Source organism: Prunus avium, chromosome 7 (assembly GCF_965620075.1).
Source record: "Prunus avium chromosome 7, drPruAviu1.hap1.1, whole genome shotgun sequence".
NCBI classification, from domain to species: domain Eukaryota; kingdom Viridiplantae; phylum Streptophyta; class Magnoliopsida; order Rosales; family Rosaceae; genus Prunus; species Prunus avium.
In genome coordinates this window covers 692,124-764,212 of record NC_142290.1, presented here as the reverse complement: position 1 = coordinate 764,212, position 72,089 = coordinate 692,124, and the positions used below count along the sequence as shown (strand labels likewise).

General features: G+C 37.3%; 4 protein-coding genes and 1 pseudogene across 4 annotated transcripts in view; 2 read left to right on the top strand and 3 right to left on the bottom strand.

Annotated features, from left to right (window-relative positions):
- Positions 1-1,407, bottom strand: part of LOC110773406 (transcriptional activator DEMETER) — a 12,971-nt gene extending 11,564 nt beyond the window's left edge. Inside the window, exons 1-2 of the mRNA XM_021977923.2 lie at positions 1,077-1,407; positions 1-428 (exon numbers count right to left, since the gene is read on the bottom strand). The exon at positions 1-428 is cut by the window's left edge and continues 522 nt beyond it. Of these exons, the coding sequence (XP_021833615.2) occupies positions 1-214 (214 nt within the window). The 5' untranslated portion in view covers positions 215-428; positions 1,077-1,407. The remainder of the gene's footprint in view (positions 429-1,076) is intronic.
- Positions 1,408-22,995: 21,588 nt separating this feature from the next.
- Positions 22,996-24,385, bottom strand: LOC110773408 (ethylene-responsive transcription factor ERN1-like). The gene has a single exon (XM_021977925.2). The coding sequence runs from the start codon at positions 24,190-24,192 to the stop codon at positions 23,251-23,253; it is 942 nt and encodes a 313-aa protein (XP_021833617.2). The 5' UTR covers positions 24,193-24,385; the 3' UTR covers positions 22,996-23,250.
- A 2,625-nt stretch (positions 24,386-27,010) lies between these two features.
- Positions 27,011-38,519, bottom strand: LOC110773389 (uncharacterized). The gene is made up of 20 exons (XM_021977902.2): positions 37,131-38,519; positions 36,638-36,841; positions 35,327-35,431; positions 34,551-34,616; positions 34,293-34,457; positions 34,070-34,144; positions 33,814-33,965; positions 33,465-33,600; positions 33,307-33,376; positions 33,079-33,206; positions 32,898-32,954; positions 31,802-31,987; positions 31,607-31,699; positions 30,003-30,088; positions 29,754-29,820; positions 29,607-29,673; positions 29,371-29,507; positions 28,005-28,096; positions 27,790-27,856; positions 27,011-27,658 (listed from the first exon to the last, which is right to left on the bottom strand). Exons 1-20 carry the CDS (start codon positions 38,358-38,360, stop codon positions 27,494-27,496), a joined length of 3,348 nt encoding a protein of 1,115 aa, XP_021833594.1. The 5' UTR covers positions 38,361-38,519; the 3' UTR covers positions 27,011-27,493.
- A 3,022-nt stretch (positions 38,520-41,541) lies between these two features.
- On the top strand, positions 41,542-42,323 carry LOC148292750 (receptor-like protein EIX1; annotated as a pseudogene).
- Positions 42,324-67,960: 25,637 nt separating this feature from the next.
- On the top strand, positions 67,961-70,820 carry LOC110773399 (uncharacterized). The gene is made up of 3 exons (XM_021977916.1): positions 67,961-69,011; positions 69,135-70,277; positions 70,714-70,820. The coding sequence occupies exons 1-3, from the start codon at positions 67,961-67,963 to the stop codon at positions 70,818-70,820; spliced, it is 2,301 nt and encodes a 766-aa protein (XP_021833608.1).
- The last annotated feature ends 1,269 nt before the right edge of the window (positions 70,821-72,089 follow it).

Genomic DNA, 72,089 nt, shown 5'->3' with positions numbered 1-72,089 from the left:
GGTCATTGTAGCTAGCCCCCATTTGTACATGCTCCCTTGAAAATCCAGTTTGTTGCCAATTTGCTCCTTGCAGGTGGTTCCCAAGGGGGTTGACTGGGATCGGAATCGGATGACGCTTCAACGGAATTGGCTTCTCCGGAGTCGCCGGTACCCAAGAATCCATGAAGCGTAAATCCTCATCCTGGGGAAGCAAAAATCCCCCTCCAAACTTCATCCTTGAGCCCTTACAATTTAGAAACTATCTAAGTCTCTTTTTCACTTCTCTGTTTCATTAATCTTTATTGCTGACTGTAACACTCTGGTCTCCCTGTAGCAGATTTGTTTTGCGGAAAAACCGGAATCAGAAAACCCCTCTGTTGCTTATCCCCATTGCAAGAACTCACCGTGCCCAAACGCATGAATACTTTCCTCACAATGACAACTCCGACCTAACATGTAATGCATAAATTAACGTACATTGAAGAAAAAATATTTCCTTTCAGATAGAAAAAATCAGAACAACATCTCTGTAATTAATGCTCAAAATCATCTACAGCAGATATTTCTCAACAACTAAAGGCCAGCCATATTTTGTGCTCTGGAAAACATGGAAAACATGAATGACAATAGAAGCGAAATTAAAGCAGGAATATCCAAAGTAACTACTGAGCAATAAAAACATCTTCTGAATCTGTGTAAATTGACTTATTTAACTTTTGGGTTTAATGGCAAAGATTATGGGAGAGCAAATAAAAATATCTTGAGAGAATCTTCTTCTGATATGAATGAAATGCAACAACTAATAACAGGGTTTGGTCAATATGCATGAGTTAAGTGAAAGGCCAACAGAAATGGTAAAATGCATTCAACCGCAGGCAGCTCAGCTCGCCGATCCGGCTGTGACCAGAAATTGACATGAAAAAAAAAGAAGAAGAAGAAACCCTCATAAATCCTAATTAAATTGTTACCCAAAACCAAGCCCTGATTGCAATTAGCTAGAGAATTGAGCTCAACTGATGATAAGGAAGGAACCTAAAACAATCAGTGAGCAGAGAGAGAGAGAGAAACAAAAATACTCTGAGTCACCCCCTACCTACCTCCATTTCAGACCCTTATCAGTGCATTTGCAGACCAGTGAGCCATTGGTGAAAGCATTCAATTCCTCCATCATTTGGTAGGCGACCATTCAGAGCCCCAACCCCACCAGAGGCCTTCCACAGAAAGACCCACAAGAGAATTTGCAGAGCAAACAATTTCTTCTCACCATCATCAACTTGTCTTCTCCACAAGTTGAGAGCTTAAGATTGAGATTGAGATTGGTGGAGAATCTGTTAGACTCTCTCTCTCTCTCTCTCTCAATCACTCTCTCTCTCTCTCTCTCTCTCTAGAGAGCTAGCTCTGCTTTGGTCGACCCCGTCCTCCCTCTCTCTCTTTGGCTCTATTTATTTGGACAAAACTACCCTCAAACGAAAAATGAAGCAAGGCACAGAGGAAGACTTGACAAGGGTTAGTATTGTCAAAACAGTAAAAGAAAGAAAGAATAAGCTCCAGCTAACCCACCCCACGCGTTCTGAAGAAGTCTTGGTCTTCGTCTACGTCTACGTCTTCGTCGTCGTCTTCTTCTCCACTCTCATTCATTCATCTCGCATTTTGCGAAAGTCACTGTGTGTTTCAGTTTCAGGCTTACATTACAACCGGCCATTGGCATTGGCAATGAATATACGAAAATTTATTTTAATTCTTTAATTTTCATTGGTTTCTCAACCCGATTTAATTCTGGAATATATATTTAATTATTTCATCAACAATATTTGTGAAATTATAATTTAGGAATTCTGAAATTTTAATGTTAAGGTTGGTTTTGTGGGGAAGATTTGACTGTTTCCAGATTTTAATTCTATTTACTCTTAACTTCAGTTTTGAAATTCATCAATTGCTCTACTTCAACTTTAATAAAGTGGTAAGCCCCCCATCCCCTACTTCCGGAGGTAGCTAGCTTTTGAGATCTAACGGTTTCTGATTCTTATCTTCAGAAAAATTTCTAACAGAATTTAAAACTCGAGTTCGGGTTAAATTTGATTCGGGTACAGCAGCCGAAAAAATAAATAAGAGTTAGTTTGGGCACCTCTTGTATTATAGAAAGTGGGCACACTCCCTATGGTTAATGAATTTACAAAGCGTTTGGTAGTTTGTTTCTTCAACTTAGTACATTGCCTTGAATGAAAAAGTGGGGCTAAAGTGGTGGTTGGCTGTAATGTAACCATAAGTCATTATTTTAGCTTTTTGCATCATCAAGAGTACTAGAGGACCTTTTGGAAAGAAAAATAATAATACTAGATTATCCAAAATATTTACCAAACTTTAGTCATACTGATCAATGTTGATAACAAAAATTAAATTAAATTAAATTTATCTATATATATAAAGCAAAAGGCAGAGAATTGTGAAACATTCAAAATACCAGAAAATGCCCTTGGTTAATGCAAACATTAAGAATTGAATTTATTAATTTAATGAGGATAATATGGTAAATTCATATTTTTTTATATTAAAAAAATTTAAAAAAAAACAAAATCAGATAATAGGTCCTACTTTTATGGAACATAACTACCCATATTATCTTTTCTTAATTCTAAAAATAAAATATAAAATATAAAATAAAACCAATTGGCATCAAACTAACCAATTGGCATCTTACTTTTATGGAACATAACTACCCATAACTACAATTGTTACAACAAATAAAACATTGTTACATTAAACTAACATCGAAGAATGATGACTTATGTTGTTAGTGGTAGTATTGTTTTTGTATATGCTTAATTTATTACAGTTATATCTTGTTCGACAATTTTTTTTTTTTGGGGTCTCACATGATTTGGTGGTATGAAGTTCATTTTATATATAGAAATAGTTTTCTAAAAATACATATCTTATATGTCTTGTCAGATAATAGGAATTGATAATCTTAGAATGTATACCGTTTTGTATCCTACACAAAAAGTAAATTACCATGTATAACGTGTTTTTTTTTTTTTTTGGGTCTCACATGATTTGGTGGTATAAAATTCATTTTATACATAGAAATAGTTTTCAAAACACAATTAATTATTGCATTTTTAAAATACTTATCTTATATGTCTTGCCTGATAATAGGAATTGTTAATCTTAGAATGTATATTGTTTTGTATCTTACACAAAAAGAAAATTACCATTTATAATTCGTGCTATGCAGATATAAAAAAAAAATTAGTATGATGTTCATATCTACTATTGTATTAAAGACTTGATAACAATAGTATTGTCTAGAAAGTAATTTGTGTACGGACATGAAAATATTTGTTGGTTTAATATTTATTACAAAATGTGTTATTTCACATTATAAATGTTAATGCTTTATATTTAAGTTGTTTAGAAAATAAGTATAGCAAGGTTTACATCACTAGCTAAAATACCAAAAATCCACTCAGGCCACACTTGGTCCCAAACGTGGTTACCACCTACTTTAGGTACAATAGTTTAGGATTGTTGTTTATGATTTGAGAAAAGGGTGCTCGAATCCTAATTAAAATGGAGCGCTTGAATAACTTGGCACAATAAATTTGGTATGCCGATCAAGTAACATCATTTTCCTTGTGTCCCAACTTATTAAGAAGTGAGTTTTGAGAAACAAATCTTCTTAAATAACCATATAACATCTTATTAAGAAGTGTTTGAGAAACAATCTTTCTAAATAAGTGAAGTAAATGTGAGGTTATTATTGTGAGAATTAAAACACACAAGTAAAATATATATTTTCCTTTATACTTATTTATTTCAGCATTAATTAGACAAGAATAAACTTAAACGATCATTGTTATCTCCGTTGCTACCTTTTTCTTTTTTTTTCTTTTTTTTTATAGGAAACGATAGGTTTCAATTCCATTCAATTGAAAAGAGTGTGTACAAAAAGGCATGGAAAAAGTGGCCTCGTTAAAACCTTCCATTCAATCTCCGTTGCTACCTTTTAATGAATGAAATGGATTCTGTGACAGGACCCGACCGAAATTCCACTTTGCAATCCGAGCCGAACCTTGTGCGTGTCCGACACCTGACGGGTGCCAAGCACAAATGACCAAATTGCCCTTCTAGTGAAAACTAAGTTACTTTAGGGTTTGACTTTTGCCCAAAATTCAGCAGAGTCTCCCTTGTAAATACTCGTTTCCGAAATTTTTACTTGCAAGTAGAACAGTTTATAATCCCAACCGTCAGCATGCATCAATTTACATCCAGACTATCCTACTACAACCAAATGGCATTAGGCCTTACAGAAATCCTAGGGCAATTCTGTAGAGCAATACTAATCAGAAATTTACAATGAAACCATTCGATTACAAAAGAAATTCTACATAAGGAAAGGATGGAGCATAATGTGGTGTCTGCCATGTGGTGGCGCTCTGGTACACGACTACTACATGGGGCATAAAACATTGAAAAGTGTGAGTGGACCAAAATAAAGTTTTAGAAAATAGATTACCAACATATTAACCCCCACTGTTAAAGCGTTTAGAAAATTAGATTATCTTAGTTTTCTATATTCATACCAAATTCAATCAAGCATGTTTAATTATATATATATATATATATATATATATATATATATATAAATGCATTTAAACAAATCATCAAAATCATTCGAACAGTGTAAAACATTAAATCCTTTCCACCTAGGTGTACCCATACAATATCCGTCAATTCATGATTTTCCGTTTAATTCCCACATTATCAGTCAATTCCTCGTGTCACTATTTGTGACACATCCTCGTAGGTCTCGGTAACACAAGTCGACTTGAGCCGCAATCCTCACAGGACTCAAGAGACATTTGGTCATCCTGATCCACATTCCTTGCTTCCTACCACAGCTATTTCTCGAGGTGGGGATCATTTTATTCAACTACGGGGAGGTTCAATTTGGACGGCAACCGGCCAGAATTTCGTTTTGAAATCTGGCCAAAACCTAGATTTTGAAATTGGGTTCCTAAACACAAGTATTGTTCAATTCCTACCCAACAAGCAGCTAGGGATTGGAAAAAGAGGGAGAAACCTCACCTGATTCGCCGAAAATGGGCGGCCATCGAAGCAGTGCGACCACGAGAAGAAGCCAGTTCAAACCAGTCGTTACCGCCGGCAAATTTTGAGTTTTCCGGTCGGGAAAACTGGTGGTTCGTGATTGTGGCGTCGAGCCAAATCGATTGGGACCAGTGTCGACCCTTGCCGTGGCCAGAGCTGAAAGAATCGAAGAGAGAGAGAGAGAGAGAGAGAGAGAGAGAGAGAGAGAACTGTGCGCATGAGAGGAGAGAGATGGTTTCGGGTTTCTAAAAAAAATATCCAACCTCGAAATATTTACAAGTTTGCTAATGGACTATTTTTGATCGTATCTTTTTTGTTATAACTCTGATTCAAGTCTATTACGTGTCTACAGACGTGTCTCGATGTGCTCTACGCAATGGTCCAATTAAAATTTCGAAATTCTTTCCCGATCAAAAAGTCAATGGAGTTTAATTGAATTTAATTGATGGCGGTGATGGTGATGATGCTAGCGGTGGTGACGGTAGGGCTGATAGTAGTAGTGGTAGTGGTGGTGGCGGTGGAGGTGGGTGGTGGATGCAGAGGCAGTGGCGGTGGTGGATGCAGTTGCAGTGGCGATGTTGATAGCCATAATAAGATGGTGGTAGTAGAAGTGGTGAAATCATATCTTGAGAATAAAAATAATATATCTATCAAAATCTCTAGGGAGAAGCAAAGATTTGTCATGGCCTAAAATTAGTCTATAATCAAACGAAATCCACCACTTTTTGTATTTCCTTTAAAATCAATGAGTTTTTTTAATACACCCAAACTTTTATGAAGTCTTTTAAAGTCGTGATTGAATACATCCATATTTGAATGGAGTTTAATAAGTCTGAATTGAATACATCCAAAATTGTATAAACTTCTATAAAATCATAATTGAATGCACCTAAACTTTTAAACTTCTTTAAAATCTTTTAAAATCTCAATTAAATACACCCCTTTAGAAAAATTCTAATAAAGGTGAAACTTGTAAGTTTTTCTTTCTTTTCTAGTAAATAATAAAGATCACGGAGGCTTTTTATTTTAGGCTTAATTGCTACAGTGCACCCTGAAACATTGGTCAAATCCCACTTTACCCCCTCAAAGTTAAAATGACCCACTTTGCCCCCTTGATCAGGGTTTCATGTGTCACTTAACCACTTTCCGTCAACTCCATCCCAAGCTCCGTTAAAATGATGACATGATAGGAGTATATTGTTCAATTCCTCTGAGCTGGCATATTTCTCACCAATTTGAGTTGGTGACGTGGATTTGTGGAACATACCTTGAACAAAAGTCATTTTGACTGCTAATGTTGCAGCCATTGGCATTGGCAATGAATTTATTTTAATTCTTTTTTTTTTCTTTAATTTTCATTGGTTTCTCAACCTGATTTAATTCTAGAATATATATATATATATATATATATATATATATATATATATATATATATATACATACACGCAAATGAAATGAATACAATTGGCAGCAATTAATTATTTAATTATTTTCATCAACAATATATGTGAAATTATAATTTAGGAATTCTGAAATTTTAATGTTAATTTTTTTGCATAATTGTTGGGGAACAGGTTGGAAATTAATGCTGTGTTTTGGGTCTTGTGGGGAAGATTTGACTATTTCCAGATTTTAATTCTATTTACTCTTAACTTCAGTTTTGAAATTCATCAATTGTTCTACTTCAACTTTAATAAAGTGGTAGCCTCCTATCCCCTACTTCCCGAGGTAGCTAGCTTTTGAGATCTAACGGTTTCTGATTCTTATCTTTAGAAAAATTTCTAACAGAATTTAAAACTCGAGTTCGGGTTAAATTTGATTAGGGTCATAGTTCGGGTACAACAGCCGAAAAAATAAATAAGAGTTAGTTTGGGCACCTCTTGTATTATAGAAAGTGGGCACACCCCCTATGGTTAATGAATTTACAAAGCTTTGGTAGTTTGTTTCTTCAACTTAGTACATTGCCTTGAATGAAAAAGTGGGGCTAAAGTGGTGGTTGGCTGTAATGTAACCATATATAAGTCATTATTTTAGCTTTTTGCATCATCAAGAGTACTAGAGGACCTTTTGGAAAGAAACAAAATAATACTGGATTATCCAAAAAATTTACCAAACTTTAGTCATACTGATCAATGTTGATAAGAAAAATTAAATTAAATTAATATTTACAAGTGTTACAAACAAATAAAACATTGTTACATCAAACTAACATCAAGGAATGATGACTTATGTTATTAGTGGTAGTATTGTTTTTGTATATGCTTAGTTTATTACAGTTATATTTTGTTTGACAATTTTTTTTTTTTTTGGTCTCACATGATTTGGTGGTATGAAGTTCATTTTATATATAGAAATAGTTTTCTAAAAATACTTAATGATTGCATTTTAAAAATTCTTATCTTCTATGTCTTGCCAGATAATAGGAATTGATAATCTTAGAATGTATATCGTTTTGTATATAGAAAAAGCAAATTACCATTTAGAACATGTTTTTTTGGTTGGGTCTCACATGATTTGGCGGTATAAAATTCATTTTATACATAGAAATAGTTTTCAAAACACAATTAATTATTGCATTTTTAAAATATTTATCTTATAAGATAATAGGAATTGATAATCTTAGAATGTATATCGTTTTGTTTCCTACACAAAAAGCAAACTACCATTTATAACGTGTTTTTTTTTTTGTCTCACTTGATTTGGTGGTATAAAATTCATTTTATACATAGAAATAATTTTCAACACACAATTAATTGTTGCATTTTTAAAATACTTATCTTATATGTCTTGCTAGATAATAGAAATTGATAATCTTGGAATGTATATCATTTTGTATCCTACACAAAAAGCAAATTACCATTTATAATGTGTGCTATGATATTATCTATTAGAATAATGCTACTCTCACCATATTTGTATATCACATTCCCATACTATCTTATGCGGCAGATGAGGTGGACAACCACGTCAATTAAAATTAAATTAACATTTTCTTTTCTTTTATGATTTATTGATATTTTTTAATTGACGTGGTTGTCTATCTCATCTGCCATGTAAGGTGGTATGGGATTGTGGTATGCAAATGTGGTAAGAGTAGCATTACTTGAAGATTAAAAAAAAAAAAAATTAGTATGATGTTCATATCTACTATTGTATTAAAGACTTGATAACAATAGTATTGTCTAGAAAGTAAGTTGTGTACGGACATGAAAGTATTTGTTGGTTTAATATTTATTACAAAATGTGTTATTTCACATTATAAATGTTAATGCATTATGCTCAAGTTGTCTAGAAAATAAATACAATAGTTTAGGATTGTTGTTTATGATTTGAGAAAAGGGTGCTCGAATCCTAATTAAAATGGAGCGCTTGAATAACTTGGCACAATAAATTTGGTATGCTGATCAAGTAACATCCTTTTCCTTGTCCCCCAACTTATTAAGAAGTGAGTTTTGAGAAACAAATCTTCTTAAATAACCATATAACATCTTATTAAGAAGTGTTCGAGAAAAAATCTTTCTAAATAAGTGAAGTAAATGTGTTATTATTGTGAGAATTAAAACACAGAAGTAAAATATATATTTTCCTTTATACTTATTTATTTCAGCGTTAATTAGACGGGGATAAACTTAAATGAGCATTGTTATCTCCGTTGCTACCTTCTTCTTCTTCTTCTTTTTATAGGAAGCGATAGGTTTCAATTCCATTCAACTGAAAAGAGTACGTACAAAAAGGCATGGAAAAAGTGGCTTCGTTAAAACCTTCCATTCAATCTCCGTTGCTACCTTTTGATGAATGAAATGGATTCTACTTCTTATTTTAAGGGTGTATTCAATTTAGATTTTAAATGATTTTAAAAGAGTTATAAAGTTGATGGAGTTTAATTGAATTTAATTTATGGCAATGATGGTGATGATGCTAGTGGTGGGTGACAGTAGGGCTGATAGTGGTGGTGGTAGTGGTGGTGGCGGTGGAGGTGAGTGGTGGTGGTGGTGGTAGCAGTGTTGATAGCCATGATAAGATGGTGGTAGTAGAAGTGATGAAATCATATCTTGAGAATAAAAATAATATATCTATCAAAACCTCTAGGAGGAAGCAAAGATTTGTCTTGGCCTAAAATTAGTCTACAATCAAACAAAATCCACCACTTTTTGTATTTCCTTTAAAATCAATGAGTTTTTTAATACACCCAAACTTTTATGAAGTCTTTTAAAGTTGTGATTGAATACAACCAAATTTGAATGGAGTTTAAAAAGTCCGAATTGAATACACCCAGAATTGTATAGTCTTCTATAAAATCGTGATTCGCACCTAAACTTTTAAACTTCTTTAAAATCTTTTAAAATCTCAATTGAATACACCCCCTTAGAAAAATTCTAACAAAGGTGAAACTTGTAAGTTTTTCTTTCTTTTTCTAGTAAATAATAAAGATCATGGAGGCTTTTTCTTTTATGCTTAATTGCTATAGTGCATCCTGAAATATTGGTCAAATCCCACTTTACCCCCTCAAAATTAAAGTGACCCATTTTGCCCCCTTGACTGGGGTTTCATGTGTCACTTAACCACTTTCCGTCAACTCCATCCCAAGCTTTGTTAAAATGATGACATGGCAAAGGTATATTGTTCAATTCATTTGAGCTAGCATATTTCTAACCAATTTGAGTTGGGGATGTGGATTTATGGACCATACCTCAAACAAAAGTCATTTTGACTGCTGATGTTGTGGTGCAGACCCCACCAAAAATAAAAGAGCCCACATTATTAAACCCCAATTGAGCTTGCTGGTTTGGGAAAAAAAAAATCCCTATTTCTCTTCCTCCCCTATAGAAGACGAACCCTAGAAATCAAAGGTTGGGTTTCCATGAAAATTGAAGATGAAACCTGAAATAATTGAAGGACGGGAAGCGCTGAATGTGGTGGCACCGCGTTGCTTTTGTGGGACGATAGCTTGCTCACAAATTTTGTGGACTGAGGCCAACCCACTTTGAAGATTCCATGTTTGTCCAAAATCTTCAAGGGTAAGTTTTGTTGTTTAAAGTCTCTGAATTTTGTTCTAATTTTGTTCTTAATTGTTATTAATGGTTGATGCAGAGGAGGAAAAAAGGATGTGGTTTTTTTGTTTGGGTGGATGTTGAATTTCCACCTAGAGAGAAGGCTATGGTGGCTTGGCTACTTTAAAGATTGAAGGAATTGGAAAAGGATGTTGGGCGTCGTCAATCAAGAGAAAGAAATTTAATGGGTTGCCTTCTTCTTTTGTTCGAGGTGGGGTCCACACCACCACATCAACAGTCAAAACGACTTTTGTTCAAGGTGGGGTTCACAAATCCATGTCACCAACTCAGATTGGTGAGAAATATGCCAGCTTAGATGAATTGACCAATATACCCATGCCACGTCATTACTTTTGTTGGCGCTAAAACTAAACATATAGAAATATATGCAACTTACAAATGATGTGGACGATCTAGGGATCGATTGAGTGTCTGATGCAGATTCCTTTCTTCCTGGGATGCCGATCCTGAATCAAGGAGAGTCGCGGCTCGTGAGGTCTATAGCACCAATGTGGTACCAGCCAAGGACCCTCCGATGCCGAAGTCAGTTTCTCTTAATAGCTTTTCTACTGACAATGTATTTATCATAAAAGTCAAGTTAAAAGTCTTACCCCTTGTCTGTAGTGAAGGGGCTTATTTATAGAGGGCATTTGGCATACTCTTAGTACTTAGTTTCGATGTGGGACTCGTGGGAGGGTCTTTTGAGGTCGACACGAGTCTGTGGATATCTAGGCGGGGCCTTCGAGGTTTGTTCCGCAGAATCGTCAACGCATGCCAATTGTAGGCTTTGCATGTTGATCGGTAGCTGATGCCGATTGTTTGCTCATCGAGGCGATTGAGAGAGCTTACCATTCCATGTGTCACAGTATGAGTGGAGGGTCAGATATGGTACAAACAACTTTAATTACGCTTGAGATGGAGCTGACGGAAAGTGGTTAAGTGACACAAGAAACCTTGGTCAAGGAGGCAAAGTGGGTCACTTTAACTTTAAGGGGGTAAAGTGGAATTTGACCAATGTTTCAGGGTGCACTGTAGCAATTAAGCTTTTCTTTTATGCTAAAGAAAAGTTTCCAACTAAAAATATGAGTGTCTAGAAACTCCACCACCTATGAAATCTATCTGGATTACTGACATAGCATGCAAAGGAATACAATACAATGCACTCAAAATGTTGTTGCTCAAGATGATGATTCATATTCGCAAGAGTCTGAGCTATGAAGTTAGCCTCTCATGGAATGTGTTGAAATATGATATCCTCCAAATTGCTGCTTCAAATGACTAATGTGAGACAAATATTTCTTGATCGTTTGAAAAGACTGCTATGCCTTGAAACTAAGAGGAGAACGACAAGTTCAATTCTTCATACACATTGGTGTGGTGTGATCCAAAGAGTCTGCGAAGCATAAGTTAGACTTAGAGAAGAGATTCAATATGAATATAGTTCTTAATTAGTTCTGGGGTCTATGTGGCTGGGATTATCCTTCTCCAGTAAAATCCATATGTCAAAATATCAATATTACTTAATCTAACTCAGATCCAACCTGAAACTCATCACACAATCTATCAATACCCATTCATTTTTGTCCAATTATCTACACGACATCAATTTCTTCCTTTCTAACTAACAAAGTTACTTCAATGTTGGTGTACTCGTTTTTATTTCATAAGTAAAACAATTTTATATTTTTGGCATTTAAATATTTTTAGGTTAAATGTTCGTAATTATTACGATGGTATAAACAAAAATCAACTAAAAAAAAAGTTACCAACAAAATGGTTGAGGTTAAAACCATTGTTGAACAATTAATAAAGTAAGGAACTCAAATTTTGAGCTTGCAGAAAATGTTTGATATTGTTGTATACATGAATAGTTAAATTTTGGGAGGGGAAAATTGTTTGATATTGTTGCATACATGAACAATTAATATGTTTTGTTGATGTTGCAACCAGCAAGCCTCATTTTATTGAAAAGAAATATAGTTTCAACTATTTGTAGAATAACCAACTAACATAGAATTATTCCAAGCAGCTTAATTCTTTGTTAGACTTGGTCATTTTGTCAAACAAATTTGCCTCACTTTTAACAATGCCATACATGCAAACAAGTAAGTTAAAAAAAAATTTCACCATTAATTGACTTAAAAAAAATCTAGTGCTTCAATTGGACAATTATTTTGGCTACGACCTGCCATCACTAAATTCATATATATATCAAGCTTCTACTTGACAAGCATTGACTTAAGAATTTGTTTTGCCTCTTAAAATCTTCTAAAATTTACAATTTGAAAACACAATATTTCATCATACATTAATTAAGCAACATTGTGTAAAAGGCATTGATCTCACAAAAATAATCTACAAGCATATAATGCAATATCCGAATTACTTTTTGTATTGACAACTCTTCTCACATTGTTCATTCTACCACAATTTCCATAACCTAAAATTAGTCCACTCAGAAATATTAGTCATCTCACATATGGTTCCTTTATCATATTCAAAATGTAACTTGAAAGCACTATCCAATCCCTAAATTTACCCTATAAATAAATACTCCTTTACCCAATAGGGTTCGGCAATGTCCAGGCTCTAAAACTTGGGGCTTCGGTCGAGCCATTTTAGACATAAACATTATTTTGGATGAGTCGTTCTATGGTGAGGGTGCAATATATGTGCTAAAATATGAAACCTAATATGAGAATATTTGTTTGTGGGAATTTTCTGTGTATTCTTCTCCTTGTAGGAGGTTATATGTATAATACAACGGAACTTTAATGGGCAAGTAAATAATAAATTCATATTTCTATTTACAGTAGGAAATCATGAATTAAAGTAAATCAAATATAATTATAATGGGAATTGATGTGATTAATTGCAAGTGGACAATATCGCTCAAATTAGTATGGTAGTAAATAGAGTATTGTTCCAACAGAGATCAAGTTAATCTATTAAATATTAGAGTGATTTATTTCTAATTATATTTGAATTAAACAATAAGAGAATTATGATGATTAAAATCTAATTAAGCAAGTAAAATAAATTGAGATTAAGTAAATAATATAAGAGATGAAAACAAAGATGATAAAGCACTAGGGCACTGATTTCACCTAGCTAATCCCACTCAAATTTTTCTAGCTTGTTACTTCTAATTACCTAACATGTTGATAAGCGTTTTTCCTTACCTCACCAATACTCTCTTCCGAGTTATATTAGTTGTATTCCTTACCATCAACCCACTCTATTCCTAGTTATGAATTTAGATAGCTAAGAACCCATTAAGATTTGTGGAAAACATTGAAGATTACACAAACCATAACCTAATCTTCCGAGTCGGCTATGTAATTTATGGTACTTGTTACTAGAAGCTTTTTATTAGGAATCTCCTTCCGGTCTCAACCCAATTCTTCCAATCATGCAATTTGTGGCCAATTAATTGAAAGCATTAAGAATGGTAACAAGCACTCAACATGTATAGATAAATAAAATTAACAATATCAAAGAATTTGAGTATTCATAGCTAGGCTACATCGTAGCCCTAGTAAAAGAAATTAGTTCATGAAGGACTTATTGAGAATCATGAGGGTTGATGAAGACATGGAAAGCACCAAATTCTTCAAGTAGAACACCAAGGTTGCGCAAGCTCTTTGTATTCTCCCTTGGATGTTTCGGCTATGAGTATGAATATGTAGGAATTTGATGGTAGATGATGGAGAGTGGCGGATGGATCCCTTGAACAATGACCTAAACTCCCTATTTATAATACTCCTACAAATCCAACCTATCTAAGGTAAAATTACAATTATTATAAAAGTAGGATTCCTTCTAAAATAGGGTCTTCTTTATTTCTCCTTGTTTGACTTGATAAGACTTTAAACAACTTGAATTAGGAAATTTGACAACATTCCTTACGACAAAAGGAATGACTTGGCTTCTTGACTTGATTAATCTCCAATCTTCATCTCCTTGGCCCTTTTTAGCACACTTTCTCATATTTCACAATTCCTTCTCAAATCTCACAAAACCAATTAAAACAACCAATTTAATCCAAGGAAATTAACAAATAAATAAGTAAAGGAGGCATAAAACATATATAAAATATAGGCTTATCAGGAATCCTTGGTGTGTAAGGAAAGAAAGTCAATGGTCCACAAGTCACGCCAACACTCCCCCTCACGTTGGTGCATAGATGTCGCCAATGCCCAACTAGTCCAGTGAATTGTGGAATGCTTTACTGGAAATTTCCTTTGTCAAAATATCCGCCAATTGATCCTCAGACTTTACAAAAGAAAACTGAATCACTTTAGCTTCGAGTTTCTGTTTGATATAGTGTCGATCTACCTCAACATGTTTGTTGTGATCATGTTGAACTGGATTCTATGCAATAGCTATTGCAGCCTTGTTGTCACAAAAGAGATTCATTACAGATGTAGGTCTATACCCAAGAAATATTTGAGTCCACCTAGATTCTTCATCTCAAATTTAGTAGCCAAATAGTCTTGTAGCTGAGATATTTTATGTTTATCATTCCCAATAATAATCATGTCGTCAACATAGATTATTAAACCTGTTACCTTCCCTTTCTGATGTTTCAAGAACAAAGTATGATTTGAGTTACTCTGTTTGAAACCATTGTTCTTCATTGCCATGGTGAACCGTCCAAACCATGCATGTGGTGACTGTTTCAGTCCATACAACACCTTTCGTAATTTGCATACTGTTCCAGTCTGAGTAGTATTATATCCAGGAGGAATGTCCATATACACCTCCTCCGTGAGTTCTCCATGTATGAAGGCATTCTTTACATCAAACTGGTGTAGTGGCTAGTCCAAATTAGCTGCGAGGGACAGTAAGACTCTGACTGTGTTCAATTTTGCAACTGGTGCAAAGGTTTCTTCATAATCTACACCATAAGTCTGTGTGTACCCTTTCGCCGCAAGTCTTGCCTTGTATCGCTCGATAGATCCATCAGCGTTGTGTTTTATGGTAAACACCCATCCACATCCGACAGTCTTTTTTCCTCGTGGTAAAGTTTCCAATGTCCAAGTCTGATTCTTCTTAAGAGCTTTCATCTCTTCCTTTATAGCTTGAACCCACTTAGGATCTTTAAATGCTCCAGCAACCTTGGTTGGGATATGAATAGCAGACAACTGATGCACAAAGGCCTTGAGTGGTTTAGACAGCTTCTCAGTGGATACATGATTCGCAATTGGATACTTTGATGTCTTGCCAATATCAGGTGAATAACGATTTGGTGGCTTTTCACGATTCTGCCTGAAAGGTAATTGGTATTCAATAGATTTATTCTCTAAATTCACAAGTGTAGCAGAAGTAATTACCTCAAGGATATTCTCAAGAGATTGGTATGTTGGTACTGTTGAGTTAGATGGGGGGTCTTCATCTTGTTGTTCTGTATTGTCTGTAGGTGTGGGACTCGGATCAGAAACATCTTTGCAGGGATCAGGTGGGTCAGGCAATTGATCGCTATGAATGGGTGATTGATCGCTTTTCGGTAGAGAGTAATCTAGTGCTCCAAACTCGGGACGATCAATCATTTCTGTACATAAGAGAATTTCTTCATTTTCCAAGTTGCTCCAATTATGCACTTCACTTCGTATCTCTCCCTGAATTGTAGAATTGGATGATAGGTCACGGAAGAACAGCTCAGATTCCAGAAAGGTCACATCCAAAGTGACATAGGTATGTCGGGTAGAAGGGTGATAACAGTGGTAGCCTTTCTGATGAGTGGCATAACCCACAAAAACACAACGAAGCGCACAACGGTATGTTGGCCCGTGTTGCGTAAGCACTTGTAAGGGAGTTTTAAAGGTCAATACACTAGAAGGCATGCAGTTGATCAGGTGAACTGTGGTGACAAATAGCATCATCCCAGTGACGGCGAGGAACATGAGCGCTAATCAGAAGTGCTCGAGTGGTTTCAAGAAGATGTCGATTCCTTCGTTCAATGACACCATTTTGTTGTGATGTCTGAGGACAAGTCGTCTCATGAATAATTCCATGTTGTTGGAAGTAAACCTGAAAGTCATGATTGACAAATTCTCCACCATTGTTTGAGCGTAGAATCTATATTTGAGCATTGAACTGAGTTTTCATCTGTTTATGGAAGAACTGAAAATGGGAAAACACTTCATTTTTATTCTTCAACAAATAAAGCCATGTCATCTGTGTACAATCATCTACGAATGTGACAAACCACCGAACACCAGAATGAGCTGTGATAGGTGAAGGTTCCCAGACAACATAGTGAATTAATGTAAACAGAGTAGTACATTTGTTCGTACTCAATGGATATGGCACACGATGACTCTTGGCCAAAATACAAGTGTCACATGTGAAGTCAGAGTCCTTGAAACCTGAGAATAAATCTGGTATAAGATGCTTCATATAACTAAAAGACGGATGTCCCAATCAACGGTGCCACAACCAGATTTGTTTTTGTTTGTTATCAGAGGGATGTGTCACTCCCAATCGACGGTGCCACAACCAGATTTGCTTTTGTTTGTTATCAGAGGAATGCGTCACACTGTTAGCCATGCCGGGATTGAAGTCATCTACAAAATATAGCCGCCCTCTCTTAGTTCCACAACCAAGAATCTCCTTAGTGTGAATATCCTAAAGCAAACAAAAACTCAGGTAAATGAGTACACAACAATTCAATTGTTCAGTAAGCTGACTAACGGACATCAATTTATTGGATAAAGATGGAACAAGTAAAGTATTAGACAATTAGAGAGAGGATGCGAGTGCAACAGTGCCAGCCCCTGTCACAGGATAAGTAACTCCATTGGCATTAGCAATACAAGTTCGTCGGGGTTGTGCAGTATTCAAAAAATCATCAGGATCAAATGTCATATGATCAGTTGCACCGGAATCAATTATCCAACTCCTAGAATCAATCTTATCCAAATTATGGAATCCATAACTAGTACCATTACTGTTCGTATTGCGTTGTGTTCGATCTTTGAGAGTAGCCCACCATTCGGGGTAGCCACGCAATTTAAAACAAGTCTCATGAGTGTGTCTCGGATCACTACAATATGCGCAATCTCGTCCATGTGTCAGGATCATTAGTCGGGAAGTCATAATCTGTGCAGTGGAAGATGCATAGGATACAAGTTTAGTAGGAATCCGGATCGGGATCTGAGCCTAAGTCAGAGCCGGAGTCGAAGTCGAAGTCGAAGTCGAAGTCAAGATCTGAGTTTGAATCAGAGACAAATTCAGGGTCGGGGTCATCATCGGAGTCAAGGTCGTCGTTGTCATAGTCGGGGTTGGGGTTGGGGTCATCAAAATAGGATCTTGATTCAGGATCAGGTTTGGGGTCATCAAAATAGGATCCTGATTCAAGAATGGGTTCGGGGTCAAAGTCTGCATCTGTAGGAGCTAAGCCACCAGGGCACTCAACTCGGCTATGGTTGGTTGAGAATGAGAGAATGAGTGGGTGGTGCTACCTCCATGAGGGTTGAAAAAATCATCAACCCCCATAGTGGCGGGCGGGGGTTTGAAATTAGAGTCAACAATTCCAAAATCGCCGCTCTGATACCATGCTAAAATATGAAACCTAATATGAGAATATTTGTTTGTGAGAATTTTCTATGTATTCTTCTCCTTATAGGAGGTCATATTTATAATACAACGGAACTTTAATGGGCAAGTAAATAATAAATTCATATTTCTATTTACAGTAGGAAATTAGGAATTAAAGTAAATCAAATATAATTATAATGGGAATCCTTGGTGTGTAAGGAAAGAAAGTCAATGGTCCACAAGTCACGCCAACAATATGGACCATAGATATAGACTTCTATATTAGCCACATGGTTAACTTCACTTAAGTTTAATGAAATGATCATATAGCTAATATGAAGGTCTACATGACGAGTCCATATATAAAATTTTTGCTATTTTGGATTGGGTTGGGGTGATTAGGCCAGGCTGGGATCACACAATGAAAATGTATTTATTTATGGGAAATTTGCCTATATACCACATTAACTCTTAGGCTCGTGCATAATTACCACATGAACTTTTTAAAATGTTGCAATTTATTGCCTATGTCTAACTCCGTTGAAGTTTTTGTTAACTCAAAGGGCATTACCATTAGCACAAAGTTCAGGTGGTATTTATACAAATTTCCTTTTATTTATTGAAAGATGAAATTATATTCAACTATATTTGTTCTTAATTTATTAATATTCAACTAGGGAAATATGCACAAATAACACCTAGACTACTAAGGTTGTGTGCATTTATGTTCCAATAAAAAAAAGTTATGTAATTACTACCCAAACTTTACATTTAATGCTAATCTACCACCTAAAACTCTGTTAAATTTTCTGTTAAACATAGGCTTGTTTTTAATATTTTAATATTTAACCTATTTAAAATTTAAATAAGTATGAAAAATCCTAAAATAATGAAAATTTAGAAATAAAAATAAAAATAAACTCATCACTGATTTTTCCCCCTTCACTAGGGGTGGGCATTTGAACTAGTAAACTGAGAGGAAAAACCTGTGTTGACCAAAGAAGTCAACATTGACTCAAAAACTGAACCATATCATTTTGAATCAGTTCCCGTCTCGGTTCTTGTCTTGGAAAAACTGCTTTTGACTGGTTATGTTAAGTTTACTTATTCATTTATATCCACAATTATTAGTCAACCTAATTAATATTCAAATCAGATTAGTAACTCCAAGTAGTATCTAGATATTTTAGCCGAATTAATCCCCAAATGCCTTAGTTCCAATGTATACCTAACTAAATAACAACTCTCACCCCAGGGGGGAACCAGCATATGGGCTAGAGTGGGCTCTAGCCCAAGGACCTTTTCTGAATAAAAAAATAAATTAGAGGTTGTTGTGTTTATGAGGGCTAGTGGGGGTTACGGGGCCAATGTATTGGTGGTTGGCTGTTGTTTTTATGTGGTCCAGTGTTATTATGGTTATTTCTTTTTTATTATTATTATTATTTTCAATGTCTATTTTTTGTGTGGTCTAATTTCCTAGTTTCCCATTCATTAAAGTATCCTAGTCTAATATGATGAAATATCTTAGTCAGATGTAATAACAAAAGATTTCAATTCTCTCAAGGATCTCAGGGCACAACTTCAATAAGTATACTTTTAATTATGTTGTTGAACATATTATTTAATGCATACTTTAAGTGGTTTATACTTTTATTTGATTTAATGTATACTATTAGCATGGTTTATATGATTTAATACATAGTTTTATTTTAATTAAAAAATTGGGTTAATCATTTTATTAGTCCCTGAACTTAGACACGATTTGCATTTGAGTACCTCAATTTCCAAAATGGTTCCCGTGGTCCTTCAACTTCAGTTTCGTTAGGACAAATGGTCCTGCCGTTAATTTTGTTAACTTTTCTGTTAAATGCAGGGTCAAAATGGTATTTTTGAATAAAAATTGATTAAAACATGAGTAAAAAATTAAAAAAACTAAAAAATTAAAATTAAACTCTCTCTCTCCCCCTCTATCCCGATTTCTGCTCCCCCCAAACTTAATTTTTCTTTTTTTTGTTGGTTTTTTATTTGATTTTCTTTCATTGTTATTTTAAATATATAATTTTTTATTAATTTTTTTAGTTTTAATATAAAAATATCATTTTGCCCCTGCATTTAACAAAAAAAGTTAACAAAATTGACGGTAGGACCAGTTGTCCTAACGAAAGTGAAGTTAAAGGACCACGGGAACCATTTTGGAAATTGAGGTACTCAAATGCAAATCGGGTCTACGTTCAGGGACTAATAAAACGATTAACCCTAAAAAAATTAGCTAGCCCACCGGTCGAAAAATTCCTGGTTCCGCCCTTACTCTCTCACCCATCTTCTTTTTCTTTTTGTTAAACCATAACTGTTCTTGTTGCATTTATGTGGATCCCGAGCCTCTGCATTTACCCACATTCGAGAGAATCATGAACATCCATTAAATCTAATGGGTAAAAGCAAGCCACATCACATGTTATTTTTTCCCCCCAAAATGCTTCCTTTTTGTCATAAAAAAAGAAAAAGAAAAAGCTTACTCACGCCGTCATTTTTCTAGCTAGCGTTCAGTTTTCTGGATCAAGGTTTCATTCCTCAGCTGATGAACAAAATCGAACATCATAAATTTCATTTTTTTAGTCAATTTAAGATCCATTAAAGGCCATTCCAAATTTCTTCATAACATATATTTCTAGGTTTCACCATTGGTGTTTCCTGTCTCAGTCGCTAGATCAAGGACAACTCATAAAACGAAGTGCCAAAGCCATTTTTTCATCAACGGGCTCACCACAACTTCATACTCAACCAAAATTAATTTGGTTCAAATACCTAATCTTCCTGAAAAACTCACATTTTCTTTCATCAACTATATACTCTGATGCCCAACTCACTGGAGGTTTGTTCTTTCATATTGAATAACTCATAAATATGGGTAACAATTGTGCCAATGCTTTCGGTGGTTGAAGATACATTGTTCTCTAAATTTATTGTAAATGCTGCTATAAAAAAAAATTATTGTAAATAAACAGAGGAACAAAGAATGAAAAAAAAAGAAGGAAAAATTAGGGAAAGAAATGGTGTGTTACGAGAGGGAAGAATAAGGAACAAAATCCAGTGTTTATGCCACTTGGTGAACAATGTTGGATTACTTGGTTGTTTAAGATTTTTCTGAATGCATATGTAAATGTACACTATTTTACACTAGAGACTCGATTTTGTTCATCCGAGGAAGAATAAATTTTTTATCCAAAAAAGAAGATGGAAAACGGACGCCGTCACTTAGCTGCAACAATGTGTTTTGCGAGAAAAAAAAAATATATGTGATGTAGCTTGCTTTTACCCATTAGATTTAGTGAATGTTCAAGATTCTCTCAAATGCGAGTAAATGCACAGTCCTTAAATGCAGAGTCTCGGGATCCCACTTTGTTTTTCACATTTTTTTTTTCTATTTCTCTTCCTCTTTGTCTCTTCACCTTTTTTCTTTTATCTCTTCTACCTCTTTCTCTTTCTTCCTATTTCTCTTTTTATCATCTTCATATGTTTCTTTCCAAACTGGAAGCCAGCAGAACCAAACCGGAACCGTATAGGTCTGGTTTAGTTTGGTTCTTCAAGAATCTAGATGCTTTTTATGAAAATTAAATCGAATTAAACTGTGTTAAAGTTTCAATTTTGGTTTCAATTTGAGGGGACAATCAGACCGTACCCACTTCTACCCTCCACCCAGGATAGACTAGAGGTCCAAAAACTATAGGCAACTTTGGGTTTAATCCATCTTTATTTTCCTTGTTTATTGAGGTCCATTGACTATTTATCACATGGATTTTCTTAACTTTTTGGGATGATGAGTCAACATGATTTGGTGAGGTGTGTAAAATGTTGTGTAAAAGCGTAGGAAAAAGTTTCCTCGCTCATGGACGATTGAGAAACAAGTACAATGATTTCTAATTTTCGCAACACAAAATGCATGTTGCAACTTAACAAAATTCAATCACTTTCTCATGTCTATTGTTCTTTTAAGCTCAACTTAGCCACTTCTTATTATTTTGGTATTTTCTAGTTAGTTAGTTAGTTTGTTATCTAGTATATATTTTTTCCAACATAATTTTATGAATAGATAGTTTAGAATAGTATCTTCTTATTATTTGTTTATTAAACATATTGTAAGTAAATAGTTAGAATTATAAGAACTTTTTTGTTGTATAGTTCATAAATATTAATCAAGAGAAGATTTTTTTTCATGTACATTATATATAAAATTTAAAATCTTTTGTAAAAGAGCACTTTAGTAATCAAATCAGTTTTCATTCACATTCTTAACAATTTAGTAAACATTTAATGAGAATCCGCTACATTTTAATTTTGATTCCAGACAATTAGTAAACAATTCAATGAAAATGCTTAGGAGTAAGAGGGTTCATACTCACTTCGATGCATGTTCACTCTCGTTCCAAGTTAGCAAACATGCCATAAGTATATTTTGAGAAGGAGAATCAAACACATTATGCATGGATAACCTATTTTTCATGTACTTGTACACAAAAATCCTTTTGCGTCACACACACAAACTAACATCAAAACTCCATTTTAAGTAGTGAAGGACATAAAACAAACCAACAACATAATTTAAAGACTACAGGGGTTGCATTTTTATGGTTCAACATCTTTTCTTTATCAATTTGGGAACTGTTTTCAAAACCATCAACATCTAGCAAGGTAAGGAAAGGAGCAAGGATTATAGAGAAGAGTTATCTGATGTTGGAGTAGGATTTCTCACAAGAAGAAATGCTTTCACATATTCCTGACTAGAGGCTTAATGTAATATTCCATGTTTGCAAGAATTGCTTTAGCCAGTGAATGGAAATCGCTCAAGCCAATGTTGAGTTTATATAAATTATAATGACAGGTTTCTTAGGGATCAAGCTCCACTCCCCTAAACCAAATCTAGTTTCAACATTTTGTTTGGCTCAACAAAATTAACCATGCTACTATAGCTGCCCTTAACATATGCTATCGTTTTCGTTTTATTCTTTTATTTTTTTGCTTGAATAGGTTGATCATGGACCTTAAAATGCTATTTCAGGTAAAGACTGTACTTACTGCCGCAAGTTCTCCAACTGGGTGAAAGGTGAAATCGCGAAATCAGCAGTAAAGGATCGATCCTCGGAGTTTGTTATTTTAGCTGTAAGAGGAAGGGTGCATTTTGTTTCTTAATTGTTACCTGTAACATATCAACTATATATATTTTTCTCCCAAAATAAGATAGTTGATTCGGACAATAGGGGACATGGGTACATTTAAATCAACGTGATTGCTGGGATTCTGGGAAAGAAAGACATTTTATGATTGAGGAAAGCTTTAAATAACATTAAGTGTAACTTCTCCATGGATATATGTTTCTGCAGACATCTTTAAATCAGCAAGAATAAGTTATACAAATAAGTATCCATCTTTATCTCTAACAGTTTCTCAGTTATTATAATCCGGTCGTATACCTTAAACCCCTTTTGAGAGTTTCAAGCGAAAGAAAAAAAGAAAGATGACAAGAATGAAAGAGAGATGAAAATTCCTTGATCACTAAAAAAAACCTTCATATTCAGCAGAACAAAGGACATAATGGTGGAAGATCCCAAGAGGGTTCGTTAGGATCATAAACTGTATCCATGTACTCTTGTAATCCATTCATTGCATAGAGGGAAGCTGATATCTGTCTTTCAACTTTCATCCTTTCGAATTCCAGAAACTCCGAATCAGCTTCAGCTGCTGTAGTAGTAGTACTAGTAGTAGTAGAAGAAGAAGCAGCAGCAGCTGCCTGATGTTTCGGCAAATCAAACACTTGTTGGGCAAATGAGAACCCGTCAACCCCGGTCTGAAATCCACCCCAAGAAAGATTGGATTGAGAAGCAGAAGAGCTCAACTCAAATTCCTCATTGCAGTGTCTCAAATCTGGTTTGTAGACATCATCAAACAGCTGAGAATCTCGAAACACCTCAGTAGAAAGTGAAGTATCACTGCCACCGCTGGTGGAAGTACAAGTGCTTGTACTAGCAGTGCTAATATTGCTAGTCATGTACTTATCACTATTAGTAGTAGAAGATGTGGGAGGATGTGAGGCATTCATATCATGATCAGCAATACTAGAACTAGTTTGCTCTATTACTTGTTTGCTTGATCCTCCTTTTTTGGTGTTAAGTAGATTTCGGATTCGAGAAGCAAGAGGAGAATCCAAAGAGACATGTGTAATGAAGTTGGTTCGAGTATTTGAGCCGCGAAGAAGGCAGGCAGCTTCATCATAAGCTCGAGCAGCGTCTTCGGCAGTCTCAAAGGTTCCAAGCCACATTCTTATCTTCTGTGTGGTGTCTTTGATCTCAGCTACCCATCTCCCTGAAGGCCTTTGCCTCACACCAACAAACTTGTTTGTGTTGTTGCTTCTAGTTCTTCCCTTCAACTTTCCCACTTTGCTCATTGGAATGCCTACAGCTTTGTTAGCTGCAGCTGGGAAGCAAATTTGGTTCTGCTGTTCGAACTGAAATTCCATTGCAAATTAAATGTGCAAGAAAATAATTAAGATGGTTGGAGATGAGAGAGAGAGAGAGAGAGAGAGAGATGGGTTTGATTTAAAGAAGGATGATCAGAGAATGAATTGGAAGAAGGCACTCTGTCTCTGTATAAGGTAGCTAGCTCTCAATAGTAGTGGAGAGCTCGTCTTCATCTCATTGTTTGGTTGTGGTAGGGAATTTATATATTCAAAGTTTTTCTGAGTTTTCTATGACCAATTGGATGGTTTAGGAGCTCTCTGTCCTTTTATGTTTGTTATCTTTCAAACATATATTTAATGTTCAATGTTGAAAAATTATCTGTCAGAGGAGACTTGTATTCTTTTTCCATAAATACCCTTTTGGCATTTGACAAAATAACCGATTATGGTTCCCCATCTCATGCATCACTTGCCATTGTTACTATTTTCTCAACATGCCATCAATTCAATTCAATTAAGTTAGAATAATATATACTGTGTTTTTTTAGTACAAGCGATTAGAGGAGTGGGGTTTACACACAAATATTCATTGTATTTTTCGGGTTTTGAATCTCTTCCCTCATGGATGAAAATTGAAGAACTCAACCAATTAAGCTATAACTCACTAGCCAAATGAAGTTCTATATTTTCTAAACAAGTGATAGTGAGGTAGGGGTAATCAATCATAAGACCTCAGGTACAGCAACAAACACTCTTAACTACTTAAACTACAAATCCCTTACAAGTTCTAATATTTTATATCCCAATTAAATTCTAACTTCTTTTACCCCAAAAAAAAAAATGTCACCCTATTTACAAACAAACAAGAGAAAACAAGTGATAGCTGTAGAGGGACATTAAGGACATAACACAAAAAAATGGCGTTACCATTTAAGGCCTTGTAGGGCTAAGGGGCTCAAACTTTGTCCCCTCTCTCCTCTCCAAGTCAAGCATTTGACTAAAAAAGTCGTGAAGGCACGAAAGGCTGCCACTTGGAGGCACCAAAATGCTCTTCTAGATAAGAACAAAAAACAAAGGGATTAAAGCACAGATGGATCTTTTAAATTTAGGTGAAGACCAAGTCATATATGTTCATGGACAGAATACACAAATATAATATCTTATTATGCAACAAGCTGCGTTTGTTTTACTCCTCCTTGCGTCACCAGACAAACCTTGTTATTTCCTCATTAAATTATTACTAGATTCTTTCTATTTTTTTAATCTTTATTATAATATTGTTTCTATTTAAATTTTTTTGAAATATATAAAATATTGGGTCTCTGTATATACTATGACGATGATAATCACCATCCTCATCATTAGATATACATAAACCTTCAAACATGGAAGTCATGATCCATAGGAATATTGCCCCAATTCTTTAGAAGACATGCACAATGTAATAGACCCAAACTAACAAATGTAGCAATTGTCACACGCACAAAACACATCTTATTTGGATTTTGCAATATAGTGATCGAGACTGTCTATTTCGTAAATTCTTATTAATAAATTAATCATTCATGAAATTAGTAAAATTGAAAATTGCTTTGGCATTTGCTCCAATGTGTTTGTTTGCACAGTTTAGATGATGAAACAATTTCTAATTTAATCCATTATTTGCCTAGATTATCCATGAAAATAATGAGCGGTTCGCGGAGTATGAGAATATATTGCGAAGTTGGTAAAAATATATGGCAAGTGCCGTATTAACTTATTAATTAGATAGCACTTGAGTTGTATGTGAATAATTGTTAGAAATTATGGGTCAACTAATGTCCTGTCCATTATTAGATAACCAGTGATCTCTACCAACGGATGGAAAATGACATTGACTTGAAGACTAACAGTGTAAAGTTCGAACCCTCATAACACCTTAATAGTGGGTGTGTGAGAAATCTCATGTCCCATCACTTATATTAAAAATAAATGAATTCTAATGTTTGGAATCCGACACCAAGAGATGAAAGACACGCCTAGACTAGATAGGTCGTTACGGCTTTGACCCAACCATATATTGAATCTAGGCAGGCAGTTAAGTTGGACCATATCATTACAACCCCGAAAAGGGGATAAAGGGCATGACCCCGAAAGAGTAGTAAAATATTATAGCCTAGTTTGGCCGAGTACACTTGGAAACATTACCATCATTCGAGGTGAGGTTGAGCAGAAATAGTAAGATGACAACTCAACTGCCCAATAAGTGGAGTAAATCAGTTCTTTAGAACATGTTAAGAGTAAGCTTAAGAAGATTTTGACAGGGTTTACTTAAAATGAAGTTGTAACTTGTAAGTAGTAGGAGATCTCAAATTACACTGAGAAGGCTACTATTGTGATAAAACAAGACCAAACCAACTCTCATTGTTTCACTACTCTAAATATTAGGATCAAAATAAGCTTGAGAAAACTCTGATCGGGCTTAAAATAGAGTCGGAAGTAGGACATCTCAAATTACACTAGCACCAAGTTCTTTTGTGATAAAATTCTTACATTGAGCCCTTTTGTGATAAAACCTGCCATGTAGATAACAAACAATGACGACGAAGGCCAAACGAACTACGTCTCCATCATCAATTCGCCACTCTAAATATAACGAGCCAAACTTGGAATGAAAACCCCAAACTAAATCATTTAGGCCTCCGGTAGTTGTGACTCACATAACTGCTAACTAATTCCAAAGAAAGACTTGGAGATTCCCAACCATTGTATGTATTGTACAAAGTAACATGAGAATCATTGATGCTACATATAGGCCCCGGCAACGTAAATGTAGTTTTAGTGCAGTGCAGATAGCGAAAGTAGATGTTCAAGGGCGATAAGGATATGTGCTGAACAGTGAAACCAAATGCAAAACAAAATTATATTAAACTGTTTTACATTTCAAAATTATAAAGCACCAAAACTGATACAAGATGTCTTCATCACACACCTTGACCTTTAACATACAAAACTAAAAGCCACAATTGTACACAATCCTTTTGTTGACTTCAATCTTTTGTAGCTTAGGAGTACTGGATCATCTATAATATGCACACTGTATTGCAAAACTTTCACTATCGCTAACTTTTTTCATCCTCCACCGACTAAAAAATGCAACAAGGCATTGGTGCCAAAACACGAGAAAAATTATGGAACACAAAATCAAAAGAATGCACTATCAAAACGCAGACCAGACATCCGCTTCCAAACAATCATGTGCCCAACCCAACCCATGAGCTTTCCTGATAAATGAAATTGCATATACCACCAATGCAAAGGGAAATATAATGACCAGAAGCAGCAGTTTCCACAAACATAAGGCCATGCCAAGGCTAAAGAATTATGATGAGAGTATAAATTGCAATGCAAGCTGTTGCTGGGGCTGCAAGGATGACCAGGTTGATTCTAGGGTAGAGGGCGGTAAAGTTTGTTGAAGCTGCCTTAATAGATTAACCATACGACTAGCAGTTTGCTCTGTAGCCAAATCTTTACCAGCGCATAAAACCTATAGCACATTGCCCCAATTGAGAGAGAGAGAGAGAGAGAGAGAGAGAGAGAGAGAGAGAGAGAGACCTAAACCTAATAGTTCACAAGAATGAATGAGATAAGTACGTGCATCAGAAAACCACTACATACCTCAGCAAAAACCGCAACTATTTTGGGAAGATATTGATTATTGGGCCCTAAAAGCTCTCTATCTGACCTGTAAACAATTCAATTACTTTTCATTATACAATCACCTTGGACAATTAAATAGGCATTGAAGAGTGGAAAACAATACTGACCAAAAAAAGACATGCAAACATTTATCTATTAACAATTCAACATTCTCCAAATTCCAGTTTTTTTACCTTTCAACCATTGAACATAGCTGGTCATGGACAACTTTGGCCTCAATCAAATCACCTTTTATAGGTAAACAGCTTAACCAGGCTGGGACGAGCTGCCAAACAAAATGGATATGTGAAACAACAATAAGGCCAATATTAAATCTCCACTACCAGACTTGATACGGTAATAACTAGATCGGGAAAAAAATCAGTGTATGACAAAAAATGCAAAGAAAAGCACTGTGAGGAAGTATAATGCTAGTAAAAGGTTGAACAAATAGCAGTAGCACATATACAGAACTTCTGACACAAAATCGTTTGACTTCTTTTCAGAATTGAAATGGCCCCAAGGGTAACAATTCGACATCTCAGTTATTTTTCATTGACATCAGTAAATCAGCAAGCACTGGCCGACTAATCAAATGCAGCTATCTATTTACAAGTGTGCTGATTCGGGATGGGGTGAAAATATTGGGCTCAATCACCATCACCATCACAACTACATTCCTAACACCTAATGGATACCAATTACCCACCCTAGAATTAAGTCTCCAGAAAAGCTTCACCTAGCAATCAACTGTTTATTCTACAAACCCTGCAGCACCGCCATCAACCAACTTTGAGTATACTCTAACCCAGCACTGAAAGATGATGTGTGTGATTCAATGGATGACATAGTTTATCTTATAACAACACGGCTTCTAATGAACACAAATCAATTTAATAGGGACATTTGATCATACTGAGAGCATTGGATTGAGCATGCTGGAATTCCTCCAAAGAGATTAAAACCCAGAATACAAATCAATTTAGTTGATGGAGGGCCTGTTTAGGATTGCACTTGTAGGAAACACTTCTGCTCATAAACGCGTTTACTAGAAGCGTGTCGGGTGCTTCCAGAAGAAGCACTTAAGTGTTTCTCTAGTAAGCGCTTTTATGACCCTGAAGCACTTTTAATTTTTTCTGCCAAATATTGTCAGAAGCACTATCGGTTGTCAAAAAGTGCTTTTAGCCCTCCCAGAAGCAGTCCCGAACAGGCCTTAAGTCGGCAGCATTAAGGGATTGTTGGGCTTGAGTAGGCTGCATAAAGGAATTGTTGGGTTTGAACATGACACAATATAAAAAAGATGCATTCATAACTCTGAGTGGTTATGGTACAGAACAAGCAGTAAGTTAACGGTACACCATTTATGCCTCAAAACAATCAATTTTTTAGCATGACACCAAGTATAGACACATTGACAGAAGTAAAAACAAGGAAATGAGCATAGAGAAAGTGTTGAATGAAGATAAATCATGGCAGATACAAGATGAAATTATAATCCCAATTTTGAAAGGATAGACAAGTACGAAATATCAGAGTTTGAAGCAATAGAATATCATCTACCTGTGTTGCATCTATACTGTCACGATGGAACTGGCAAATTTTCCCAAAAGCTGAAACAGCATTGTCATATGCCATCACATTGTCAGAATGTTGTGCATTAGGGTGCCTGATTACCATATCCAACCTAGAAAGAGCTTCTGCAGAGAGCAAAAATTGAAAAATAACACCCATCAGAAAACATACAAGGAAACAACTCCAAACAAAAACAGAAACGAAGCAAGAGCAAAGCAACCTACCTCCAACAAGCGGTTTAAACACAGATCCACCATACTCGGCGCAAAGACCAACCCCATAAACCGCAGCCTGAAGTAGATGTTCTTTGTTGTTAACTGTCACTATGATAACTAAATATGCACTATAACACAATCAATAGGAGTACATACCTGACGAACATCTGAACTTTCATCATTGCAAGCTTCCAATAGGAAAGGAACGTAGGTATCATAGTATCTGTTACACCAATTGTCATTTGGTTACACAAGGAGAAAATAGGAATCAAGATTCCAATATGGTAGATGATTTAGGCACTCCAAACTCCCACACTCCTCTACTCTCTCACACAAGAGGAGTGCATGAGGTTATTTTTGCCAAAATCATCACCCTTCCAACATAATACAAACAAAACTGCTTACTTAAGAGCTGCTTCACGGCAATGCTCTGCCATATCATCAAATATACAAATGGCAATCCGCCTCTCTTCCGCAGTTTTATCCTTACCCTGCTCCATCAATAAGCCATCAGAAAAATTCTTGTAAGCACATGAGTTCAAATCATAAACTCGAACAGGTAAGGGAATACAAAAAATACTAAGAACATGTATTTTTTTCATAGCTGCTTCGTTCTCGTTTGCCTAGATTTAACATATCAATTTACGAATTACACCCCATTTCATGTTAAATATCCAAAGGAACTTTTTACGAAGTAGACACGATAAATAGTGTGATACTGTCAACATCAAATTAAATTCACAACAATCATGCAAACCCGTCCACGACCAGATGATGATGGTAAAAACTCTGATGTTCAAGGAGCAGATTAACTCATCCAGAGTGAGAAGGGGTAAGCAGTGGAGATGTATAACTAAAGCTTCAAGGTTACCCCACACAAGTCAGAGATAAATAGTGTGATACTGTCAACATCAAATTAAATTCACAACAATCATGCAAACCCGTCCATAACCGGATGATGATGGTGGTCAAAACTCCCATGTTCAAGGAGCAGATTAACTCATCCAGTGTGAGAAGGGGTAAGCAGTGGTGATGTATAACTAAAGCTTCAAGGATACCCCAGACAAGTCAGAGATCTTTCAAACCCAAACACCACACCCCCCCCCCCCCCCCCCCCCCTAAAAAAAAGCTCCTATAAAGAAAACTCATGCATGTCTATACACGGTTGATCTATGAAGTCGAGTGGCCCCACAAGCAGACCCCATTTCCTGCAAAAATTGGGGATCCCTCTCCTGAAGCTATTATTGGCACTTCAAAAAAAGTCATCTTGCACTCCTTTGTAAAAGCATAAGGGAGAAAGGCATGCTGACTTTTTCAGAATTCCAATAGCAGTTTCCTATATATATATATATATGTGTGTGTGTATAAGGCCCTTTATAAAGGGGATTCTGTTTTCACTGTAGCTAGGGTATATCAATACAATATCAACAACTGTAGAAACGAATTATCGATGGTATTAATAATACGGACAGCACATAGAAAGTTGATATGGATCCTGCCACAGCTACAGTGATATGGGATCCCCCTCATGTATGTTATATATACAACATATATACAAGTAACGATGTTTGAAGTAATAAGTCTGTTGTTACCAAAAAAAAAAAAGTAATAAGTCTGTTTTCTTTTCCTTTTCTATCAATATTATAGCCCTCCTTTCAAAATCTTATTTAATAACTCTATTCATCATCTCTTATGTTATTGGTTACTAGTATTATTGTTGTCTCAACCATGTACCTTATTTTTTATTTCCTTAATCAATAAGTTCTATTCTGGAAATTTCTTACTTAATAATAAAATCAAATAATTGACCAAGATTGATTATAAATCTCGATTTATAATTTTATTTTAGTAAGAATAACAAGTAATTTTCAAAATATTTTACATACATTACAATCTGAGTCACATGCAACACATATCTCAATCTGCCAGTACAAAACTAAAATGGAAAACTACCATAGCTTTAGAAGTAGTTAAACAAGACAAACAAAATTAGACGAAGGGAGATTTACCAGCATAAGTGTTACGTAAGTTGAAAGCTCATCAAAGAAAGGTATGAAAGATGCCTTGAATGTCTTAATCAAAGATCCCAAGCAATCACCGACCTTCATCAGGGAAAGCAATAAAGCATTAAAAGAAAAACTCAGTGTTCAGTTCCTTCTTTTTCACTAAAAGATCATCAAAATATCCTAAATCTCAAAGCTTACCAGATCAAAAAGTTCTTCTTCTTGTTCATTTTCTTCCTTAAGCAGTTCTCCTTCTTCTGCATCGAAGTCCTCTGCCTTGGCCCTTTCTGCTCGCTCTTGTTTTCTTGATGAACTGGCTGTAACCACCTGTTTGATTTCATCCACGATGCACCTAACTTGGTTTTCATCAAGAAGTGCTCCAGAAATCTGAAAGAAATACTACATTAAAATAGATCCAACTTCATAACACAATAGCAGTATGCAGCACAGTGGTAAAACTCCAATGAAAGGCAACTTCAAAAACACTTATTTAGTGGTAAAACTCCATAAAGCAGACACAAGTGTTGAACATCCTTCCAGTATAGTATCCAATATACTTGATTTTATTATAAGTGACTAAATTAAAAACTATGCACAGGCCAATAGAAGGCTTTTTTTAGCAAGTGCCAAATACTGAAGCCTAAAAACATTTATAAAAAACATAAAATCCAGGAAAGGATATTGGATGTTAACAGAGAATTTTTTATCACGTAGTTCAAGAACAGTCAATCAACTAGTGAAGTCAATTTAAAACATAACCTGAAGGCAAGATTGCTTTCATGGGTTTTATTTTCCTTCAAAATACAAACACTGATGTCATTTATAACAATTTTCTGATTTTGTCGTAGAAATTATTAAGTTTACTTGTTGAAATGAAATCAACAGATATAAATTATTATCTAGAAGCACACATTTTTCATATTAAAGGCAAGAATCACCACCGGCAAATTCAAAGTAACCATGTAGTAAAACTGATCAGAGTTTTATTGTGCCAAGCACAAATCAGTTATTTTCACAAACTAAAAAATAAAAATTAGTGAAGCTTTGAGGAGTGTGAAATTAAACCGAAAAGAAAATACACTGGTGCAAGTAGGTATTGCACATGTAGGTAATAGTGTATAGCAGATAACTAAAACAGTAAATTAAGTTAACAACTTATTAACATCAGTAACATGCAAATAAAATGTATTAACATCTAGTTGGGATGGAGAGATACTGGAAAACGAACAGATATCAAACACATTCATTTGTTTATGAGTTCTATTACACGGAACAAATATCAATTGATGCCACAAACCTGCACACATTCCTTTAACGCATCTAAAATGCTTGCACAAATTTCTACCTCAGGCTCCTGCACACCAAATATGTTCAAAGGCATCAAAACCAAGGTCACTTGCATTGAAAATAAACAAAACAAATAGCAAAAAATATGATTGATCATTGCTGAAGACCAAATGAACCAAAGATTCCAAGACCTTGTGTAGTGCTTCAACCAATGCTGGTATTATGTAATCAGACAACTGCTTGATATAGGACTCATTATGACCTTGTGCAAGTCCCTTCTCTACAGCTAATTTGGCTGAACGCAACAGCTCAGGCATCGCTGCAGAAGGTAGATAAATGACATCAAGAATTTTCAGGAGAGCTCCAAAAGAATCTGATATGAGAAAATAATTAAATTCAAGAACAGGTCTAGCTAATACCTGAAACAGCTGCCTTTCTAACTTCTTCATGGAAATAAAATTTGAGAAGAGGAACCAATGTTGGAGCAACCTACAATAACTTAAGCACAGTCATTATCTAGTTGTTGAAGTTGATAAAAGAACCACCCCCCCCAAAAAAAAAGTGAATCATCATCAACCTGATCAATCCATGGAAAGAACCCTTCCTTCAATTCATCAGCATAGCAACATAGCATGTTACAAGCTGTAGCTTTTTCCTCCAGGACACTAGTCCTAATTCCTATCCTTTTATCACCAACAGTAATCATTTCAATGCTGCATTAAGAGCACAAAACCTATCAAAAACTGAAATTATAGATACTTTTTGCCATAAAGTATTATTCAGCCAGATGAGTAGGATCTCAAAAGTGCCTTTTTCTAGCACAAACAATTAGGAACAGCATCCAAGACTACCAGGAAAGAAATTGTGGTTTTTCCGAAATACAATACATATATGAGGTCTTAAAAGGTGAAATTTAACCAACCAACCTATCATCATCTTCATCAATATCTGCATCTGAATCTGCAGATGTAATTGTCACATCAGGCTTGAGTTGAGCAGACTGAAGCAAAGAGGGCATGACAACATTCATATAAGGGAGAAAATCCTGTCCAAGGCATTTGCAAAGTCTGGCCCATGCCTGAAACATGATTAAGCAGTTAGTTTATTCAGTTTACATATGTAGAATCTGCAGGACATTCTTCTACATTTTCCCTGTAGTTTCTCAAAGTTACAAGAACTTACTTGTAACATGTAACTTGTTGTAGGATCGTCTGCCTCCATTTGAGATCCTTGCAAAGACATCAAGACTTCCATAACCTTCCCAAACAAAACAAAACAATAGTGCCACCATTATTTCAATAACCAAACAGAATATCAGCTTAAACAACTAAATACATAAATAGTGGATCTCTCTCATCGTTAATCTGGAACCAAGGATAATGTATAACATGTTATTTATCGTCACCTGCTTAGCGTCATCCCTGAACTTATCCTTTCCAACAGCCATTCCAACCAAACTAATACACTCCATGGATTTGGCACGTAGCATGCGATTGGATTTGTCATTAGCATTGATCAAGATAGCTTTCAAGTAAGGCATTACAGCATCATAATACTTCTGGAATTGCTCCTGCAAATACAAATACAAATGTCAAATCTGATCATTGTGTTCTTAAATAAACTGAAATTGGCAACCTAATAATGGGTTTAAAAATACAAGTACCTGTGACGAATCAGCAACTGATGCTAAAGCTGTTAAAGCACCCTCCTGCACCATCTGCTTCCCATTCTGGGACACAAAAAATGAAACATATAAGTTCAAAAATGCAAGTAAGCCTTTGCACCAAGAAGGAGAAAGATTTTCCACCCAAGGGAAAGAGGTTAAGCAAGATATTTCTTTGAACTTTTAACTCAATGGCTTTCAATTTCAACTTAAACACCGTCATAAGCCTCATTAACTTATTCTCTTCTATTTTCTCTGCCTCACCACAAGATGTTTTCCCATTTATATTGCTGACATTCTGACTAAGCACAATAAAACTCAACCATCTCAAAAATCCTTTTTCTTAAACTTCAAAGAACCATCAATCTGATTCTACCATAAAAACAGTATTTTATTTCTATTCTTGGTCAGCTCCTTATCCATGGTTTCTTCCCTAGTATCTCTTCCCTGGTCTGTGTTATTTTCAAAAAAATCGGGTTGTCCATGTTTCCTTTGCAACTACCAAAAGTCAAAATATGAACAACCATTTATTGACCAACTAAAACGTTAACTGCATCACATTATGAAAGTGACGAAACAAAGAGCCACGAATGCAATGATTAATCACAATATTTATCTCATACAACATATTTTTCCACTACAGCTCTTGTACCAATATGAAGTGGTTTCACCAATCAATCACTTTTAATTTATGTACTAATATATACATCTTCTGCCAGCATATACACCAAAAACATATTCTCTATGTGAAATTGCTGAATAGGAAGATTATGTACCTGTAGAAGTACAAGAAGCTTGCTCACAATTCCATCCAGGTATGGTGTCAAAATATCTGGGGTGCAATTTTCACTGAAATTGAGTACTGCTGAAGCAGCATGGGCCTGTAACATAGAAATACAGAAAAACCATCAAGTTGATGTGTAGAGTGAAACCAGAAGCATCAATGTCATCACTCATAAATGTCTAGAAAATCAAGAACTAAGGAGAAGGAGTGTCTAGGTATAAATAAACAAGAAATCAATCGTATGCAGTGATTTTGCCACCACCCAATGAATTTCATGATTTCACGGATAAACTTGGGTCAACACAAAACTGCTTGTAAAATTAAAACATAGTTTCAACTATTAGAGCAATTTCATGGAGAACATGCACAAAACTTATAGGACAAACCAAAAGGGAACTCTTCCATACATGTACTTCAACAAGGAGGGAATGGGGAAGACTGCCATCACAAAAAAAATGCAGAAGCAGACATTTGAAGATGAGAAAAACAAACAAGTTTTCTAGAACTCATGCCCAAAAAAGTTTTAGAATGTGTGCCATTAAAGTTCTGTAAAGCCCAAATACCCACCATCTCAGGCTCAGGATTCTAACCTTATCTTAACATGCATAAGATGTTTTCAAGTTGCATGCTTAATTCATCTCTTAGAAGCATGAAGAAGGAGCCAGAGATACATATTGTCGGATGAGCATAATATTATTGTAGATAACATATAATTCTTTTCCTAAGAATGTATGGTTCACATTTTGCACTTGCATGAAATTTTCTGCATTGGAGATATTTATAAATACATTAGTGTGCAAGTTGTTATTTACAAATAAATAAATGAAACTGCAAAAAAAATAAACAATTATGCCCTCAAAAAAATAGAAGCCATAAAATTAATATGATTTCTGTGATTAACAAAACATACAAAGAATCAGGTATCAATTCATTTTGCAGAACCATATTATCTAAATTAAGAATCAACATTCAATGACACCATTACCGAAATATATAGTTACATGAATTATGCTTGGTTTTCCAATATTACTATATATCATAGCCTAATTTATCATTAGCGTAGCATGCTCTCTGTTAGCAAGTACTTCTGCAGAGGGATGCCAAAAACATTTGACTGCCTAATGAGTTCATCTTTACAAGGAAGATAAAATTTTACCAAGACAGCAGCAAAAACGAGAGTAATGAAAATGAAGATGATTAAACATTATTTTATTAAGCAGGAGGTGTTGGGTTAAAAGAACATACTACCCTACAAGATGGGGAAAGGAAGCCCTACTATTGAGTACAGGACAGTGTTACAAACCTGTACTCGAGGATTTTGGAAGTCATCCATGGCTCCAGCCAAAGCAGGCAGCACTCGCTGGTGATACTGGACTTGTAACTCTGGGCCTAAATCCGTTGACAATTGCCCGACTGCATTAATTGCTGCCCATCGCACACGCGGATGGGGATCTTGGAATGAATTCAACACCATTGACACGACCTGTTCAAGGTTCTTTATCATTACCTGAGCCAATAAGTGCAAATGTTAGAGCAGGCCACTTGAAAGAGAATAATATAGCCAGCAGAGGAATACATGCATAAATAAAGTGAGAAGTTATTTCATTATGAAGCTGTGTATGAAAAGCATGAGATCACCTACAGTAATGACTAATCATCCTGAAGAAAAATACAATATCAAATGCGTCCAAATCTCAGTCCACGGCTCACATACACAACTAATCAAGTAAGCACTTATACATATAGCAGAAGCTCCAGCATTGGCAACACAAAAGCGAAGGATGAGTTATTTATACCTTGGAGCAACCCTCAGCAATCTGAGCAAGGGCAATGTGTGCGGCGTGGTGCTTTTTCCACTCGGGAGCAGCCAAGAAAGCTGGGAAAACCTCTGAAGCAACTGGGACAATGGTATTCCCACCCAGGGAAATGGAGAGCCTATCCAAACACTCCTGTCCAAACCCATAATTGCTAGTCTCCCCAGCATCCTCATTCTCTGTATCGGCAGCGTGCCACTCAGGTTCATCCTCAATGTCCAACAACATGTTCATGAGAATCGCAAACAACCTCTGAATGAACTGTGGCAACTTCCTCATCATCCCAGGTGCCCTCTCCCTGGCCTCGGCCAAGGTAATCACAAATTCAATGGCCAGATGCCTTGTCCCTTCCTCCAAGGACTCGGCCTCGGCAATCTGAAGCATGGACCCCACCACATCCACCAACTGCCTTCTCAAGAACCTCGGTTCAGTCCCTGCCAATTCAATCAACAACTCCAGAGCCTCCTGCGCAGTCGCCTCCTGCCCGCAATTCAACGCCTCTGTCAACGTCTGCATCATCAGCGGCAACAAGTCCTGGAACCTGTCCCTCTCGGCCGCACTAGTCAAGCACTGGATGAAATTCACTGATGCCCCGAGCGCAGCGATTCTGACGTCGGCGCTCTTGGCGGAGGTGGACAGGCACCGGAAGAAGACCTCGTGGAGGGTAGTCAAGTGAGGAACGAGGGTTTCTCCGATGTAATGCGCCAATTGGGCGAAAATCAAGAGAGCCGATTCCTGGAGCTTGGGATTGTCGGAGGTGACGCACTGAAACATGAACGGGAGAAGCTCGGGCCACTGGTTTTCGGGAAGAACCGAGGAGGCGAGCTCGGAAATGGTGTCGCAGAGCTTCTTGGACATGGATTTGGAGGACTCGGATTGGAGGGAGGAGAGGAGGAGGGACTTTAGGGTGGACTGGGTGTTGGGGGTGAGGCGGGGCCAGAGGAAGGAGTCATCGTGGGTGAGCTGGCGGCGGAGGAGGATGACGGCCATGGTCCTGGACTCGGGTCGGGTCGAGGACTGCAAGACGTGGAGGAGCTTGAGGAGGAGGGCGTCCGGGTGGGCCTGCTTGCAGAGGTTGAAGAGGGCTTCGGCCTGGGATCGTTGGTCGTTGCTGGAGGACATAAGATGAGAGATTAGGGTTTCGAAGTGGGTCGGGTCGGGGCCCAGAATTATGGCCAGTTGCTGCTGCTGCTGGGTAGGATCGGTGGCCATCGGAGGAGCTTAGGGTTTGGGGAAGGAGAAGTAAAAGGATAAAAAGGATTTGGTCGGAGGCGTTTATTTGTTTGTGTGTTTTGAGTTTTGCGCCTCCGAGAATCTGAGAGAGAGAAAGGAGGGAAGAGTTGGGGAAAAGAGGAGGGTTTGGTGTTTGGACGAGGGTTTTTAAATGGGAGGATTCCTCGGTTTTACTCTAGTGTTACGTACTGTGACCAATAATACACTTCTTTTTTTATTTTATTTTTTTCTATTTCTTTTATAAGTAATATGGTTATGTATAAATTTTAAGGAAAATTAGGTTTTAGTGATAAAAATCTTTACTAATAAGGATACGATAATTGGAGTATTTTTGTTTTGGATTTGGTGAATGGGTTTTGAATTTATTTTTGTAATACGTCAATGATGTGGCCCAAATTGAATGGACCTATTTAAATTAGTAAGAGGAAATATTGTTTTGCCCGTTTTATTTAAAAGACTAGTCCAAAGTTTGTTACCAAGAAGGGAAATTATCATTTTGTTATTTTGCCAAGGACGGACTTGGTGGCTGTCAATACCCATCGTCGATGGCCAAAAAAAAAAAAAAAGTGATATGCAATTTGGAGGACTTGAGCTCATGACCTCCATTTTGTACAAAGAGATATATAAGTCTCTTATGAGTCTTCTTTAGACCATCTCCAACCATGTTGGGACTAAACTCAAATTTCCACCCTCCAAAATATAACTATTCATGTATTTTCAGGACTCAAAATTTTTTTTCCTCCAACGTTGTAAACTCATAATATAAGTGTGCAACTTTATTAAATTGTTTAAGAATGATTAACCCATAAGTTTTTTTTCTTGTTAATTTTTCTTGACATTATTTTTGTTTCAATACTCGTGATTTAATTTTCTAAACATTTAACCTAAAAAAATTAAAATTCCAAAACATAATAGAATTTCACTTAAAAATAAAACAAGTACAACACCATACGTATGCCCGAAATAATTCGAACCCTTCATTGAAGCCATTGCCATAATTTTCTTCCATTTTTACTTTTACTTTTACTTCATTGGATTCCTTTATCCTCATTCAATAATGTTCTGAACTTTTGCCCACCTCCACTTGTGTTCTTCAATTATTTTCTGAACCCTTTCTCATCCCCTATTGTCTTGTTTCAATCATGTTCTGAACCATTACTCAACTTTGTTCATCTCACTTTATTGGACTTTTCCTATCTTCATTCAATTATTTTCTGAATCATTTCCCATCTTGTCTTGTTTCAATCACGTTATGAACCAGTGCTCATCTTTGTTCATCTCACTTTATTGGATTCCCTTATCTTTCCCTATCTTTTCCTATCTTCATTCAATTATTTTCAAACATGTAGGTTATCTCATTCTCTTGTCTATTTAAGAAGTGTTATTCTACTAAATTGACCACACAATCTCCTTCAATTCTCCTTCTTACAATGAATTCACGTGGGAAGGCTATACAAAATTTCTTCAATGATGATTCTGATGATGATGACCTTCATCAACAGAGGGTTGCAATGGCTATTCAACACCATACATTTTTGCTAGAGCAATATGCTCAACAATCCACACATGGTGGTTCTGTTGCAGGCCGTGAATACAAGAATTGGAAGAGAGAAAAACATCATAAGAGTCTCATGGAGGACTACTTCTGTGAAAGACCACTTTATTCCCAAGTGGACTTTCGCAGGCGGTTCCGCATGAGAAGAAAGTTTTTCTATCGCATCTTGAATGATGTTGTTGCACATGAGCCATACTTTACCAAGAAGATAGACGCTTGTGGACAACAAAGTCTATACCCAGAGCAGAAGCTAATAGCCATTTTTTGAATGCTCACATATATATGCTCGGCAGACTCTACCGACGAGTACTATAGATTGGGGAATTTACAGCCCTTGAACGTTTGCGAAAGTTTTGTTCCGTTATTGAAGCCGTGTATGGTCAATGCTACCTCCGTTCCCCAAATCCGGCCGACCTTTACAAGCTCTTGTACAAGGCTAGTCGCAGAGGATTCCCAGGCATGTTAGGCAGTCTTGACTGCATGCATTGGGAATGGAAGAATTGTAAGATCTCACATTGACCAACAGAGAGGGGGTGATGTGCCTTATATGTACACACCCGCATCCATCTAGCACGAGGCCTTTTGGGAGCTCATTGGCTTCGGAGTCGTAGGAACTCCGAAGTTAAGCGAGTTGGGGGCCAGAGCAATCCTAGGATGGGTGACCCACTGAGAAGTTGGTCGTGAGCTCCCAGAAACAAAACCGTGAGGGCCAGAGAAGGGGGCCCAAAGCGGACAATATCGTGCTACGGCGGAGCCGATCCGAGATGTGACAAGAACTGCCCCAAGGTTTAGGTAGGCAGTTTACCGGCTACAAGCATAAGCCAACTGTCGTTCTAGAGGCAGTGGCCTCTTATGACACTTGGATATGGCATGCCTTTTTTGGAGTTGCCAGATCGAACAACGATAACAACGTCCTAGCTCGTTCCCCGTTGTTCAATGATGCAGTCAATGGAGTGTCTCCCCATATCCAATATGTTGTCAATGGAAATGAATACAATCTAGGTTATTCCTTGGCTGATGGTATCTAACTAGGCCTCATCATTTGGCACGCGGGCTAATGGGCCTATGGGGGCCTGCCCGGCCCATCGAAAAAAAGCCCGGCCTGGCCCGTTATGGGCTTTGAGAGGGCCCGGCCTGCTTGGGCTTGGGCTAGGGCAAGGCTTGGGCTTGGGTGTTTGAAGCCTGGCCCGATTAAGCCCATGAAAGCCCGGCCCGTTAGGCCCGCATACATATATAATTATGTACAAATAAGGGTTTAGGATTGGGATTACATCACTTGAATGACAAATCCCCCTCTTTCATCTTTTTGTGTGTGTGTTACATGTTTGAAAAGTTGTGTTTCTTTTGAATTCTACTCATTCCTAATTTATAGTCGGATGATTAGCACATTAATTTGTGTCATTTATTCATACAACAATTATATAAGACGAACAACATATCATATCACCAAATATAATCATACTTTTCTTTAACACATCACCAAACATTAGCATATTTATTCATACCATCCTTATAAAAAAAAAAAAATAAAGTTTTTTTACACTTATTATTTTTTAGGCCCATTTCGGCCCGACCCGATGGGCTTTTTCAAGCCCGGCCCATGAGATGGGCTTGGGCTTTGAATTTTCTAAAAAAACCCGGCCCGGCCAACTTGTCTCACTAATTATATTGTCAGGAATTTTATCCCTTGAAACCATTAAACTCGGTTTCTGCAGTGATGATCATAATGTGTGATGCATAGATATAGAGAGAGAGGAAAGCCCTTCTTAAGCTCAAACAAGGCCTCACGGATCCTTCCGGACAGCTTTCGTCTTGGGTGGGAGAAGATTGCTGCAAATGGAGTGGTGTAGGTTGCAACAACATAACTGGACGTGTCAACAGGCTCGATCTTCACAATCGTGATTGATTTGATTATTACGGAGCAACAGAGCATGGATTTGATGGTGAGATCAACCCTTCTTTGCTTGTTTTGAAAGATTTGGAATACTTGGATTTGAGCTTGAATTTGTTTGGAGGTGTCCAATTTCCAAGTTTCATTGGATCACTAGAGAAACTGAAATACCTCAATCTCTCTCGTACATATTTTGTTGGAGTCATTCCCCCCCAATCTTGGAAACCTCTCCAGGTTGCTTTATCTTGATCTTAAGAGTTTTGGAACTCTTGAGATTGACCTTCAGTGGCTTACAACTCTTTCTTCCTCAAAATACCTTAACTTGGGAGGAGTGAACCTTACTAAGACTACATCCTATTGGCTTCCCGCTGTTAATATGCTCCCTTCACTAGTTGAATTGTATTTGCACTCTTGTAGTCTTCCCATGCTTCCTCTCACTCTTCCTTTCATCAATTTCACATCCCTTTCAGTTCATGATCGTTGTGTATCATTGTAATTTAGAACTCTTGTTTTTTTCTTTATCAGACTTGGAAAAAAGTCGTTTAAAGTTCGCACAATTTGTGTAGGTGGGGACCTGATTATGGAAAATTTTCGTTCTTGTTAGTGTGTCCGCAACGACACATAATTTCGAACAACCATCTGAATTCTTATTTACTCCTATATACATGGCATTTCTGTAGGCCTCATCATTTGGCCCGCGGGCTCATGGGCCTACGGGGGCCCGCCCGGCCCATCAAAAAAAGCCCGGCCCGGCCCGTTATGGGCTTTGAGAGGGCCCAGTCCGCTTGGGCTTGGGTTAGGGCTAGGCTTGGGCTTGGGTGTTTGAAGCCCGGCCCGATTAAGCCCATGAAAGCCCGGCCCGTTAGGCCCGCATACATACATAATTATGTATAATTAAGGGTTTATGATTAGGATTACATCACTTGAATGACCAATCCCCCTCTTTCATCTTTTTGTGTGTGTATTACATGTTTGAAAAATTGTGTTGCTTTTGATTTCTACTCATTCCTAATTTATAATTGGATGATTAGCACATTAATTTGTGTCATTTATTAATACAACAATTATATAAGACGAACAACATATCATATCACCAAACATAATCATACCACCAAATATAATCATACTTTTCTTTAACACATTACCAAACATTTGCATATTTATTCATACCATCCTTATAAAAAAATAAATTAATTTTTTTACAGTTATTATTTTTTAGGCCTATTTCGGCCCGACCCGATGGGCTTTTTCAAGCCCGGCCCATGATATGGGCTTCGGCTTTGAATTTTCTAAAAAACCCCGCCCGGCCAACTTGTCTCACTAATTATATTGTCAAGAATTTTATCTCTTGAAACCATTAAACTCAGTTTCTGCAGTGATGATCCTAATGTGGGATGCATAGATATAGAGAGGAAAGCCCTTCTCAAGCTCAAACAAGGCCTCACGGATCCTTCTGGACGGCATTCGTCTTGGGTGGGAGAAGATTGCTGCAAATGGAGTGGTGTTGGCTACAACAACATAACTTACTCAAATTGACTTGGAAGTCTTTGCATGCATGAATGGAATGGATTGACGTGCTGCTGTGGGATCAACAACTTACTCAAATTGACTTGGAAGTTTTTGCATGCATGAATGGAATGGCTTGACGTGCTGCTGTGGGATTGAACTATTTACCCCACAACTTACTCAAATTGACTTGGAACTCATATCTGAATTCTCATTTACTCCTATATAAAGGGCATCCCTGCACTCTTTAATCTTGCAAACTCATATCTTTAATCCTACAGATCATCCCATTGCATAAGAATCATGGGTCACAGTAGTGCTAGTGCTTATATCCAACTTCTCTCTCTAATTATACTGTCAGGAATTTTATCCCTTGAAACCATTAAACTCGGTTTCTGCAGTGATGATCATAATGTGGGTGCATAGATATAGAGAGAAAGCCCTTCTCAAGCTCATACAAGGCGTCACAGATCCTTCCGAACGGCATTCGTCTTGGGTGGGAGAAGATTGCTACAAATGGAGTGGTCCCATCGAAAAAAAGCCCAGCCTGGCCCGTTATGGACTTTGAGAGGATCCGGCCTACTTGGGCTTGGGCTTGGGTGTTTGAAGCCTGGCCCGATTAAGCCCATGAAAGCCCGGCCCGTTTGGCCCGCATAAATATATAATTATGTATAAATAAGGGTTTAGGATTAGGATTACATCACTTGAATGACAAATCCCCCTCTTTCATCTTTTTGTGTATGTGTTACATGTTTGAAAAATTGTGTTTCTTTTGAATTCTACTCATTCCTAATTTATAGTCGGATGATTAGCACATTAATTTGTGTCATTTATTAATACAACAATTATACAAGACGAACAACATATCATATCACCAAACATAATCATACCACAAAATATAATCATACTTTTCTTTAACACATCACCAAACATTTGCATATTTATTCATACCATCCTTATAAAAAAATAAATAAATTTTTTTTACACTTATTATTTTTTAGGCCCATTTTGGCCCGACCCGATGGGCTTTTTCAAGCCCGGCCCATGAGATGGGCTTGGGCTTTGAATTTTCTAAAAAAACCCGGCCCGGCCAACTTGTCTCACTAATTATATTGTCAGGAATTTTATCCCTTGAAACCATTAAACTCGGTTTCTGCAGTGATGATCATAATGTGGGATGCATAGATATAGAGAGGAAAGCCCTTCTGAAGCTCAAACAAGGCCTCACGGATCCTTCCGGACGGCTTTCGTCTTGGGTGGGAGAAGATTGTTGCAAATGGAGTGGTGTAGGCTGCAACAACATAACTTACTCAAATTGACTTGGAAGTCTTTGCATGCATGAAAGGAATGGTTTGACGTGCTGCTGTGGGATTGAACTATTTACCCCACAACTTACTCAAATTGACTTGGAACTCATATATGAATTCTCATTTACTCCTATATAAAGGGCATCCCTGCACTCTTTAATCTTGCAAACTCATATCTTTAGTCCTACAGATCATCCCATTGCATAAGAATCATGGGTCACAGTAATGCTAGTGCTTATATCCAACTTCTCTCTCTAATTATACTATCAGGAATTTTATCCATTGAAACCATTAAACTCGGTTTCTGCAGTGATGATCATAATGTGGGATGCATAGATATAGAGAGAAAGCCCTTCTCAAGCTCAAACAAGGCGTCACGGATCCTTCCGGACGGCATTCGTCTTGGGTGGGAGAAGATTGCTGCAAATGGAGTGGGCCCATCGAAAAAAAGCCCGGCCTGGCCCGTTATGGGCTTTGAGAGGGCCCGGCCTGCTTGGGCTTGGGCTAGGGCAAGGCTTGGGCTTGGGTGTTTGAAGCCTGGCCCGATTAAGCCCATGAAAGCACGGCCCGTTAGGCCCGCATACATATATAATTAAGTATAAATAAGGGTTTAGGATTAGGATTACATCACTTGAATGACAAATCCCCCGCTTTCATCTTTTTGTGTGTGTGTTACATGTTTGAAAAATTGTGTTTCTTTTGAATTCTACTCATTCCTAATTTATAATAGGATGATTAGCACCTTAATTTGTGTCATTTATTAGTACAACAATTATATAAAACGAACAACATATCATATCACCAAACATAATCATACCACCAAATATAATCATACTTTTTTTTAACACATCACCAAACATTTGTATATTTATTCATACCATCCTTATAAAAAAAAAAATAAATTTTTTTTACACTTATTTTTTTTAGGCCCATTTCGGCCCGACCCGATGGGCTTTTGCAAGCCCGGCCCATGAGATGGGCTTGGGCTTTGAATTTTCTAAAAAAATCCAGCCCGGCCAACTTGTCTCACTAATTATATTGTCAGGAATTTTATCCCTTGAAACCATTAAACTCGGTTTCTGCAATGATGATAATAATCTGGGATGCATAGATATAGAGGGGAAAGCCTTTCTCAAGCTCAAACAAGGCCTCACGGATCCTTCCGGACAGCTTTTGTCTTGCGTGAGAGAAGATTGCTACAAATGGAGTGGTGTAGGCTGCAACAACATAACTTACTCAAATTGACTTGGAAGTCTTTGCATGCATGAAAGGAATGGCTTGACGTACTGCTGTGGGATTGAACTATTTACCCCACAACTTACTCAAATTGACTTGGAACTCATATTTGAATTCTCATTTACTCCTATATAAAGGGCATCCCTGCACTCTTTAATCTTGCAAACTCATATCTTTAGTCCTACAGATCATCCCATTGTATAAGAATCATGGGTCACAGTAGTGCTAGTGCTTATATCCAACTTCTCTCTCTAATTATAATGTCAGGAATTTTATCCATTGAAACCATTAAACTCGGTTTCTGCAATGATGATCAAAATGTGGGATGCATAGATATAGAGAGAAAGCCCTTCTCAAGCACAAACAAGGTGTCACGGATCCTTTCGGACGGCATTCGTCTTGGGTGGGAGAAGATTGCTGCAAATGGAGTGGTGTAGGCTGCAACAACATAACTAGACGTGTCAACAGGCTCGATCTTCACAATCGTGACTGGTTTGATTATTACGGAGCAACAGAGCATGGATTTGATGGTGAGATCAACCCTTCTTTGCTTGTTTTGAAAGATTTGGAATACTTGGATTTGAGCTCGAATTTGTTTGTAGGTGTTCAATTTCCAAGTTTCATTGGATCACTAGAGAAACTGAAATACCTCAATCTCTCTTGTAAATATTTTGTTGGAGTCATTCCCCCAATCTTGGAAACCTCTCCAGGTTGCTTTATCTTGATCTTAAGAGTTTTGGAACTCTTGAGACTGACCTTCAGTGGCTTGCAACTCTTTCTTCCTTAAAGTACCTTAACTTGGGAGGAGTGAACCTTACTAAGACTACATCCTATTGGCTTCCCGCTGTTAATATGCTCCCTTCACTAGTTGAATTGTATTTGCACTCTTGTAGTCTTCCCATGCTTCCTCTCACTCTTCCTTCCATCAATTTCACATCCCTTTCAGTTCATGATCGTCGTGTATCATTGACTTTAGAACTCTTTTTTTTTTTTTTTCTTTATTAGACTTGGAAAAAAGTCGTTTAAAGTTCGCACAATTTGTGTAGGTGGGGACCTGATTATGGAAACTTTTCGTTCTTGTTAGTGTGTCCGCGACGGCACATAATTTTGAAGAACCATATGAATTTTATTTACTCCTATATACATGGCATCTCTGTAAGCCTCATCATTTGGCCCGCGGGCTCATGGGCCTACGAGGGCCCGCCCGACCCATCGAAAGAAAGCCCGGCCCGCTTGGGCTTGGGCTAGGCTTGGGCTTGGGTGTTTGAAGCCTGGCCCGATTAAGCCCATGAAAGCCCGACCCGTTAGGCCCGCATACATATATAATTATGTATAAATAAGGGTTTAGTATTAGGATTACATCACTTGTATGACAAATCCCACTCTTTCATCTTTTTGTGTGTGTTACATGTTTGAAAAATTGTGTTTCTTTTGAATTCTACTCATTCCTAATTTATAATTGGATGATTTGCACATTAATTTGTGTCATTTATTAATACAACAATTATATAAGACGAACAACATATCATATCACCAAACATAATCATACCACCAAATATAATCATACTTTTCTTTAACACATCACCAAACATTTGCATATTTATTCATACCATCCTTATAAAAAATAATTTTTTTTTTTTTACACTTATTATTTTTTAGGCCTATTTCGGCCTGGCCCATGAGATGGGTTTGGGCTTTGAATTTTCTAAAAAAACCCGGCCCGATATTTTTTCTCTCCTTTTTAAAGCTCGGTCCGGCCCGGCCCTAGCCCATTGACGAGCCCGATATCTACCCTCGTTGGGCTACATTAGTTAAGACAATTTCCCAACCGGATAATCCAAAAAAAAGACTATTTGCCCAAAAACAAGAGGCTTATAGGAAGGATGTCGAAAGAGCCTTCGGAATACTTCAGGCTCAATGGGCAATTGTTAGGGGACCTGCACGTATGTGGCGCAAAGAACAACTTCATTCAATCATGATGACGTGCATAATATTGCACAACATGATTGTTGAGGGTGAGTATGAGGATCTAGATGCAGAATCTGATGATGAACACAATTGTCCACAAACATCTAGAAAAGCAAGAGCAAGACTTGCTTATGAGCTTGAGCCAACTATCATGTACGATATAAACCGAGACTGACAAACTATCTCATACTACATGGTCCGTCATAATAGAGTTCGTGGTTCGCAAGTGCATCACAATCTAAGTAATGATTTGATCAACCACATTTGGAGATGCGAAGGAGAGGGGCAATGAGCTATGTTGTGTGTTTAAATTATGTTGTGTGTTTAAATTATGAAAGTGTGTTTAAATTATAAAAGTGTTTGTATGATTTTAATTTATTATATGGTTTATCATTGAATTTAAAAAAAGTATAATCATAGAAAAATAAATGACAATCACAAAAAAAAGATAAACGATAATTATAAATAAAGATAAACAACAATTATAAATAAAGATAAACGACAATTATAAATAAAGATAAACAAAAATTACAAATAAACATAAATTAATAACCATTATGTGGAGGGCTTGGATAATAGTCTCCAAAGTTGTCTTCCGGATTGTAGGGGGAACTTGTATTCATCTTGGCCTCAATAATTTCGTCTTTCTTATTCCCCCAATACTTCATCTTTCTTGGAGTAAATTTGGATAGGTCCATGGACATTATCCTCTGTTCATTAGGCTCCTTATCTTGTTGGATTTTATATGCATGTTGCTCTTGTAGAAGCTCTAACTATCACCTCATTTCCTTGTTAAACCAATTCAGACAAGAACTTACCACTTTGGTTGAGATAACTTTCAACACATTTCCCTTTCTTTTTTTCATCCTTCTGTTTATCTCTTCCCAACAGCCTTGGAGTCGGTGACAGGACCCGACCCAAATTCCACTTTGAAATCTGAGCCGAAACCTGTGCGTGTCCGACACCTGGCAAGTGCCGGCCACAAATGACCTCATTGCCCTTCTAGTCAAGCTTCACTTAAAACTGGGGTTTGACTTTTGCTGAAAATTTCAGCAGAGTCTCTCCTGCGATTGGACCAATCCCAAGATTACACCTGTCAAACATGCATATAAAAATATACACCAACTGCCAGCATACAAAAATTTACATACTAACAGTTAGACAAGTGTTCTAGGGCAATATCAGAGCTCTACACAGATTAGGTTACAAGTATAAAATAATTAAACAAGACCCTACTTTGTCAAGGAAGATAGCGGATGATGGACTCGGCCCGGTGGTGGCTCACTGTGCACGTTTACTGCCTGGGGGCGCAAAACATTTAAAGGGTGAGTGGACCAGAAACAAAGCTTTAGAAAAATAGCATAAAAACATACTAACCCCACTGTAAAAACTGTTAGAAAAACTAAATCATTTCTTATATAAATACTCGCACTGGAATCACTACATTCATATCTATATATAAATATAATCAATCACATACTTGATCAAACATTAAATCATTGAAAGCATTGAAATCAACTTTTAATCTACCACAAGGTGTACCCATTTATAATTCCGTCAATTCCTTTAGTTTCCGTCAATTCCTTATAATCCGTCAATTTCATCCTTGTGCCACCGGAGTGACACGTCCTAGCAAACCTCGGGAAACACAAGGTCACCCAAGCCGCAATCCTAGCAGAATTCAAGGTACACTTGGTCGGCCTGATCGGCAATCCTAGCACCACACGGTTTGAGTGTCCTCGAGACTCGTGGGGCTGTGTCAAGCATGCTGACCTACCCGAAGGCAACTGGATGTCCGTCAACATCAATAATACCGAAGGCAACATAATTTTATTCCGAAGGCAACTTTATTTCCGAGGCAACATTTATTATATTGAAGGCAACCTTGGGTACCTATGGTGGCTTAAAATAAATGTAATATATATATATATATATATATATATATATATATATATATATATATATATATATATAATTCTGAAAAAGATTAAAGTTTATAAAACTACTTATAAAACTATTCCTTAAATCCTGCTACCATTTAATCTGATAATACCTCAGTTCTGACTTTCCAAATCCCTTTTTAAATGTTCCACTAGGCAGCACATAAATAAACAGAAATATTTAAATCTATCAAGTCATGCTAGGAAAGCCGTATTCAGTAAAACTTATTCAAGATCCAATAATGAAATTAAAATTTCATAAAACGTTTATAAAACAAACAGTCCACTCACAGATACTCTGAGCTAGTTGGACCCTTTGAAGGTCCCTCCTGCGGGTCACCTGGTGCCCAGGTGCCTGTACAACTATCATAATATTTTATTAAAAACTCTGCTCAGTAATATAATATTAAATTAAAAACCTTGACCCCCGACTCCTAAAAGTGCGTGCATCACTTTAAAAGTCATTCCTAAACTCAAATTAACTTTCCTCTCAAAGGGCATGACTTAGAAATATCTCGGGACTCAAAAGCGATAAAGTCCCCAAAAGTCAACTCGGGACCCCGTGGGGTCCACGGCCTCAGAATTCCAATCTGAACATTCCTAGAGGTTCCAACAAGCCTAGGACACATGTCCTGAAAATTTGGTCTCGATCGGACGTTCTAGCCCTAGGGTTGGCTTTTTCGGAGCATCCGGGACTCCGATTTACGATCTGTCGACTCCTACACAATCCTTAAAATACCTAGATCAACATACTCCAGTTTGGCTATGATCCAACGGTTCGAACATATTGAACCCGGAAATCGCACAATATGCGAGATCCGTTCGGGGTTCAAACGTTATCCGAATTGAGATCCGTAAACTCCTACGCGCTCGTGAGGACACGAGGATCATTCTGGGACAAAGAGTGATCCCTGCTGCTGACTCACGCGCCGCCCACGCGACGGCAGCGCGTGGGTGTGCAAAATAAATTCCGGCGGCCGGAAAATCTCCAAATCGCCGGCCCAAACTCCTAGCCTAGGTAAAACGCCTAATTTGGAACCACTTTTGTTCTTGGACTATGGCCAAAAGGTGACCTGAAGTGGTTGAAATCGGCGACACAAACCGGCAAAAATTCAATTCAAAAATCAACCTCTCAAACCTCAAAATTTCTGAAAACCTACCCAACCATCAGCTAGAACGTGAAAATCAGTCGAAAAAACATACCTTACTCGACTGATTTGGTGGCCGAAGGAGGGAGAATGAGAGGTTGGGAGTTCGGCCAAAACCGACGAAATTTTCTGGTTCTCTCCGGCGATTCAAGGCGGCAGGCGGCGGGGGAGGACGTCGGGCTGGGTGGCTGGGGAGTCGCCTGTCCGATCTGGGCTGGCCGGCGTCGATGGTGGTGGCTGGGAGGAGGGGTGGCGTCGGCTGGAAAACCAGAGGGGGGGGGGGTGTCGCGAGGAAGAGAGAGTGAGGAGAGAGAAAGAGGAGAATTAGATTTAAAAAAATTTGATTTTTCCCAAAATTATTATTTTGCCCTTTTTCGTAATTTGGTCGTGTTTTCCTCGTTACAAGTCCGATTTGAGTCCACTACGTGTCTACGGACTCGTTTTGTCGCACTCTACGCAACGGTACAAGTGGATTTCCAAAATTCTTTCATGATCAAAAAGTCAACTTAGAACCTAATAAAATATTCTGAGGGTAGTTTAGTCTTTTCCTCTATTAAATTAATAGTTAAATAGTAATTGAGGTTTGGGTTGTTACAGTCGGCATGACCACATCATCTTCATCTTCCTCCAAATTGACTGTATTGCCACTATGAGAAGAATCTTTGAATGTTTGTGTAGGAGATTCACATAGGTCGTTCCATTTTGGGCAATCTTTTAAGATTTGCCAAGCATGATACAACTTGAAAGGCCTATTATGAGGTTTATTATCATTCAAGAAAAGTGTTTTTGCATTCATATCCTACCCATGAAATAAAATAAAAATCAAGTTAATAATTGAAAACAATTAAAATTATAAATTTAAGCATTGAAAAAAATGGGTACTCACCACATCTTCAAGATTGGAGTCACTCACATGCCTTGCATTGGCCTTTGTTATACATGCCTTCCAAAGAGAACACTGTTGGTTGATGATCTTGAACCGAGAAGCAATAGCTTGAGGTTATCGTACCCCGGCTTCGCTCATGCCCGGATCATTTTCCAAAAACTTTTGGTACACACGCAACCAAATTGAGTCGTTTAATTGATTCGTGCCAATAGCCCCATCTTTAGAGACATAAACCCACCCTTTGCACAATGCCTCATCTTCTTGTGCTTTCCAATTCACACCTCTTTGGGATTTTGGGGCCATTCTCAACAAGAATGAATGTAGAATGAAAAATTATAACAAAGGGAGAAAGGAAAACAAAGGGAGAAAAGAAAAAAAAAAAGGTTTTTGATGGATTATTTACCAAATGAATGGCCATTTATAGAGTTTGGAATAAGTTTTGGGGTTGGATCTGACTTAGATTAATTATAAATATTATTTTGACCGTTGGATTTAAATTTGAGCCGTTGGATGTGAAATTTTACTGTTGAGATTGCCTAAAATGAATCATAATCGTTGATTTTATAGCTGTTGTAATATATATAAAATTTAAATAAATAAATAAAGCATATTAGATTATTTGCAAAAGCAGCCGTTGGCCATCAATAAAGGAAATGAGAATCTGCTTTTTCACACCTATCAGCGGGCTGGCCATCACGTGGGCTTCCAGCCCAAAAAAAAAATTAAAGCAGATTTTGGGCCCACAAAATTATCAGTCCAGGCAGAAAAGAGACTGGAATTCCAGTCCAGTTTCGAGATTTCTCAAATTTTCACCTCCCCAAATACATGGGTTGGAGAAGATTTTTGGACTCAAAACTCAAAATTTGAGTTTCCACTCCTTGGTTTGGAGATGGTCTTATGCCACCAATATCATGAGAAAACCTAGCCGCCCTCTCCTTTTGTGAGTCCCAAAGAAAAACTCCATTGAGGGGGGGAGGAGCAAGAAGCGTCATTGCCCTCCTTTCTCATTGCTTTTTTTTTTCTTTTGGGTTGGTGAATAAGTCTACTGGAGTGTTTTGAATAAAAAGCCTTTTGTGGTGATTTCTTCTAATCTATACCAAGATTGAAGTTCCCTATCACCCCTCTTAGGTGTTTTCAAACAAATCCTTCTCCCAAAACCCACTCACTACCACTTCTCATGTTCTCTGTGTCAGAAGTATACACTGAAAGCCAATCATTATATGAAATCTTTCATGGAAACTTCGTTTAAACAAATAATTTAGGTTAACACAAAAGGGCAAAAATGTCAACACAGGTAACGGTCCATGCTTGACCATTGACCTATTTGACAAGTCCATGGATTTATAAGATAAGGAAAGTGATCTAAAGAAGTTAGATGAAATGGGACATTTCCCAATAACTGAAACCAAAAATGTTCCTAGACATAGGATCATTCAACTAGGCATTGATGAACTGCAAAGATCAGTACGCACTCTATTTGCTCAACCAGGAGGATGACTAGTCTCGAGTCATTCGTGTGTGGACACTGAGATAAGTACGTAGGTGCTTGCTAGGGAGTGAGTTCACTGAAGGCAATCAAACTAAGGAATCTTGTATGAAAATTCTACTTGCATGTTAAACAAGATTTCTTCGGTGATAAGAACGCAAGGTTAATTCTTAGACCTAAGGCACCATGGTTGCCTTATGGATGAATAGTCGATCTCTGATTGTATCATAAGGTTGAGCTCATCCTTGGGCTCGATTCAAAGTAACGTCGAGATTGTCGACAAGTCCATAAAGGCAAGTGAGTGTACGATAAGGGATCCCAACTTCCAGTACGAGGAAGAGAATGTTTTAAAATTTGATTCAGGAATCTCCGGTCGGAGTCGGAGCGCAATTGAGAAAGAATCTTCCAATTGTGCTTATATTGAATCATGTAGCCAATAGATATCACGTTAGGGATTTGACATGAATTATGTATCCTATTAACGAGATCAAGAACATTGTGAAATAGACAAGGATCGAATTATGTTGTAATTCCAACTAAATGGGTTCTCCTAATATATTCTATATTAGCTTAGGTAAATGTGATATGTTGCTAGACGACACTCACAATTTGTGGAAGCCTTGAGCATATTCTATAAATGGGTCCTCATAAAAGGGAGAATTAAAGGGGAGTTTTAATTCACAATAGATAAAAGAAAGAATTCATAATCGTCTACGGCCTCACTAATTAGAACCCAATAGATTGCACACTCATAAGGTTGTAATTTGGACAAATAATGGAAGATGACAAGATCAACAATTAAGCCAATTAATTAGATTAATTGATTAGAGAGAGAATTAATTAAAGAGTTAATTAATTACATTGAAATGGAATGGGCCTTAAAATGGTTTCAGAAACTAAATGCTCATGGGATTTTAGCAAAAGGGTCTTAAGAAGAGATAAGTGGGATAAGTTGGACCAAGAGGCCCAAGAGAAGGCCCAACCTCCTTGTGCCGAAATCCCATATGTTCTATATATTCACCATTTAGCTCATGTTTCTTCTTAGGGTTTTAAGTCTTGCAAAGCTGAGGAGGAAGTGAGAAAGCATCAAAGCTCTCCTCCTTAGGCAAGCTAAAATTGGTCCCAAGAGAAGTGTTGCTAGCACCACAAACTTCTCGTGTAGTCATCTTCATTCTAAAGGAAAGCTTTGTGTGGAGACTTTGGAGGTCACTACTTTGTGGCTTGGAGGAGAAGTAGAAAGTGGATCTTACCACCATCACTTGGTGGAATACTTGGGTTGGACGCAAGTTGCACTCCAAGGGTGAGTTCCTATCTACCTTCCTCTCTTTAATTTCAAGTATGGTAGTTTTCAATGCACATCAAGTCTTTGAACCTTGAGATCTTTTGAAATTTTTGTTTTTAGGCTCTAGTTTTTGTTTTAATTTTTTCTTTGGCTATCAAATGAATTTTTGATAATCTAGATGTCTAAATGAACCTTGTTTTTTTAGAAAAACACAATATATCATTTACTTTGAATTTGGGTCTACATCATCTTTGATGAAGGTTGCTCCAAATCACCCAATTGTTCTTTGTCAAGGTCTTTATTTTTGTTTATTTGTTCACTCTTATGCACAGGTAGATTGATGAAAACTATATTTTCTTCATATCTATGACGCATGCGGTAGTGGGTGTGGTATTGACGACGCTTCTTCATGTAGTGGTGCCAGGGTTCGTTTAAGCGCATGGGTTGCTTTAGGGTTTCAGTTATGTGTGGGTATGTGGGCTTTATTTGGGCTTATGGTGAATTGTGGGCTAGTAGTTTTAGTGCGGCTTTGTTCGCTTTAGTTTTGTTTTTAACATGTTAGTTTGTTGCCCATTTGGGATTCTTGACCTTGGGATCTTGTGTTGACCATCACCTAACACACACACAGCACGAAAATATTTGAGAGCAACCTATAGACAACAAACCAAAATAGATAATGAATAATAGGTGGTGCTGGAAAGCAACGAAACAAATAATGAAAGAGGATAAATCAAAGAAATACAATAAAGTAAAACAATAACACGAATATTAAAGGGACAACAAGCAACTGAAATAAAGACCAAAGTAAAACTAAAATCACACAACACAAAGAATTAAACTCAGTCCTCAGCAGCGGCACCAAAAACTTGATGTATAATTTTACTACCTGAAAATTAGATAGTTAAATTCAGAAATAAACTTGCAAGCGCACAAGGTTAATGCAATACAGCCAAGGCAAGTACAAGGTCGTTCCCACAAAGACTGAATAAATTCTCAAGTTGTTGTGAATTATAAACTAATTTAAATCCTAAATTACTTTAGACACCCTAACTAATAAACTTAAAACTAATGACTCAACTAAAACTTAATAAAGGAGTTTTGAAAGTTGGTTTTGAAATATTTTCTTTAAAAGAACGTTGAAAACAAGAAAATTAAAAGACAAGATAACCAAGAAAAACGTGAACTAAATAAGTTTGTGAAAGATTTTAAAGAAGATTACCAAGACAACAATTTCACCACAATTCCTCTTATCCAAACCTTAGCATGCACACTATCAAAATTCCCAAGTTATGTTGATGGTTAGTTCTCCAAAATTATGATTAACTCTTTTTACAGCAATGCACCACTTCTTCTTACACGCAATTTATCCTTGGCGTGAGGCATAAATATAAACATATAAAAAGACCTTAGGTTCAATGAGAACTTCACATAAACCCCTAAGAGTATGGTGTTTACCTTAGGCCCATTCATGAATTTAATCACAAGCAAAACTCATATTAGGCATGGCATATACCCTAACACGCTTCAAATTACTTAACCAAAAACCTAGATGGTAGCTAAGCATCAAGATCATTAGTTAAGAAAATAAGCGCAGTGATTAAATTTGAACAACATGAAAATTCTAATAGCATGACATAACTAAGCTTTGAATAATTAGAAAAGGGTTACATTGTGTCTTAGTAAAAGAAAATTAGTTACTCAGAATCATGGTAACAAAGCAAAAATAAAACATGAAAAAAGAGATAAGAAAAACCCTTAGAGTTTAGAGGCATGGTCGCTCTTCCTTGCTCCATGGTTGAATTCCGAAATTTCTAGCACATCTTCCTTGAGCCCCACAACCTCTCCTCTAAAAAGAACCTAAAACCTAGTTAGAATGGGCCTAAACAAGTGGCCTTACACGAAGACTTGATTTCTGTTGGTAAAATTAAAGATAATTGCTATATTTATAGAATTTCGAAAATAAAACTTCACTATAAATTCGAAATAAGTACAAGAAAATAATGACAAGGAAAATTAAGAATACTTTACAGATGATCGAGTCTAGAACTTGGTTCTATCTCCTTAAGACGAAATTGCCTCCTCATAGGTGCTTTTAGGATTTGCTTGGCAAACGTCTCCCAGGATACAACGATCGGCTTCTTGTTGAAGTAGCACTACAATCCCCAAGAAAAGTGAACTCAAACTTGTGTATGAACTCTCTCTTACTAACTCACTATATTTCTAAAAATATAATGCTATGAATGCTCTAAATAATACTATTGTTGGATGACAATTGGATAAATCAAATGTTGTAGGATCTTCTCTCTTTATAGGCAACAAGGCCTCTGTTCAGAAAAGATGTGACTGAAAAAATATTAACAAATGTGTCTTTTCATGTTGCAACCATAAGCCAAGAAGTGCAATGTTTCAATTTCTATGAAACAATGCAACTTTTCATATCTGAAACAATGCAACTCAAGCCAAGAAGTGCAATGTTTCAATTTCTATGAAACAATGCAACCTTTCATAACACATAAAGAATTATTATTTTACGAACAAAATAAATAATATTTTATTTTTCCTTGATTAAGAACATGACTATTCCCAATGGATACATACCATTTCATAAAAGTCATGTACTTAAAGTCACAAGTCCCACAATTTAATTTCCATTCAATTATTAAAAAATTAAATATATAATTTTCTAACAATTTCCAAGTCAGTTCCTAACTAGAAAAGGTAATTAAAACTAAGTTTCCTAAAACTTCCAGGAAACCGCACGTGATCCTCTTTGTAAATGCGATTTAAACACCTTTCTGACCTCCAGAAATTGCGTATGACCACTCTTTGGAAAGCTATGGATGTCTTCTTTTCAGCCATATATCATGTGCCTCAATCCGATGTCGTACGAGTGAGTTATGACCACAATACCCCTGCTAACTCAGTATTCTTCGAGAATTAATTTAGGCTAAGTTGTCTTATTAAAAATGGGCACCTTAGCAGTCTTTACAAATTATGAAAATATTCATGGACAAACTTCAAGATGCTATCTTCCATCTCCAATTGGAATCATGTCAAACTCTATTATGAGGAATATTTGGCGAATTTATATATTTCGTGGCGCATAAACTGAAAAACCAGAAAATAACTAAAATCAGCATCTTTTGTCCAAATTAATTCACAAAACTAAATAAAAAGGATATAAAATCATGTGAAATTATGAACATATCAACCCTAAAATATGAATTAGTTCCATCTTTCCCTTAACCCATTTTTATTTACTAGTTTCTCAATTTTTCCTTTTTTGTTAGGGACCTGCTTCCATCGCCCAAATTCTTACTCTCACATATTTAAGGTCTTCTCCCGCCTCCTTAAATATATCTTGAACCACACACACAAACCAACGAGAAAACCATTATTCAAGATGCATATAAGATGTTGCATAAATATTATTAATTTCTAATGAATAATCAAACATAAATAAGAATACTAAATTAATCATATAATGCCATTTATCTAAATAATATCATAAACATAACAAATATAACATCAGTAATATAATAAAAAATTACATAACAACTATATTAGCAATAACAATTAATAATAACATAATTAAATAACATAATCAATTTCATAAAACAATAACATTAACTATAATCATATTATAATACTAATTATAATCACGAAGATTAAAAATGATATAGTCTAATCATTGGGAAAAATAAGGACCCTACTCCTTGTCCAAAAAGCTAAAATGACGAAATTAGCCTTCAAAGGTTGCCAGGTTCCTCTCGTTCCTAGATTTGAAACATAACATAACTAGAGTTAGAAATACTAATTTAAAATAACATTCTTTCTCTTAATATAGAGAGCACACTCTCAAAGCTACAAATCTCGGAATGACCCGAAACATGTACCATCAAACACGGATTAAAAAATCCAATTGCATAGGTAAAATGTCCAGTGTCGGAGGTTGTCGGAACAGCCGCCACGCACCACCACTAGCCGGCGTCGCAAGTGGGCTTAGCATACAGGTACTATTCATCACCCCTACCAAAAGCTGAATTCCCTTCCCTTGTTTTTTCAAACTAAAACCTAGACTTTGTGAAACATTTTGACCAACCAAACATTAATGGATTTGGAAAAACTTGCAATGGGTTTGAAGCGTACCGAATTTTCAGTTTAAGATTTGTTTTGTTTTTGTAAAACTTTACGCCTTCATTTCACCTATCAAACCCTAACCAAAAAACAACAAAATAAAATGGATTTTGTTTCTTGACAAGTCCAATGTCAAACCCAATAAATGGATTCCTAAAAAACTTAAAGGATTGGAAGAAAAAGAGAGCCAAAGTGAGGCTCACGAACTAAAATTTTCCCTAAAAACTCAAATTTCCAAATTTGCCTCTAAGTTGTTTTCCACCATTCTAACACTCCTAGATTGTTCCTAAAGCTTTGACAACTCTTCTAAAGTTCAATTTTTCCTATCACTCAAGTGACTTAAAATACTCTTAAAGGAACTAGAATCAATCGAACACAAGGTTAAAAAAATCATAAATTCGGAGCTTAAGTCACCTTTGAAGATTTTGCCTCTAATCTCCAAATGCTTCATTTCTTCCTCACCAAACTTCCACCTCTGTTCATACCCATGCTAAGATATTATTCCAGATTATAATCATCATTACACTTAGCCTAGACTTGGTGCATCATCCCTAATAGACTCACAACTCACCCCAAATTAATATCAAAATCTCATTATGAGTAGAAGGTATAAGGAAAGGGGAGAGGAATGAAGGGAAAGGAGATATGTTGCCTACACGTTGCACAACAGTATGAGAATTAAGGTAAAATAAATAAATAATAATTTTTTTTCCTAGATGTTACACACTTGCCGATGGTACACATAAATTGGTAGAGTCCAACCTCATATCACTAATCCATGTTTTGGATATGAGAATTGTAACTATTGGTTCATGCTTAAGGTATGGATATCTTTCTTTGATATCCCTTCCCCGTATTTTTTCTTCAATGTTAAAAATGATTTTGCTTTAACATTGTTCCCCAATCTGACCTTCATTATAGTCATCTGTCTTAGGTAGTGTGCTTCTAAAAACATTATCCCACTCCACTTACTATGAAGCAAGGATGACAGCCTTCAATCGTACATATCCCACAACTGTTCCAAAGTATGGTGAACAATAGTTGGATAGGAGATGAACCATTTAGATGTTTCATGTTAATATATGTAGAAATTTTTTGTAAATTCTTCCACCTTTTTAGCCTTTGTTTTTCGATTTCAATTTTGAGCTATGTTTGAGTTTTTCTTTGTTTCCCTATTTTCTTTTATGTTTACTTGAAATTATGCCTACTATTAAACCAATTTATAGTCACCTATAAGACGAAGGAGTGCGCGCAATAGAAACAAAGTTAACATATTAAAAGATTCATTAACACACATATATATTGAATCTTTAGGATATGATAAATTGCTTTTTGTTAATATGAGCGTATCAATTACGCCATTGAGGAAGTGAAAAGAGTTAATATATTCAAAAATTTATCAACACGCGTATATACCAAATCTGAAGAACACACGTACTAATAACCAATACTGAAACGTCATTTGTTTAAAAAGTGGTTCCTTTCTTTTAGATAGTTGGCTTCTATTTCTAAATCGTGTGTTTTCTGGACTTTTAAAACGAGTGCCTAGAAAAATACGCACCATTAATCACACACACTTCATTAAAATAAGAAATTGTTGACACATGCATGTAGCAAATTGCAAAAATGAAAATAAAAAGGATTTTTGTATATATCACAAATGGTCCCTAAGGTTTTCGAAATTATCACCTTTTGTCCCTAACCTTTTTTTGTGACACTAGTGGTCCTTAATGACAGGACCCGACCCAAATTCCACTTTGGAATCCGAGTCAAACCCTGTGTGTGTCCGACACCTGGCAATTGCCGGGCACAATTGACCAAATTGCCCTTCTAACTAAAATTCAATGAAAATCAAGTGCGACTTCTGCCGAAAATTTGGCAGAGTCTCCCCTGTAAATTGATCATTTCCCAAAAATTACCACCTGTAAAACAAGCACATATATTTATATATAACCCAACTACCAGCATGTATCGAATTAAATCCAAAAATCAAGCATCAAATCATTCTGGCCTAGGCGTACCCCCATTCCTGTTCCGTCAATTCCATCCTCGCAGGTCTCGGAGATACTACTTCTATCCGAGTCGCAATGCTCGCAGGTCTCAGAGATAACTCTTCAATCTGAGCCACAATGCTCTCTGATCTCGGGGATACCACTTCTATCTGAGCCGCAATACTCGCAGGTCTCAGAGATAACTCTTCAATCTGAGCCGCAATGCTCGTAGGTCTCAGAGATAACTCTTCCATCTGAGCCGCAATGCTCCAGGTCTCGGAGATACCACTTTTATCCGAGCCGCAATACTCGCAGGTCTCAGAGATAACTCTTCACTCTTAGCCGCAATGCTCGCAGGTCTCGGAGATATCACTTCTATCCGAGTCGCAATACTCGCAGGTCTCAGAGATAACTCTTCAATCTGAGCCACAATGCTTGCAGGTCTCGGAGATACCACTTCTATCCGAGCCGCAATACTCGCAGGTCTCAGAGATAACTCTTCAATCTGAGCCGCAATGCTCGCAGGTCTCGGAGATACCACTTCTATCCGAGCCGCAATACTCGCAGGTCTCAGAGATAACTCTTCAATCTGAGCCACAATGCTCGCAGGTCTCGGAGATACCACTTCTATCCGAGCCGCAATACTCGCACCACACGGTTCAAGCGTCCCCGAAACTCGTGGGGCATTATTTATGAATGACACTGTTTCAAGTAACTAAGGGGTACCCTTGTGATGGGTTTGAAAAATCGTATCCCAAACTTATATCAATACTTTCCTTTATTTTACAATCTAATTCCTGGCCTTATATCAATTTACTAGTAAATTGATTCAGATCACTCACTCCTGGTCAGGACTCGTTTACATGGTCCTTCTAACCCTTCTCAAAGGATATAACTACCTCAAAAGACTCACGGTCAACCGAGGGGTCAAACCGCCTAAACTTGGTCAACCGGGCCCGCGGGGCCCACGACCTCCTATCACAAATCCGGGAGTCCCTAAAGGTTCCAATATGCCTAGGACACATGTCCCGAAAGTTTTGGTCTCGATCGGACGGTCGGATTAATCACAATCGTACGATCAGACGGTTACTATAAACCTCGCCCTATGGTTGGCGTTTCTGGAGTATCCGGGACTCCATTTTAGGATCCGTCGAATCCTATACGATCCTAGAAATGTCTAGATCAACATATATGGAATTGACTACGATCCAACGGTTCAAACGTATCGAACCCGAATATCGCACAATAGGCGAGATTCGTTCGGGGTTCAAACGTTATCCAAATTGAAATTCGCAAATTCCTACGCGCTCGTGAGGATACGAGGATCGTTCTAGGACCAAAAGTGATCCCCGATACCTAGCCCACGCGCAGCCCACACGCCGGCAGCGCGTGGGTGTACATAGTAAATTCCTGCGGCTGGAAAATCTCCAAACCGCCGGCCCAAACTCCTACCCTAGGTAAAACACCCTATTTGGAACCACTTTTCTTCTTGGACCTACCCCAAAAAGTAGCGGGAAGTGGCCAGAATCGCGATCCCAAAACCGGTTGAAACCCACTTCGAAAATCGAACTACCTAGGCTCACAATTGATAGATTCTTACCCAACCATCAGCTAGATCATGAAAAATAGGTGAGAAAGCATACCTCACTCGCATGAAACGGTGGCCGGAGGAGGGAGAACGAACCGCCGAAAGTTTACGAAAAAGCTGTCCACAACCGCCTGTTTGTAGGCTGTTTCCGGTGATTACGGCGGCGGATCGAGGCGGCGAAGGGCTGGGGGTAAAATCCCAGGTGTAAAATTGTCTTTTTCTTGAATAATTTAATATTTAACTATTAATTTAGGACCGGGTCGTTACACTTAAGGTTACCCTTCACACATCAAAATGGTCCATGCCGTTAGCTTTCATCAAATTTTTTGTTAAATTGCTGACGTGACACATGTGTGGAGCCCACTTATCCAATGGTATAAAGACACATGGCTTAAATATAATATAATATTTTAAAAATATTTTTAAAACTTAAAATCCATTCCACGTGGCTATAAATTTTATTTTCCAAATTAAGCTATTAATTTGACTTTCTTATATTTTGCCCTTATTCTTTTCGGATCTCCTCTACATTGCAGTCGTCCCTAATAATTGGATTCTTCACGGCAGCACCATCAAGCCACGCGCCATTGTAACAAGATTTTTCTTTTACTTTCTTATAATTTCTAAGCAACCAAAGCATTGAAGATTCAAGACCCCTTGATTAAAAAAAAAAAAACCAATATCTGTTAAGCACACAAACGCATTGCTGAATGACTAATCTGATGAACTTTGATACAATGCCCATCCACATCTCTGAAGTTGGTTTTTAATATTTGTTTCTTCCTTCGTCTTTTTAAACCCAATAACCCACCCAATTTGTGAAAGATGCAAAGCAATTATAATTGAAGCGTTACAAAGAACAAAAACGATTTAAGTGAGGAACCAACTGTGGACGAGAGATTTGGAAAGGAAAAGGGCAAGCTGGAGAGGGAGAGGGAGGAAGAGAAGGGAGGAAATGGAGGAAGAAGAGGGAGAGAGGAGTAGGTCTGCGAGGGGGGAGGGAAAGAGAACACACAGAGAGGGACATAGAGAAAGATATTTAAAATTATTTATAAAAAGACTTGAGTAGCTTTTAAATTATTTTTTTTGATGGATTTTAAGTTTTAAAAATATTTAAAATATATTATATTCACATGGTTCTACTCCATTTGATTTGTGGGCTCTACAAATGTGCTATGTCAGTAATGTAATAGAAAATTTGACAGAAGCTAATGGCACGGACCGTTTTGACGGAGGGTAACTTTAAAGACCATTACTGTCATAAAAAAAGGAAAATGATTTTCCCACTCCCCTTTTATCCGAGTCTGGTTTACCTGTTACCAAAGTTCCTGTGCCCCCCTGTTCTGCCCCTTTCTCTTTGGTTTCCCTCTCCCCCTCTCTCCTTCGTCTCCCCTCCTCTCCTTCCTTTTTGTTCTCTTTTCCAAATCTCCACCTCCACGTTTTTTCTTTCTCTCTTTTTTTTTTGGTTGCTTTTGTTTTGTTTTTTCTCTCCTATGCAGTAGGGTTGTTGATCAAGTTGAAAACATCTCCATATGTATCTGCAAATGAGAGTTTTGCTTTTGGGAGGCGCCTGTTGAGAGTGGCAATGAGCTTTTGTACTTTGGAGTTGAATTCTAGCACCCACTCGCTTTAAGCATTTTGATTTCACCCGCTGAGAAGGAATGCAGCCAAGGGGGCAATTCTTTGGGCCAGCCTCTCCCCAAATCTTAGCCTTGATGGCTTCCTTTGTCTTGTTGAAATTTTGTATTTGATCATCAAAGGACAATCTCTGAATCTGTGGCAGAGCCTAAAAAACACTCAATATTTTGCAAAACTCCAGGGTCATAATCTGATCAACAAAAGAAAATTAATATTTTGAAAGAAATGTGCTTACAAAATAGAGTCCAGTGTCATTGAGAATTCCTGGGCGACAAGATATCCCTTCGAGCAGTGCATCATCATTTTGTGACACGGAAAGATAAGGTGGCGGTGATGGAATCCCAAACTTTTCAGCTACAAAATTTCCAAAGGAAAAAATAAAAAGAATTATGAACTCTTGAAATAAAGGAAGTAAAGGAAAAGAAAAATATGGATGTGGGGTAATTGGACTACATATTATATCCCCAATGGTCCTTCCATTAGTGAACCTCCCAGTAGCTTGACCACCAGCATAATCGACACCATACCAAGGATAATTTGACTTTGCAAGAGAATACTGCATATAATTGTTTTTCTTTTGCATAGGACAGAAAAAGAAAAAGAAAGCAAAAGCAAAAAAAAAAAAAAAAAGAGAGAAGAAACGTGGAGGTGGAGATTTGGAAAAGAGAACAAGAAAGGAAGGATCGAAGGGGAGACGAAGGAGAGAGGGGAAAAGGAAACCAGATAGAAAGGGGCAGAACAGGAGAAAAAGCAAAAAAAACAAACAGTAAAAAGAAGAAAAAGAGTTAACAGAGTTAAGTGGTGTTAAGTGGCTTGCCACATGTCACGAAACTAGCAGTGAAACAAGGGGGCACAGGAACTTTGGTAACTGGTCAACCGGACTCCTTTTATTCGCCTACACTCCTTTTTGTTTAGAAAAATTGAGTGTAAGTGGATAAAAAGGAAGTGGGAAAATCAGTACCCTAAAAAAACGTTAGGGATCAAAGGTGATAATTTTACAAACCTCAAGGACCATTTGTGATTAAAAAAAAAAAAAAACTAAATAAAAAAGGACTTTGTAAGTCGCCCATAGAGCAAATGATCGAAAGATGCCTCCCACACGCACAGAAGTGCTTGCAGAAATGCTAGTGATAAGTAACACATCCCAAATATCGGCATGAATCATTCCACTGATTCTCCTAACATGTACTAACATTGAAATATTAATGCTCATATGATAATATATATACTCATAAAAACGATAACTTTTAAATGAGGATGTCCTCATGTAAAAAAAAATGTAAACATTCTTCTTAATGCTAGTGCCACACCCATAGTACAATATTAATGTTGTTGTTTTTAGAACATTAACGTTGTCTTTTAATGATCAACTCGTGATCGAGAAAAAATACGACAGAAAGAAGGAGGCTTACGCAAAAATTTGGGCGGTGACCGAGGTGCTTGACACCTTTTGAAGGCGACAACTTTTGCCTATAAATAGCATACCAATTCTCATTTTTCATGACAACTAATCTCTCAACAAACTCAAGCTGAAATGTTGTTCAACTTAGGAAAAATTTACTGCTTTCTTAGGATTCAACGTAGGATATCACCAAGAACTCTGAAGATTGTTCAAAGTTCTTAAGCACCACCATTGTAATCATCCATTCAGTATATCAACAAACAACCCTGTTCTTCATAGAGATTCGTTTGAGCACCATCCAATCCAGCCGAACACGGTAGCGGAATGAGAACTAGCACACCGCTCAACTCACACACCAAGAAGGTCATCCTATTTTCTAATCACTATAATTGAATAATTGACCGAAAGATTTTTGGAGCAACAATATCTTATATGAATAATCCAGAACATGATGCTCATCAATGACATGACACTCAACAACCAAAGTTTCTTGCCATTTTCAACTCAAAACACCTAAACTTTGCTGCAACCCCTTGGTCCCTTTTGCCATACGAACATGTAGTAGGTGCAACAGAGGGAATAAACATATGTGTAGGAAAGAATACATCAACACAAAACAAAATTAAGAATAAAAAAGCCAAGGCGGGGTTACCGTAATGGTTGTGGCCTTCTCCCTTCCCCCTTCTTGGTACCCAAGATCGAAACCCCATGTTGTCTTTCCTCCTACTTCACCAAAAAAAATAAGCACAAAAAAATGTAGTACATGCATCTCAAGTACGCACAAGATTTTGAACTTGGTTTTAGTCAACTCTCCACTTTTAGCACCCAATTTGATGTTGTGGGAAGGTAGATGGACATCAATGGTCAAGGCTAATAACTACTATATAATTGCTCCAATCAACTGGGAATTAAACTCCAATTGTTTTGCGTTCAATCTCCTAGTATTTCATTAAGTGTTCATCCCCATATACAAAGCACACTACTTATTGAGATGATTCAAGAGTACACATGCCAAGTTGTACGGACATTGATCAATGCATTTCACAACATATATGCAAAGGTATCTATCAAAGAAAAAAAATAGACTGGACCAATTCCTTCAATTCAGTTCTCTGACAAGATTAAAGACTGTCTGTATCGCCCTTGGAAGTCTGCAATCATCATCAAACTCATGGGTAGGCCGCTCACCTTTAATTTCCTTCGTGAACGGCTTCTTCAAATATGGAGACTCAAGGGGCCGATGACCCTAATAGATCTAGAAAATAATTTTTTCATTGTGAAATTCTTGCTCGATGAAGACATGAAATATGTCCTTACTGGAGGGCCTTGGCAGATCGCGGGACAGTACGTAACAACTCAGAGGTGGAAGCCTGGTTTTGATCCAAAAGAAGAAAAGATTACGCACATGACTGCTTGGGTAAGAATAAATGGTCTCAATGTTGAATTTTTCAGATTTGATGTCTTGGAGAGAATAGGCAATTTAATTGGGAATACAGTTAAAGTTGATTCTCATACTATGAGCCAATCGAGAGGGAAATTTGCTCGTATCTGTATTGAACTTGATATTTCCAAACCTTTAACTCCTTTTATTGAAGTGGAGGGGCGCACCTATGGGGTGGTCTATGAGGGTATCCATTTGATATGCTTTGAATGTGGTTGCTATGGACATGGGAGGGATAATTGCCCACTAATTTTAAAGGCTAAAGCTCGGGCTAATAGAGCTGATGACGCAGAGAATTTGAAGGATCTTAATGCTCAGGACAATAGAGCTGCTGAAACTATTATTTTGGAGAACAACCCCACTAAGAAGGTGGTTGGGGCTGCTGTGTGTGATCCTACTAATGTAACTGCTAAGAACTCTTCTAATCTCCTTGGCCAGTGGATGCTGCTAAAGACCAAAAATGCCAAGAAGAAAACCGCCTCTAATTTAGGAAAAGTGCATGCTGAGCAAAAGAAAACTTCAGCGAGTACAGGTTCTCGCTTTTCTGTCTTAGATGCAGATGGGAACTTAGGTGGTACCTCTGTGACTGCCAGTACTTCCAAACCGACTACCTTCACTAGCACAAAAAAGTCCCCTCAACTTGTGCCACACAAGTCTGATCCCAAGAAAAGCTTTAACTACAGAAACTCAGGAATGGGGAAGCAATCCGCCTCTGCTCGTGCGGCCAACCCTTGGGTCTCCAAAAAACCTCTTCATGATATCTCCAATACTTCCCATCTAAGGAAGGATGGAGTTAGACCTTCCCCTGCCCCCAGACTTAACAGACCCGTTGATGTGGATGCTGTTGGGGTACAAGTGCAAGGTTCTGATTTTCAGGATGACGTTCAAGGTGTCTTCTCTTTTAATGTGGGGGTTCCTTTTTCCTCTACTGTCCATTTTGATAAAGGTCCCTTGCCTCAAGAACAAAATCCTCCTGATACTGATATTATGGACATCATTAGTGATGGAAATGCACCTACTGCTCACACTTCCGTCTCTAATGGCCCTCCTAGCTCGGATTTTGGATTGAGCAATGATCTGCCAAATGCTAATGATGCCTCTGCTGCAGTCCAGATTGACAGATTTTTCTGCTGTTAAGGTTAACCCTCAGGTTACCCCCTTATCTTACATCCTTATAATGATAATTGTCACTTGGAATGTTAGGGGTGCTGGCAAGGATAAGTGTGCTTCCACCATTAAGGATTTAAAAAAGGCTTATGCTATTGATGTTTTTGCTGTGCTTGAACCTAGAATTAGCGGTTCCAGAGCTCTCAATGTCGCCAAGAATTTGGGTTTTTCCCACTACCATATTGTTGATGCCATTGGGTTTTCTGGAGGTGTTTGGCTGCTTTGGAATGACTTTTCTGTTTCTCTTCAGGTCATCGCTCACTCAAGTCAGTCTATTACTGCTATTGTTCATTTCAGGAATAAGTGGTGGCTCCTAACTGTGGTTTACGCTAATCCTCATTCTAGGATTAGAGAATCCTTATGGACCTATTTTGATGGTCTTGCTAAAGCTTCCAATCTGCCCTGGCTAGTTATGGGAGATTTTAATGATACCGTTTGTGCTACTGAGAAATGTGGTGGAAACTTTGATCCTGGGGGTTCAAGCTTTGTTAATTGGATTGATCGTAATCAACTTATTGACCTTGGCTTCTCTGGTGCGAAGTTTACTTGGTGCAACAAACGAAATACCGAGGGTATTATTTGGAAAAGGCTTGACAGGGGGCTTAGTAATATTTCATGGCGTCTCCTCTTTCCTGAAGCTCACCTCTCCCACTTGACCAGAGTTAATTCTGATCACTGCCCCATCATGATTCGGTTGGATTCTAATCACTCCTGCAATAGAGATAGTATTCCTTTCCGGTTCCAAGCTATGTGGCTTTCCCATCCGGACTTTGGTGCGTTTATCAGGGACTCTTGGAACTCGTGCACTGGTCATGCTGTTCAGAAAACTTTCAACCTTGTCCCTCCTCTCACCTACTGGAACAAGCAGGTTTTTGGTTGTATCTTCCAAAGGAAAAGAATGTTATTGGCAAGACTTGCTGGAATCCAAAAAAAGTTATGTATTGCTCCAAACCCTTTTCTTAGTCAACTTGATGCTAAGCTCTCTAGTGAGTATAATCTCCTTCTCGATCAGGAAGAGTTGTTTTGGATGCAAAAATCCAGGAATACTTGGCTAAAGGAAGGTGATAGAAATACCCATTTTTTCCATCTCTCAACTATTATTAGGAGAAGGAGAAACAAGCTTGAAGGTTTAAAAAATACTATTGGTGAAACAAGCTTGAAGGTTTAAAAAATACTATTGACAGACAAGCATGGCATGAAACAGATTGTGGTGAATTATTTTGTTGAGCTTTTTTCTGATTCTGGAATAATTGGTGACTATAATCTTACTCCACAGTTATTTCCTAGCCTTGAGGAGGCAGATTTAGATGGCTTAAGCACTACTGTTTCTGATGAGGAAATCAACCATTCCTTATTTTCCATTGGTGGTTTAAAAACTCCCGGGCCTGATGGTTTTCCAGCTATCTTTTATCAAAGGTTTTGGGATCTTTGTTCTATTGACCTCATTACCCTCATTAGAAATTGCTTTCAGACTGCAACTCTGCCTGAGCATCTCAATGAGACCCTTATTGCTTTGATCCCCAAAGTTGATATTCCTGTTTACATGACTCAACTTAGGCCTATTAGCTTGTGCAACACCATCTATAAAGTGATCTCTAAGATTCTGGTTGCTAGACTTCGCCCCTGCATGGCAAACCTCATCAGTCCCAATCAAGTAAGTTTTGTTCCGGGGAGACAAATTACAGATAATATCATTGTTGCCCAGGAAATGTTACACAAATTCAAGAATTCTAAAGGTAAGAAAGGGTTCATTGCCTGGAAGATTGATTTGTCTAAGGCCTATGATCGTCTTAACTGGGATTTTATCAAGAATGTGCTTTGGGAAGTTGGAATTAGGGGTAGAATCCTTGAGCTCCTAATGCACTGTATCACTTCAGTCAAGTACCAGGTCATTCTGAATGGCGAGGTTACCTCTGCTTTCTACCCTCATTGTGGCATCAGGCAAGGAGATCCTCTCTCTCCTTATATTTTTGTTCTCTGCATGGAAAAGCTTTCCCATATCATTCAACAGAAGATTCATGACAATGTTTGGAAACCTGTTCAAATTTGTCAGGGTGGTCCTTTTATATCTCACCTTTTCTTTGCTGATGATCTAATCCTTTTTGGAGAAGCTTCTACCACTCAAGCGACCTTGATGAAGCATTGCCTTGATGATTTTGGTAACCTTTCTGGTCAAAAGGTTAGCTTTGAAAAGTCTACCATTTGTGTTTCCCCAAACACTAATGCTGATTTGGCCAATGCTATTGCTACCATCAGTGGTTCCCCCCTCACTGCTTGCCTTGGAAAATACCTTGGTGTTCCTCTCATCCATTCTAGAGTCACTAAAGGTACGTACCAAGAGATCATTGACAAAGTTCAGAAAAGACTTTCTTCTTGGAAGAGTAAAACTCTCTCTATGGCTGGTAGAATTACTCTTCTTCAATCTGTTACTGTTGCGATCCCTCTTTACACTATGCAAACTGCCCCCCTGCCCATATCTATTTGTAACAAGTTGGATCAGATTAATAGAAATTTTCTATGGGGACACAATCCTGAGACAACTAAGGCCCACTTGGTCAAGTGGGAGACAGTGTGTAAACCAAAGTGTTTTGGTGGTTTGGGTATTAAAAAATCAGCTTGCATGAACAAAGCCTTGCTAGCTAAAACTGGTTGGCATCTTCTTCAACAGGAGCAGGGTTTATGGGCCCAAGTTTTTAAGGCCAAATATCTGAAACATGGGGGAATCCTTGATATTAATGACTTACATCATAGTTGTTCCTCTAGTGTCTGGAGGGGTGTGTTATATGGCTCCACAGTCCTTGCCCAAGGTATTAGATGGAGAATTGGATCTGGGGATGATGTTTTATTCTGGACAGATGTTGCATTCCTAAAAGGACACAAATTAATGTGCAAACAACCAATTAAAAATACCCGCAAGTGCACGAATCTATCAAAGTATAGATTATGTAAGTACGGGGTCGATCCCACGAAGAACTTGTCGGCTTCCTATAAGTTCTAATTTGAGTACGTAAAGAACACTTATTTAACACACCACAAATGCACAAATGCAAAATGGAAACTAGAAATGAGTAAAGAAGTGTAAAAGAAATGGAACAACACAAGAAAACTAAAGAAAAACACAAACAGCATTTTCTATCACCATTTTATCACCTATTTATCACCTGTGAACAGTACCGTAAACAGTGAAAAATGAACAGTGACGACCGGTCGTGAACAGTGACGACCGGTCGTTTTTGGGCAGATTCATGTGAGACCGGTCGCCAGAACAGTAACGACCGGTCGTTTTTGGGCAGATTCGTTTCTCTGTTTTTCCAGTTTCGACCTCTGTCCAGTGTTTTGCTTATAACTTTCCAACCGTTTATCCAAATTTCACGTTCTTTATACGGTTGGATTCAGCACACAAAAACGAAGAACACAGCGCAGACCAAAAGTCCAAAACAGTTACGAAAATAAACAGAATTCAGTAAACAAGACACACAACGTATCAAACACACAACTCACACACACATTTGGGGGGAGGGGGGGGGGGTTTGATTTGGTTCAAGTGACCTATTTCTATTGCATGAAAGTAAATGGACTTTGAATTTAAATGAGAATAGCAGAGATAAATTATCAAATTGTGAAATTAAAATGTAACAAACACTAGGGTTTCGGAATCCACCCTAAACAATTCTACCAAAGTTCATGAATACTCAAGTAATGAACTCTAAATGTGTTGATGAAGATGTTCGCAATCAAAACCATGGGTCGTGGCTCAAGACGCATTGATTCTCTCTAATGTACGTAAAGTGCATGGTTCGTGCTACAATACTTGTGCCCTCCCCATAACCGAACCTAGGTATGGTTCGTACTTCGATTCAATTACAAGGAAAACCCATTAAGTTCAAAGAGAATATGAACATCACAAGAATCCTAATAGCATGGTGTTTACATTAGGTATTCAAGAAACCAATTCACATGGATGATTCTTACTTCATCCATTTATTGCTTAGGATAACATGGAGATACACATAATCCCAACAATCTCAAGAAGCATGCTTTCAAAGATGGCCAACCAAGGAAAAACACACATCAAGGATAGATTAATTTGGTGAATTGGAATTCATCAACAATATCCAGAAATTCATACACTCAAGCAT

Coding starts and splice junctions, on each gene's coding strand:
- LOC110773408 (XM_021977925.2), bottom strand. CDS start 24,192: ATGGAATTTCAGTTCGAACAGCAGAACCAAATTTGCTTCCCAGCTGCA.
- LOC110773389 (XM_021977902.2), bottom strand. CDS start 38,360: ATGGCCACCGATCCTACCCAGCAGCAGCAGCAACTGGCCATAATTCTG. Junction 34,145..34,292: donor TCAGGGATGACGCTAAGCAG/GTGACGATAAAT, acceptor TTGTTTGGGAAG/GTTATGGAAGTCTTGATGTC. Junction 29,821..30,002: donor TGCCGTGAAGCAGCTCTTAA/GTAAGCAGTTTT, acceptor TTGGTGTAACAG/ATACTATGATACCTACGTTC.
- LOC110773399 (XM_021977916.1), top strand. CDS start 67,961: ATGATAATTGTCACTTGGAATGTTAGGGGTGCTGGCAAGGATAAGTGT. Junction 69,012..69,134: donor GAATACTTGGCTAAAGGAAG/GTGATAGAAATA, acceptor TACTATTGACAG/ACAAGCATGGCATGAAACAG. Junction 70,278..70,713: donor CCATTCTAGAGTCACTAAAG/GTACGTACCAAG, acceptor TTGTTCCTCTAG/TGTCTGGAGGGGTGTGTTAT.